Source organism: Colias philodice, chromosome 6 (genome assembly GCF_061535455.1).
Source record: "Colias philodice isolate Cphi_HAF_F1 chromosome 6, ilColPhil1 Martin Lab GWU primary, whole genome shotgun sequence".
NCBI lineage: Eukaryota > Metazoa > Arthropoda > Insecta > Lepidoptera > Pieridae > Colias > Colias philodice.
In genome coordinates, this window is record NC_143091.1 from 2,093 (window position 1) to 74,181 (window position 72,089).

Below are 72,089 nucleotides of genomic sequence, written 5' to 3' on the forward strand. Positions count from 1 at the left end.
ATTATTACAGTTTATGAGTAAAAATAACAATTTACAATTCTTTATGAATGACACATGCTTGACACTTGTATTTAAATAATGAAAGGGATAAAACATTGCTTCAATCACTAGTGTGACAAAGCTAGCGTACACTGTGTTCAAAGATTATCATGTAGATACGATTATTGAAAATAGAACGGTTATTTTATTAATTTCGATTTGGGTAAATACTAAATACTTGATTATTTTTATATTTAAATCCACACAGTGCATGTAATTAACAAATATATCTATTTATTATATATACAAAGAAATCGTGATGGCAAAAATGTTTTTTTGCAATAATGATGTTGAATATACGTATACATTAAAGAAAAGATTATCGCTACTGACGAAAAATGCTATTTGCTTTTCTGTAAATAGCTATTGAACATAAATTTTATTTGTGTTTTAGATAAAAAAGGCTTATACTTCATCCTTTCTTTTATTTCATCCTTTTTTTACACGCTTTATATTAGCTTCACCTGTATGTTTGTTTGTTTGTAACCGACTTCTTTGGGCGCGATTTTGACCCACTTTAAACGGCCAGATTTCGTTCAAACTTTGTAGATTTATTGAGGACCGATGACAATACACTAATTTGATAAAATTTTCTATTTTTTAGTTCGGTTTTCTGTAAAAAGCGTGTTTTTTTTAGTTTTTTTAAACTATTATTATTTCATCTAGGCACCACTATTATTATATCCTACAAGTTGGAGTGATGACCTTGTACGGGCTTCGGGAACTGCCTTGAAACGAATAGCGTAAGATCGGTCTTTATGGAATTCTATAAGGAGGACTATGCTCAGCAGTGGGTGTTTATCGGGTGAAATGATGATGACCGAAAACGAACACCACAGCTAGTAATAAATACTTAATACAGTTATATCTCCAAAAAAGTTTTTTCATTTTAATACAACATCATAATAATAATTAAATAGTAAATGAAATTGTCACATTTGTTTACTTGTGCAGGAAACGTAACATCTATAACATTGAACCTTCTGTGTCGTTAGTCTATGCCAATTACCATGGCAACTATTTGTTTATTTATATTTAATTGGTGAATTCGTGGTGAATTCTTATGACTTTTGCTTACACCTGCGCGGAAGTGACAAACTATCTTTGTCTTTTTTGTTTATATCATTTTATTAGAGCCATCTCTCTTAGAGCGTATACGCACTATGCGGGTAGCCGCATTGCGGGTAGCCGTCCGGCTGACCGCAAGCACAATTATGTACGTCATTTCTATGCGCACTGCGATGCGGCTACCGCAGACCGCACAGTGCGCATAGAAATGAATATTACGTACATTACATAATATTGTGCTTGCGGTCAGCCGGACGGCTACCCGCAATGCGGCTACCCGCATAGTGCGTATACGCTCTTATACAGTCTGTGAATGTAATAAATTAAGTAAAATGATACTTGTATTTGTGTGTGCCTGACACTGCATATGAAGCATTTTTTTTGGATATATTGTGAGTATATAACGTATCTATACATAAAATATCATTGCAAATATCGACCAATAGAATTGCACCATTCAACGTCACGTGGTACAACCTACATGGTATTATACTGATAATTTTTTGAAAATTTTCTCTGGTCGTTGACGTCAAACTGACAGGTTCAATTCAATTGTGAAATTATTGGCCGACATTTGGGATGGAAAAATAATCTCCCGAATACCACACGAGCTTCAAAATTATCTGGCATTTCCCTCAAGGTTCCCTGCAAACAAATAAAGTCGTCAAGTTTTTCAGGAAAAATCACTCGCGCTTCGCGCTCGTGATTTTTTGACCTTGACTAAAAACTTGACTCCTTCATTTGTTTGCAACGAACCTATCGGAAAACACCCGATAATTTTGAAGCTCTTGTGGTATTATAAGTGATAATTTAACGATAATAATGAAAATTGATAAAACAAGCAATACAAATTGTTACAAATATCATAACATATTTTTTGGTATAAATTTCATGTATAAAATATATGTAGCGGTTTTCCTTACAAAATGCGTTTTATGTTCGTAAAGGGGTTGATTTGTATGTATTTTTTTTATGTTTAGGCCGTTCTAATATGAAAAGTAAACAATACACTTTGTTAATTATATCCTTGAGTATCACATATATTTTTTTTAAGACAATCGTACCAACAGTTTCCTCAACAAAATTCAATATGTATAAGGTGTTTTTCGATTTTGACCATAGTGATCACCTAAAATAATTATAATATTATCATTACTATGATAGATGATAACATCATTATTGTTGTATAATAATACATAATATATAGTTAACTGGGCGATTATCAAATTACGTATTGAATAAAACAATCTATTAAAACCTTTTTAGTTTTACCAAAAACAATCATTGAGGTTTTACGAAAAATTAAAAACATTTTTGTCAAACCAAATGTCACTTTAAATAATTATATTGACATTAATAAAATATATATTAATATAATAATTACTAGCGGTCCGCCCCGGCTTCGCCCGTGGTACATGTTTACGTTTTCTCTACATAAGAACCATCCTCGTACTTCAAGGAATATAATAAAAAAAGAATTATCGAAATCGCTTCAGCCGGTTTCGAGTTATGCGCTTACCAACACATTTTGCGATTCATTTTTATATATATTATTAATTATTAATATTTTATTCAATAAATACATAGGTTAAAATGAGTGTAACATTCAGTAAGAAGAAAAGAATCAAATACCATGATTTGGTTTATGACAATACGGATAGAGATTCGATTCCGAAGCGTGGATATTATTCGGAATTGGTTTCGAACATGATGAAAGAGGATCCTTCTAAAGAAGTGTATGCAAAAAAACGCATGAAGCTTATGTTACAGGTACTTTTATATTTATATTAATCATAACTAGGTTTTGGCCCGCGGTTCGCCTGCGTTGGAACTTGACAAATTATTTACTACTAGCCGCCCGTCCCGGCTCCGCTCGGATTGACACAGAATAAAAAACATCATAAAATATAGACTATGTTCATCAGGTAGGAATGAAATGGTAAAATATGTATTTATTTTTTAATCGGGCCAGTAGTTACGGAGCCTATTCAATCTATAAATCTATACTAGTTTGTTTGAACGCGCTAATCTCAGGAACTACTGTTTACTGATAAAAATTATTTCGGTTTTAGATAGCCCAGCCCATTTATCGAGGAATTATTATTATGCTAAGACCAACAGGAGCGGAGCCACGCGGGTGAAACCGCGAAGCGCAGCTAGTTAAGTGATATGTGACAGAATACAGTAGATTCACATGCACTCCAATTATATCATTCATCATTAAAATTGATTTACAGGCCAAAACAGATAAACTAGCGCCAATGTCGGTTTCACTGCCGAAGCCGCAGAAGCCCAAACTGCTTAGCTGCACCACCACCAGGAAGATGGACTACATAATATAGAGAAGATGAGAGCATTGTAATATGTTGTATTTATTTATATTATTAGTGTTCTTTAGTTGTTAGTGTGCTTTATTTACCGTTTTTACCTTTTATTTATTCCGTCTTTGCATAGTAAATAACCTTTTACCTTTAAAGTTTGATCGTAATCGAGCAAAAAACTAAGTACAATTTCTTATATTTAACTTTTGTAAAAGGTAGTTCAATCTTTAACGTAAAATTAATTTTCATTATTTTAAGACGGCCGTATTTAATAATCCTGTAATAATTAATAAAAATAGTAGGATCCAACTTCTAAAGCTCGCCGCAATTAAAAGGAAAAACTTTTTAAACTTAATTATATGAAGGAGTTGTATCAATTATTATTATTAGTCTCGATAGAGCGGTAACTCTCGTTAATTTTAAATGAGTTCACTGGATTTGGTTAAATAACAAGTTTTTTTGTATCAAGGCTTAATAAATAAAAACTTTAGAATATTCATTGTAATATTCTAAAAAAGGAGTGGCTAGATTTTAAGGATTTGTGTTTTATGCTGGTTCAGTAGATTTTCTTTATCTGGAGAAGGTTACGCACAAAACATAACTTACCGTAGAGCGTATTGAATTAGGGTTTATTACTTTAACAAAAAGTTTATCAGCCGTACAAATAAAAACTTGCTTATTCAAACCTTATGCAATGCATAGATATTATGATAAGAATAAATAAAGAATAAGGATGTCATAATTTCTTACAAATAAATTTGTAATGCTCACGCTATGCAATAGGCGCAAAGCGGCAACGTCGCAATTCATTAACAAAATTATGAAAAACATTGAAATTGTCTACGGTTAAGCCTTGGTGCTGTCATTGTGCTGACGCTCGTTTGACTTCGTCGATTTTGTTGTGAAGTTTCATCATACGATGTTCTGTTTATTTATTTTTTAAATATTTATTGGAAATAATTTAAATATATCATTAAATATGCAAGCAAATGATAGATAACGCTATCCAATATCTTGAGAACAGAAGATAAACCCACCTTGAGATAGAGAGTTGCCAAATAACTGGTACTCAAAACATACAACTCCAGGCTTAGAAGATTTATATTTTCAACGAAAGTGTATATTATTGTGATAAGTTTAGAAATAAGTTTTATGTATGTATGGTTTGGCGCATGTTGTAAATAAATAAATCATTATAAATATCAAAAGGGTTTTTCATAATTTCGTATATTTTGACATTTCATACAAAATTTTCCATTTCAATAGGTACGTAATGAAATTATTAATTTGCTCAACTTTTTCTACTTCCCGTATTACTCTCATTGCTAAGATTGAAAATTGCTTCTAAAACTTGTAAAACACAGCACAATGTACTAAAAGATATGTTATAACTCGGTTATGTCAGACTTATACTAGGGTGGTAGCCGTAATAAGGACGGAATAGCATTAGTATGAATACTTATTACGAAGTTATACTAGGTTACATTTATTTCGTGTTTATTTGTATGATTTTTCCTTATTCTTAGTTTATTCTTTGCATAAAATGCTATATTTCGTTTATTTGTACGGCTGTATATGTATAAGAACGTTCACACAGTAATTGTGAAGTTTAGTACATAGATTATCTAACATTAAATATTACCTTACATTAAATAGAAATAGAAATAGAAAAATTCTTTATTGAAAAAGTTTTAAAATAATAGTTTAAATATGGGTAAATTAAAGTTAAAATTTGGGTAAATTAAAGCCTGTGTTAGTTCAAAACTGTGTTACAGGCTTTAGAATCCCCTCACAATTTTAGTAGATTGGTTGCCTTTTTGAACTTAAATAATTTTACAATTTCAACAAAAAAGATTGCATGCATGTATGTTTGTGTGTGTGTGTGTGTGTGTGTGTGTGTGTGTGTTTATTACGTGTGTATAATGAAATAATAAAAATAATTTAATAGTTTCTATTAAATATATGAACGTAATAAATTATCTTACCTACTTATTTAACATTGCTTATTTTAAAGATAAATAAACAGATTTATTTATTAAAATTACTCAGGACGTTATTAGAATGAAAATGTTTTTTCCCCAGCAATTCCCGTTCGAGACGTTTGTACCAAAGTTGCAGTTTCTAAGCATAGTGCTTCCGAAGGAGTTACCAAGGCTGGTCAAAATTGAACGGCTTAGGAGAAAATTCCTTGCTGCTAATATAAAGGTAATGATTACATGTTCACAATTTGTGTCGTCTATTAACTAAAATATTTTATCACAATTCATAGAAATCAAAATAATTGTTATGAGAGAATGTAGAGCCTAGAGGATTATTATAAACTAGCTGTTCCCCGCGGTTTCACCCGCATTGCACTGCTCCTGTTGGTCTTAGCGTGATGATATATAGCCTACTAGCTTTCCGCCCGCGGCTTCGCCCGCGTTTTCAAAGAAAAACCCGTTCCCGTAGGATTTCCGGGATAAAACCTATCCTATTTCCTTTCTAGGGTATCAAAATATCTCTATACCAAATTTCATGCAAATTGGTTCAGTAGTTAAGGCGTGATTGAGTAACAGACAGACAGACAGAGTTACTTTCGCATTTATAATATTAGTATGGATATAGCCTTCCTCGATAAATGGGCTATCTAACACCGAAAGAATTTTTCAAATTGGACCAGTAGATAGTTCCCGAGATTAGCGCGTTCAAACAAACAAACAAACTGATACACAAAAAGCTATAAGAAGCTGAATCAACACAACGACAACAAAAAAAGAGGGCGTTAATTTTTGATAGACATAAATTTGAACCTCAATGTAATAATAGTTAGGTTTATGTGTGACGATTTAATAGTTAGGTTTGTGTTTAGGTTAGCATTTTTTCATACTTAGAATCTGCTTGACAAAACCCTTTTGGAATATCTCCCTGATACATTAGAATACAATAGATTTTTTGTTGTAAATAAAGCAAAAAAAAAACTCCAGTAAATAAAAAATTTATTCCTAACTAAAATGCATAATTTTCTACAGCAAATCTGGTGCGCGACCCCCTGTTTGCGCTGTGTAAAGATTTACTTTGCTTCAATCCGCACGCTCGTGCAGGCCTGCCTCGCCGTGACCGTGGCCCCTCTGATGGACGCTGTCGGCAACGCATGCAGGCACATCAGAGTCAACATGCGCAATGATGCCCCTGAAGAAAAGGATCTGCTAATTCTTTGCTAATTATATAAAAAAGTTAAACGTTCGGATACGCGCACTCGCTTCGAATGATGTTTCAATTTTTGAAAATAGTATTGTTCGATCTTGATGGCAGTGTGTGTTTTTTTTCTAAGAATTTTAAATTACGTAATTTATTCTAGATTTAATAGTAACGTAATTAAGGATAAATTTTATAGTTTATTAAAAATAATTATCATTACTTTGTTGTATTATTACTTAATTAAAAATACTTTCACCATTCACATTAAGGACGTTTGCAAAATAAAATTTAAATTATTAATAATAATATGATTGTATTCATTATAATAATAAGTTGTACCAAAGTGCCTTTACGAATAAATGTTTGAATATTTAATGTGTCTTTTTACATTTTTTTATTATTTTCTTCCCTATCATATCTACATTAATGAACTAGGTAGGTATGTAGTGATTACGCACAATAATTGATTTATTGGTTTGGTATCTATTACTTGATACGCATAAATTACACAATACCTGAATAATATACAGAAAAATATTAACAAAATAATAATGCAATCTTTTTTATCGCTGGCTGGTGAGATTTTCCTTTCTAAAAAACATCTTGCATTTGCCTCCAAGGGATATTAAAAAAAAGCAATTTGGGCGGGAAAATCATATCCTTTAGAAAATACTATTTTTTGACAATTTCTCTTTATAACCACGTTATTTCTTAAAATATAAGGATTTTTAAACACATAACGTATAATTTGATTAAAATGAATGAAACAACATCTGCATCTGTAGCGCCAAGGTCTACTTTCTCCAGTAACAGCGAAATTTCGCATCAGTTTATCATTTCGAAATGCAAAAGGTGTGTGTACATAGATTATATTTTTTTTGTATTATTAAAATGATAGACAGATAGGAATTATTTGACATTGTTATTTATTGAAATATCTACAATATTACAGAAATAAGGATGTTTTGCCTAACAGAAATGAGACCGAAAACCAAGATACAGATGAATCAGATATCGAGGAGGTAATTCCAAATTGTATAAGAGTTTGTCATTCAGGAACATTTAATATTAATAATGATTATCAGACCATTAATTTTACGCACCCGGATTATAAACAGCTGTTTATTTTAAACAGCTTTCGGCTTATTTCTTATTTATATTTTTTGACCTTTTAATCTTTGATCAATATTTTGAGAGTTAATTAATCTCAGTAATAGAAAGACAGATTTAATCGCAAAATAGCGACACGGTAAACGTTAATATTTGTAGTTATCGCATTCTCAACATTAACTGACCTCAAATGATATTCTACACGCATTGTTTAATATAGATTTCAGATTATTACTATGGCAATTGTAGAAATATTTATACTAAACAAATTGTTGATATTATATTTCGTGTTAGAGTGTGGTGCACTTTAGTTCAAAATACCTTATTTTCTTAATTCCTTCACTCATTAAATTCTATATATAGATAAAATATTTCAGGACATTTTTCACTCATGGACACAATTAACAACCAGACACAGAGCAAACATCTATGTTCATCACACAAATATTTGCCCTGGATGGGAATCGAACCCACGACCTCTGGCTTGTAAGGCGGGGTCATTACCAACCAAGCCAACCGGCCATTCATATGATATAACGTTGTTTTAGTTAAATTAAAATTACAAACATAGTTTTAAGTTAATATTAAGTAAAACACTGCTCCAAAACTCCAAAACCAGAGCTTTAATTTTTTCCTGTAAAATAAAACTCTTCTTACTTAAAATAGAGCATAAATTGGTTCAATTAAAATGTACCTTATATTATATTACGTGTAAAAGTTAATTTTCTCGATTATGAAGATTGGAGTTATTTTAGCGCCTGCTTGCTGTCAGCTGCAAATCAGGTAAACTCGGGGCGGCCAGCTATACTCTACAAACTGGAGAGGTATTAGTATTAATTTATTTAATATGTATTTGTAAAGCTAACTCGGCTCCATATATATAATCTGATTTTTTGTTCATAGTTAATATATATAGTACAAGTTTATTCTTGAATTTGTGTGAGGGAAAATTGTAGATAGTTACAGGTAGGTTATTACTAAAAAGTTTATTGAAACATTTAGGCAGTTGTTAGTGTTGCTCTTCCTTTCTTGCAACTTGTTTTTCTTTTCTATGTTTCTTACCAGCTTCAAATTCTTGAAGAAATATCAGATCGAGCTCCAGAACACCAAATATTCGTATCACTATTCCGGCAAATAGAGCCGATTCAAATAATTCTAGATAGTAAAAGCCAGGGCACTTTCATTAGTGCGGTCAAGAAAATAGTTTTTGACGATGAAATAAATGTCGACGGGAAATGTAAACTCATTTTTGTGTCTTCTAAAGATTATAGTAAGTTTATTTTCTGATCTTACATCGATTTTGCATAGTTTATTGAGCCATTCGTGACCTATTCCTTTCCATTTATTATCTGCGAGGTTTCCTCTTGTCAAAAGGAAAACCCATGTGTTTCCCTAGGTTTTAATCTATATGTGTATCGAAATTGGTAATTTGATCAAAATCGGTTCAGTGGTGACATACAGACACACATTCATTCCATTTAATTGAATTACGTACCTACTCCTATATAAAATGATCAATAATTTGTGAAATTCGGTTCAGTCATAAATAATAGTGCTACACAATATTTACATTAATTAATCTAACATATTATAACTTTGTTTTATAATATACCCATACACATTTACCAAATTCCCCTATTTCTCATATTACAAGTAACAATTTTACCAGATTTTGAAGCCTGCAAGCGCCGTATCTTTTCCCTATCCCTTCCCAACGAGCCCCCAAACTGCACTGACGAGGAACGAACCCTGTTCCTTCGTACAGTCCTGGATTTCTCACAAAACCAAAGTGTACACACACTAGGCGCTTTGCTTCGATACTTAGATCTGAATTGGTCGAATTTGTGCATGGATTTACATAGCAAACCACAATTTTTGGGCTTGAAGAGAATTTCACTGTGAGTTTTAATTTATTTTATTTTATGAGAGTTTGTAATTTTAGGATACAACAATAAAATTTAAAAAAAAACGTTCCATTACGAATTCTACGCTCTATAAATGATTTAACAAAATATTTATAATATGCCACGTTCGTCTCACGCTTAAATCTAAGCTTGAAACTAATTAATTATTATATTTTTCTATCGATTGCAAATTTTTTTCTCCTTATACTTACCTATGTACCTACCTATATCATAATCAAATTGCACACATAAATTAAAGTTCACTTGTTAGCGATCTCTACCAAAGCTATATTAGCTATAATATAATATCTTACCAATATATCATCAACTATATAAAAAAATATATTCCATTAGATCTGATATAGTAACAATAGACGAAGACACATACAGAGGTCTACAAATATTCAGCACACAATCTCACCCTAGTAACTTCAAGAAAGGGGTCCAAGGGTCCAATAAGGAGGGACTGAGTTTGTTCCAAATTTTTAGTAAATGCTCTTCGAAGGTTGGACACAGATGGATGAGGTATCGGGTGTCTTGTAGTCTTACGAAGTCTTACTTGTAGTCTTGTAAAAGATTGATAATAATTAACTCTACAAAATTATAATATAGAATAGAAAAATTCAATCACAAGGCGGGATTCGAACCCACCTCTATCGTCCGATTTTTTTTTCTATAAGTACTTTAGAATTTTCTCATTAATTATAAAGCATTTGAATACTTACTATGACCCATTGAGCCCCAAGTGGCCCGATCGGTCTACGACACGGGGCCTGAGTTAATAAAACTAAATATCAAATACATACATAAATTATTTTTTTTAAAAACGTACACACTAGTTGACAATTTTTAATTACTATTACGATAATTAATATAAATTGTTATATAAATTACGATAACTTTAAATTTATATTTTCATTAGTTTAGAAGTTGTAGCAAACATTTTTTTTTTCATGAAAAAAAATTTAATTTTTATATTATATATTTTCGTGTGTAGAATCCTGTTACGTCATCCAACAAAGGATCTAACTACGCTAAAACAGCGCCACGACGCTATAACCTTCTTCATGAAACCACAGAGCGATTCTGTGGTGAGAAACATCTGTACTTCGCTACGATTTATTAAAAATGTTAATGTATGTTAGCCTTATGTTATTTTAATTATATCAATGATAATAATATGTTTTGTGATGTTATAGATTTTTTTCAATTCTGTTATTTTTTCAGGGAATATTAGCAAAAATAAAAGCGTTGTCCGCAAAGGCATATCAATGGAAATCTCTTTATAACGTTGGTTACACTTTTTATATACATATTTTTTGAATTGGGCACAAGGCATTTTATTATGATGAAAATTATGTTTAATGATAATAATTATTTTTTATCAAATAAAAATTACATACAATTTATTATCTACAATTTCAGACGCTTTACAACGCAGTACTCATAAGTGAAATCTGTGAATCTGTAGCACGCAATAGTTCATATTTAGAAGAAATAGCTAATTTTGATACCAATAAATTATATGAGGCAAGATAGTTCGAGATTTTTTAATTTTTCTACTATAGTTATTTAACTCTCTTTCTTAAATACAATTTTCATCGTAACAGATGGCCTTGTACATGAATCGAATCATCGATTTTGATTTATCAAAATCAGAAGGAAAGTTCACGGTAAAAGCCGGTGTTGATAAAGATTTGGATATGAGTAAGTTATCCCCTCCATAAAATTATAACTTTTGTTAAAGTAGGTGTAAAAAATTTCAGCTAAATCGACAATTTATGATAATATTTCTGGAATTTTTATCTCTTAGAACTTTGAATAGTTCAGTTTTATAAAGTTTATTCACAAAAAATATATATTAAAAATATAAGTTTTTTTTACCAAAGAGAAACAAATAATGGCCAGTCTACACGGTCTAATGTCGGAAACGGCCAAAATAGAAATGGACCGTTTACCGACTTTCATAGAAGAGTGTACGATGTTGTATATGCCCCATTTGGGATATCTCCTCGGGGTAAAGGCCTGGGCCGATAACCTTACTATGGAACAGAAGGAATTACCTGATATGAAGTTTATGGTAAGATTCGCGTGAAAGCTATAATAATTAAACTATTGTTTATTTTTTTTGGCCAAATGTAAATAACTCATCTCTATTTTTTCAGTTTCAGAATAACGACTACATTCATTACAAAAGCAAGGGATGTGAAGGTAAGTGAAACAATAGTTAAAAAAATATTTTTTGTTTTTGTAAAAAAAACATACTTTTCTTCTTAAGAATAAGTAGTTAGGTAACTACTTACCTAAAAATATATTTTTCATACTTTCTACATTGATCTGGAACCTAAAGAAATTTAGTAATATTTTCTGTTATATTATATTTTTATACAGAACTAGACATGATAATAGGAGACACTTACCCAGAAATAGTTGCCCATGAGACTCGCATAATGATGCGTCTCACAACCATTATATTGGAGAACTTGCATACTTTAGCAGCATTGATAGATAAATGTGCTGAATTAGACTGGTGAGGATTTTTTCTTATTTTCTTGTTGATAAAGATACCTTATTAAGGGAAGGTTCTAAAATCGGTTTAGTACATAATACCTATGAAAAGCATTTGCCATGTCTCACGACCCAAAAGATAGAGCAGATGCTCATGGGCGTAGCTAGCCATGGGCACAGGGTGGGGCAAAAAAAAACCGGCCAAGTGCGAGTCGGAGCCGCGCACCGAGGGCTCCGAACAAACCTACTTTTTATTATGTTGTAACTCTAAAATGTATGTTTTAGCAATTTTTCCTTTATCTGTGCTATAAGACATTGCTTTTAACCAAATTTCAAGACTCTGTGTTCACGGGAAGTACAATGTAGGTTTTGATTCCCTTGCGAATGTCGAAATTTGCGATAATTTGCAGCATAAAATGGCTGTATCTTTTGATTGCGTTGGCTTATAAGTTTGATTTTTTCACAGCTTTAAGAGACTGTAGACTGGAGTATTCGATATAAATTTCAGCTTGATAACTTTACGCGTTCCTGAGAAAAAGTGTGTTGACAGACAAACCGACAGGCAGACTTTGTTGTCCGTCTGCCTGTCTAAAAACAGTGGCGTAGCGTAGCGGGGGCGCGGGGGGCGGCCCGCCCCGGGCGGCACTTTTTAGAGGGCGGCAAAATTTCACAGTAAATAATAAAATATATTTTGTAAATATTTGAACCATTAATTCATATTTTTAACGCAACTTGGCCCAGTCATTTAAGGTTAAAATAGGTAAGAATCTCGGAATTCGAGATACCCAGCTGTAAGTCTGTAAATACTTGTATATTGACACCCTAAAAGTTGTCTCCAAACCTACATAGTCACAAAAATCGGTTGTATGCGCTTTCTTCGTAAATATCTCATTTCCTATGGGTTTTTTGCTATTTGCATTTATTATCAATATTGTAGTTCAATGTTATTGTATCATTGAACAAGAGGTGTGTGTCATGGTATAGGTAGACATTGATGGTGCAATAAGACTTTGCTATTAAAAAAAGTAGACGTATAAATTTTTAATTAAAGCCGGAAGTTTTGTTTTTAACTCTAACAAGTACATACTAATATTATTTTTCAATAAAGATATAAATATTACTTAATAGTATTATCCTAGTTCTAGTTAAAAATTGATTTTCGTTTTATATTCAATTCAAACTTAAAATTAGGGTTCACCTCGACGATCGACATGATTAAATAATACCTATGTACCTGTTATATCAATGGTTGAAGTAAGAATTTTTGTATTAATAAACGTGATTATAAAACAAATAAACTTTTTTATTTAAAATCTAACCTGTATAATAAAATAATGATGACTCTTCTTGTCGGAAAGTTCTCTAGAATTAATGTATAGAATGTATAGTATACATTAAATTGAAATACCTAATTAAGAGGGCGGCAAAATTGTCTTCCGCCCCGGGCAGCCGATACTCACGCTACGCCACTGTCTAAAAATACCTTTTTTTTCAAGAACACGTGGCGGTATCAAGCTGAAATAATAATGAATAAATCAAAACAAACAAAAGATACCTACAGCCATTTATGTTGCAAATTTCATCCCTATATTATATAGTTTATCCGTCTAATACAATAATATGATTCCTTTTTACCATAAAATATGTAAATAGAAAAATAAACCATTTTAAATAACTTAGTAAATAAAGCAAAACCTTGCACTTCCGATTTCATGTTTTTTTTTAGGTTAATGGTCACTTATTGACCATGAAAACACAAAATGCAGTCAGATCCAGGTGGAGCTTTGCTCGCAATGTTATAGTTTTTGACCGATATCTCGAAAACTATCCACTCTAGGACAAAAGTTGCTTGGACTTTTTTTGTAGAAAGTAAAATTTTGCACATTTTATATCATGTAAATTTTTTTGTAAAACTTACTATTTACGGTTTATAGCCTATTTGATGAACCGGTTGATCGTTAAAATATTGGATTAATGAATAAAATGCATACATATGTACATAGTTTTTAGGTCACTTTATTCTCTAAAAGTTTTGTTTGAATTTTTTTTCTAGTGCCCATATTTTTTGAGTTGTTCCACATATAATGTAGAAATGCCGCCGCTCGGCGGCAGGCGGGTGACGTGGCAGGCCAAAATTTTTCTTTACGGATGTAATAAAAACGAAGAAGAAATTTCCAATGCAAGTGGATTTTCACCATTTCCGAAACGACAAAATTTTGGATTTTTTTTTCTTATAGAAAATTTTTAATACATTTTTTTAAATAAATTCCTTTATTTTATTCTTGCATCCGAATATAAAATAACTACTCAATATTATTTAGTTGTACGAAATGTATGTATACGACACATACATAGGTACCTTGAAATTTACTATTTATCGCGAAACGTTAAATAACTCAAAAAGCATTAGAAAAAAAAGTTTCAAATAAAGTAATCTTAATAAATGGATAATGCATAATATGTATAATATAGGTATTAATGCCTATGCATTTCATTGATTAATCCAATATTTAAAGAGTTACTTGCCAAAGATGATTAACCGGCTCATTAAATAGGCCATAAATCGTAAACGGAAAGTTTTACAAAAAGTTTACAAGGTATAAAAGATGTAAAATTTTACTACCTACCAAAAATTCCCAATATTTTTTGCCTTAAAATGGATAGTATCCGAGATATCGGCCAAAAACTTTAAGGTAAGATTGCGAGCGTAGCTCCACCTGGATCTGTCAGTATTTTGTGCATTTATGGTCAGTAACTTACCCTAAAACAAAAGTGAAATTGGATGGGAAATTTAGTGCGAATTTGGCTAAATAAAAACAGCTTTGAATGGGGTAGTACAGACTACACTACTTTTTCTGGCACCAAAAGTGGTATCACGTAACATAGAAGCTCAAGCTTTTTGTTTAGATCGCATTTTTTTTGTGTCGACTGACAACTTTCGAGTGAGAATTTTTTAACGGATATTAAGTTTTGTAGTCAGTACCTAGATAATTACGTTTTTTAGATTTGGTTAGGTACCTTCCAGGTCAGAGCCAGGGTGGGGCAAGTGCCCCACCCTGCCCCACCGTGGCTACGCCCATGCAGATGCTCTTCTTTTATTTTATTAGTCTATTTTTTATTAGCACCTAAGCGATCAATTTTGTTTTCATTATTTCAATTGAACTAACCCCGATTTTGCACGCCTCATAAGCGAAGCGTTGAGGTGGGTACTACTGTCACTTCGCGCAAAACATCTGATTTTTCAAACTTAAAATGTCTTTATGTATCATACATTGCACTTGTAAGATAATACATACACACACATATTAAGAAAAAACACTATTTTTAACGTTCATGATATTTTTGATGTCATTTTTGTTATTTAAACTAGTTAAAAAACAGTTTAAAAAAGTTCTGTCTTGGACGTCCGTGTGTCTGTATGTGCGGATCCTTTTTCTTGTTAACACGATAGCGACCGAAATACTTTACTAATCGAGTCTTTTTTTTTTCTCTTACGCTTGAGTATGCTCAGGAATAGAACCCTTTCATTTTTCAGGGTCTGATTCGATGTGGTTTAATTGTTATTAAATAAACAAAAATAATAATTAATAAATATTTATTAAAAAAAAATTATGAGGCGTGCACTTTTGGATTTTCCAAATTATTTTATTTTACTCTCACATGTTAACCGTAATTCTGTCATGATAGAGAAAAATCATTAAATGTTTATAATCAATTATTATACTATTAATTTTTTTCACTTTTTATATAGCCTCATAGCAATATCAAAAGCCTGTAAAGAATTAAACTTCACTCGCCCAGAATTAACTACAGACAAAATAATACAAATAAAAGAAGGGAAACATCCCTTATACCTCACTACGTGTGATAATTTTGTGCCAAATGATACAGATAGTAGCCTAGAAGGTGGTTTTGTTAAAATCTTGACTGGACCTAATGCTAGTGGAAAGTCGGTGTATATGAAACAAATTGGTGTGTATAATTAAATAATTATTCCTAAGGGTTTACCCATTTATTAATCATGGGCTTACATAGAGGGTTATAACATAGAACAAGTCAATAACTGCGTTAAAAACAACCGACTTCAAACTTGCACTTGCAACATTTACAAATACAGACAAAAATGCTCATAAAATAAAAACTACTGGGCCTATCCGAATAAAATTTTTATGGGACCAATTCGACACCATCCCGCATCGAACAAAAAAAGAATCACGTAAATCGGTTCAGAAACCACGGAGTAATCGGTGTACATACATAAAAAAAAAAAAAAAACATACCGGCCGAATTGATAACCTCCTCCTTTTTTTTTGAAGTCGGTTAAAAAATATGTGGAATATTTTTTCCTCATATAGTTAGTTATAGGTAATGTGTGGACATTACCTATAATGAGTTTCTGAATATATATGAGGTTCTGGCTCTGGGTTCACATATCATCAAAAAAAATTGCCCAGCTTTGACTTAAGCATTATATTATAAAGCCGTTATTTATAAAACTTAACTAAATATCTTAATAATTCACAAAAGTACATGTTTCAAAATATGTTTAGGTCATAATATGATTAGGATTAGATTTAGATTTCTATTTCCGTCAGACAAAGTCAACCAGAAACATAATTTCAGGTCTAATAGTATATCTGGCTCACATCGGCAGTTTTGTGCCGGCGGAAGCAGCAAATATTGGCATCGTATCCAACATATTCACCAGGATACAGTCCACTGAATGTATCGCGGCTCATATGTCCGCTTTTCTTATTGATTTGAGACAGGTGAAGCTTTTAAAATAAACTACAAAATAAAATTTTTATTTTTCGATTTTCTTTTAAGTGTTTCCAGGTCCATTTTCAAAATACATAGGTGTATTTAAATCTCTTCAATGTGATCTTATTTGTGTTAAACATCTATTATAATACTACTAAAAGACTAATCTATTTTTTAACGTTAAATTATGTTCTTACTAAATAGGTACCCTTATCTTTTTTGAAACTTTTATGGACTTTGCTTAACAATTTCAATTACAACTTCATTTTTCACTAGTCTTATAAAAAGTAAAAAAAATATACAAAAAAATCAAAATAAAAATCTCAATACTCCGCTAGATGGCGCTAGCTATCCAAGAATCGGTTTCCAACTCGCTCATCCTAGTAGACGAGTTCGGTAAAGGCACTTCAGAGTCGGACGGTCTCTCGTTACTAGCGGCTTGTCTGAACACGCTCTTATTTAAGGGGCAGGAGTGCCCGCATGTGTTTTTGTCTACTCACTTCTTGAATGTTAAGGAGTTTATTATAGACACGCCGATTGTTAAATTTTTGGTAAGACTTGGTATTAAATTAAATAAAAATAAAAAATATCTACTAGTTGACCCAACGAAAAAGATTTTCCAATTCAATCATTTTTTTATGAAAATTAATCAAACTACATATTTTAAGTTATTTTGCAACAATATTTAAATTTGGTTGGTACTTACAGTCATTCTGAAAAAAATTCTTTTTTTATTTGAATTATTTTTTGTGTTTTTAGAGAAATAATTTTCCAAATAATCCTTTGTAGTAGTAATGAATCAAAGTCAAACACTAGTTATTTCTTTATAGTTCTTACAAATACTATTCTTAAATTTATTTCGACACAAAATTTGGAAATATGGAAAATAATCACATTTTACCACATTCCAGAGTTTCGAGCACATAATCCAAGGTGGCGAGGTGATATTTCTGTTCCGTATAACGGAGGGTAGTTGTGAATCTAGTTTCGCCCACCAGGTGGCGCGCTCTAGCGGGATTGAAGAACATGTACTAGCGCGGGCTAAAGATGTTCTGTGTGCTATGAATGTAAATTATAATTTAACTGTTTATTTTAATACGCAAAAATGTAAAAAAAAACTAATTTTAGATTCAACTGTATGTTTGTATGTAACCGACTTTTTTATACTCGATATTGACCAACTGTTAACGGACAGATTGAATTAAAATTTTGTACACATATTATCGTGAATTACAAAAATATAAAAAAAAAATATTTCTGTTTAGAATCATAGAATGTTAAGTTTGTCACGAAAATTTTCTTAATATTTTAAGATCTACAAATACATAATTAAATTTTGTTGCCTATTCATGAAGATACATATTGTATTTTAAAAGATATTTTGTGTTTCAGAATAACCAACTACCAAAGCCCAACAAGAAAATAATGGAGAAATTGAACAGAATCACAGATAAAACAAAGAGACAGCTGATTTCTGAAGACATTTAATAAAAATTCATTTTCTTACAATAAACATTTATTAATTAAGCTAAGCAACATTGATTTATAACATTTCAAAATATAAAAAATAACTTTATTATAAATAGCGCTACATTTAAATAAATACGGGAATGTTTATTCTTTAGGAAATATAGTGACGTCATTGTATTCGTTTCAAATTAGATTATTCAATGTAATAAAAAACTAAAACCAAAGCTGGAAGTTTTATTATACTGTGAGGAAAGTGAGCACGAAATAATATGTTGATGTTTAGTTTTTGTGGCTGTTTTATCCCATAATTGGTGTTTTTTTATTAGAAAGCATTAACAGTTGCGACAAAAAATTGAATCCGTATGGCGGCAAATTTTATAATTTATAGCGCAAAGCAATGTGGCAACCCCGCGCGCCTCTAGGACTCGTCGACCGCCCGTTCGGTTTCGGGATACGACGTAGATTTCAAAAAGTGAAAGTTAGTTCGTTACAATCTCGCCAGCAATATGTTACTGCGATTTTAAAATTATTCATTGTAACGGTTTTTGATCTGATCCTGGCCTTGTAGTATTTTGTGTTTTTTTTTTAATATTAATAAATGTTCTTTTATCAGTAATAAAGTGTATAATTCCAAATTGGAATTAACGAACCCAAACTATATGTGGCGTCCCAACGTTAGGCTGTGCAGTATTTTAAGTTTAAAAGACAGTTAGCAAGTATTATAAAACTTTTGTATATAATATTATCGTGTGTTTTGAACATAAGTGAATAGTGAACGTCGTATTAAACTTATAGTGAACGTTTTAATTGTTAGTTTAAAGGATATTTGAAAGACTTGTGAATATTAAGTGTTAGTTAATAATATTTGCTATAGATTGGTTATTTAAATACGTTTAACTTTTATAATTTTACATAATAAGTGTTAATTACAATAGGTAGGTACTATATATGAATGGCTATTGTTATAGATTGGGTTTTTTTATATACGTTAGACTTTTTATAATTTTACACTTTACTTAGAACATTTAGTTACCGTTGTGTTTGCATAACTTTTAATATTATTAACCATGGTGCTTACTCGGTCACGTGCGAATAGTATCGGACACAGTGAACAGCGACTTAACACACACCCTGTTGTTGCGGAGCAGTATGACGGTTCGTTACCGTCTACTTCACATGGCAGCGCCCTACCTGTCGATGTTCGTACATCGACACCGCCGCTGGCTGGACCTATTTCCGCCGGCGTTTCGGCCCCATCACCTCCGCCGCTATACGGGCGTGAGTCGCCCGACTACTTACCGCGATCGCAGCACGGGCGTGCTCCGCCTGTCACCTCACCTCAGCCGTCGGCTTCAGCACCTGTTCTTTTATCAAATCAGCAGTTTGTATACTTACTTCAAACATTACGGCAGTCGCCTTATCAGACCGCGCCGCCGCCGTCATCAACTGTAAGCAATCTTTCAAATTGCTCATCAAGATTTAACGGCGAAGGAGACATAATGGCATTCATAGACGCTGTTCAAATATACAAGGACTGCTTAGGAGTCGGCAATGACATGGTATTGAGAGGATTACCGATGCTACTGAAAGGTTTTGCTGCCACGTGGTGGCAAGGCGTGAAGCACTCCATTTCCAGTTGGGATGCGGCTTTGCATTTATTGCGTCAAACATTTGGACCACGCTTGCCACCACATAAAATATACAGAGAAGTGTTCAGCCGTGAACAAACGGATGAGAAAACAGATGTATTTGTGTGTCGAATACGATCGTTGTTTGCGCAACTCCCACCAAATACATTACCAGAAAATGCAGTGCAGCTGGACATGGCTTACGGCCTGCTTCATAGAAGGATTAGGGAAAGGGTTCCGAGAAATACGGTTACATCGTTCTTCGAGTTGTTGCAACAAGCCCGAGCGGCGGAAGATATTTTCGATGAGGTGCGTGCTACCGCGCCCGTTAAGAAAGATACTTATATACCCGTTGCACCGGCGCTTGTTTTACAATCTCCGTCACCACAAACACCTTCTACCTCTACATCGGTACCTTCGTCTAGCAATACACCACCTAACAATAGGCAAAGATTGAGGTGTTCGTATTGCAAAACTTATGAACACCATATAGACGACTGTAGGAAATTGTCACAAAAAAGACTCGCTTTAGATCCTGTTAAAAAAGAAACCACATTTTCACCAGAGCTATTGGAACCGCGCCCGGCCATCACTTGTTTTGGATGTGGTGCACCGGGAGTGATACGATCAAATTGTGAAGCGTGCAAAGAGAGACGAAGCGCACCTATGCCTGCAACATCTTCATTTCAATCAGTAGTTGCTGAAAGTTTAGAGTTAAAACCGTGTGTGCGACCAATTTTAAATGTAGAAGTGTTCGGTACCGCGTTATTGGATACTGGTGCTAAGCAATCCGTTGCTAGTGTCAGATTAACGAGATGTTTGCGTGCCAATGGGCAAGTTTTTAAATCCATAGAAACCGAGCTAAAATTTGCTGACGGTACTAGGCGCGTTGAAAATGTAAAAACCGCGTTAGTTGATGTAAAGGTTCACGGAGTTGCCATAACTACACTTTTTATAGTTTTACCAGGCGCCACCGAATCATTATTGGGGATGAATTTTATCCGGGACGCTGGCATGGTACTAGATTTTTAACAACAAATATTCAATGCGCTCCACCACTTTTTTTGAACTCAAATACGAACGAGACGACCACGTTGTGGCTAGTTCTGCTATGGTTCTCCGCGAGTGCGAGGGAACTCTTTTAGCAGAAGTTGATAAGAATAAATTAACTACTATACTAGAAGATAATAGGGATATATTCAGTCAGGGGGAGGACCTACTCCCGTCATTGTGAATAGGATTGAACATAATCAAGGAACGGGTCGTTCTGCGGCCCACGAAGTAGCCGGTGACTCGAGGGCAATAATCTGTGATGAAAATTATATGCCGCAAATAGCGCCCTACCTTCAAGTAAAAGGGCGAACTGAACATCCGCAGGATGTTAGAGAGCGTGCTGCTGATAAACACCGTCGTCTAAGTCCTACCTATAAGGGGGGTGCTCTCGTACTCGTGGAGACCCATCGCCCAAATAAAGCTTTTAGGGGATTCACCAGTAAATTTGCCCGTTCGGTTTCGGGATACGACGTAGATTTCAAAAAGTGAAAGTTAGTTCGTTACAATCTCGCCAGCAATATGTTACTGCGCTTTTAAAATTATTCATTGTAACGGTTTTTGATCTGATCCTTGTAGTATTTTGTGTTTTTTTTTTTAATATTAATAAATGTTCTTTTATTAGTAATAAAGTGTATAATTCCAATAAACACATTAACTAACGAACCCAAACTATAAATTTGTATATAACTATGTTTTTTAACTCATACATTTAATTTCACTATATTTCCTCAAGATACCAAATAGAATATACATAATCCACAAGAATATCAATTACATACTGTGTATACATTTCAAATCCATCCCTTGCACATTTTTAATAATTTCCTAATATAATTCCAATAGCTATAATTAAAAAACAATATACATTAGTGATATAATTCACAAAAATTTTACACAACGCGTTTTTTCTAACTTAACCATTAACTATGGAACTAGGCCATGTTAACTTAATTGTGACTTAAATCACTTGATGAAGCATCACATATAACATACATTGACGTTTTTAGTAATAGATATGTTTCTTTAACATTATAAGCTGGTTAAGTTATTACTTAGCTACTTTATTCAACTTAAATGCAGAATACACATTGACAAGTGAAAATTAAAAAAAAAATCATATCAAAAACAATGAAGTGGTAAAAATAGATTATGAAGAACATATGATATAGATACATCCATACAATTTACATACAAGTACTTTTGCCCGTAGCTTTGTTTGCATTCAATAATATTTGGCCTATATGAAAATATCATAATATCGGACAAAACCGTAATCATATTTGGATTCATTATTTCTTCATCAGGTAAAAATCCAAAAACAATGCATCTTGTTAAAAATCCTTAAACTTTTAATGGATATGAATGATAAAAAAATCATAAAACCAAAATATACAAACATAAATTACGTATTTTTCATAACCGTAAACAATAATGAACCAGAAAAAATTAAAATCACTAAATTAAACAACCAATTTTCATTATTTTTAAAAGTTATACACAAAAAATGGCTCGAATTTAAAACAATTATGAAGAATATACACAAAATTACATGGATTTCATCTGTTGCATCAAATCCTCGAGAGATAGTTCAGACGCGGCAACAGCGCCACCTGTACTCGATTCTGGAGTACTGTTATCTACTGGAATGCTGTAGGCAACCTGGAGAAAATTAAATATACATTAAAAACAGTATAGTAATTACTTTGAGCATTTTTTTATGAATTAGTATGTAAATTATTAGTATCTCTTCTAATATTATACAGGGTGTAATCGTTAAGTGTGCAAAAAACTTTTAATTGATATCGAATGTACTTTATCTAATGAGTATAATGACACTAATAACTTTTTAAAAATATAACGAGATTAATGTAAAAAATTAACTTTTAACCCTTCCACTCAATAGGTTAAGTACTTTCCACATCAATTTAAAGTTTTTTTTTTTATTTTATACTAGCGACCCGCCCCGGCTTCGCACGGGTGCAATGCTGATACTAAATACACTACAGAAAAACTGTGAACGTTGTATATAAAAAAACATAGCGGCCCGCTCCGACTTCGTATAGATAGCCTGGCGGCCGGCCGGTACCGCCGCAAACGCTACGTCCCGCAATTTTTAAATCTGTAATATCTTCGAAAATATTCACTTAAATCATACGGTGTAAAGTGCCATATAGATCTATATTAAACGAACAATGTATTCAAGGTATTTAATTGGTTAAGGATTAATGCTGTATTGGTTAAAATCGCATCGAAAATTAGCCATTATTTTTCGTAAAAAGTAAATGACAAAAAAATGTTATTGTGGGTTATCCATAAGAGATAGACATATACCATCGCGGACCTTTCTATAGACCTTTTCAATGTGTATTATACTTAGTACATTATTTTGATAAAACTCGTAGGGTTCAGCCTGCGTTTGCAATGTAAGCGGAAAAAATGTAATTTTTTACGACATCACTTTAGAAACCTCAAAAATAACAGTACTTCTCCACTATTTAATGGATGTTATTATACATATAAACCTTCCTCTTGAATCACTCTATCTATTAAAAAAAACCGCATCAAAATCCGTTGAGTAGTTTCAAAGATTTAAGCGTACAAAGGGACATAGGGACATAAGGACATAGGGACATAGGGACAGGGAAATCGACTTTGTTTTATACTATGTAGTGATCTCCACTAGTTACGGAATAATCGCCTGTACACACTTAACGATTACACCCTGTATAATATTAGAAGAGATACTATATATGCGAAGGCAACTCTGTCTGTCACTGTCATCACGCATAAACTTCTAAACCGATTTAGATGAAATTGGACACAAAGATGGTTCGAGATTTGAGAAAGGACATCGGATAGTTTCGAGGGCGGAAAGCTAGTGCCAATTTGCAATACATATTACTGATTTATATCTATTCGAAAATTATGATTTGATTTATTTTATAATTTCACTAGCGACCCGCCCCGGCTTCGCACGGGTGCAATGCTGATACTAAATACACTACAGAAAAACTGTGAACGTTGTATATAAAAACATAGCGACCCGCTCCGGCTTCGCACGGGTATAAAATATTATATAGCCGGGCGGCCGGCCGGTACCGCCGCAAACGCTACGTCCCGCAATTTTTAAATCTTAATACTATTATAAAGGCGAAAGTTTGTAAGGATGTATGGATGTATGGATGTATGGATATATGGATGTTTGTTACTCTTTCACGTAAAAACTACTGAACCGATTACAATGAAATTTAGCACACATATAGAGGGTAACTTGGATTAACACATAGGATAGGTTTTATCCCGGAAATCCCACGGGAACGGGAACTATGCGGGTTTTCCTTTGAAAACGCGGGCGAAGCCGCGGGCGGAAATCTAGTCTGTAATATCTTCGAAAATATTCACTTAAATCATACGGTGTAAAGGGCCATATAGATCTATATTAAATGAACAATGTATTCAAGGTATTTAATTTGTTAAGGATTAATGCTGTATTGGTTAAAATCGCATCGAAAATTTGCCATTATTTGTCGTAAAAAGTAAATGACAAAAAAAAGTTATTGTGGGTTATCCATAAGAGATAGACATATACCATCGCGGACTTTTCTGTAGATCTTTTCAATGTGTATAATACTTAGTACATTATTTTGATAAAACTCGTAGGGTTCAGCCTGCGTTTGCAATGTAAGCGGAGAAAATGTAATTTTTTACGACATCACATTAGAAATCTCAAAAATAACAGTACTTCTCCACTATTTAATGGATGTTATTATACATATAAACCTTCCTCTTGAATCACTCTATCTATTAAATAAAAATAAAACCGGCCAAGTGCGAGTCGGGCTCGCGCACAAAGGGTTCCGTAGCAGCAAATATAATAAATTACAGTTAAATCAACCTATCTCAAAAACTATAAGAGATACTTTGATCAAACCAAAAATCGTTGAAAGAGTTAATTAGCATGCATCACCTCTATTTTTTTTAGAATTTTATACCCCGTAGTTATAAAAATAGAGGGGGGGGGACATACTTTTTACGACTTTGAGAGCTGATATCTCAAAAACCGTTCACTTTAAGAAAAATGTTTTTTAGAAAACTTTATATCATTTTAAAAGACCTTTCCATTGATACCCCACACGGGTATGTACATCGAAAAAAAAAATTTCATCCCTCAGTTACATGTATGGGGGGCCCCACCCCCAATTCTTTTTTTTACTATTTAGTGTCATATTTTTGTAGCGGTTCATACAACACATATTCCCATCAAATTTCATCACTGTAGTACTTATAGTTTCCGAGTAAATCGGCTGTGACAGACGGACAGACGGACAGACGGACAGACGGACATGACGAAACTATAAGGGTTCCGTTTTTGCCATTTTGGCTACGGAACCCTAAAAAAACCGCATCAAAATCCGTTGCGTAGTTTCAAAGATTTAAGCGTACAAAGGGACATAGGGACAGGGAAAGCGACTTTGTTTTATACTATGTAGTGATAATATTATAGCACATTACGATAAAAAGAGCGTAAATACCTGAACACCGTCAACGAGATTCAAAGCGGGAGTTTCTTCAATAGGTGAATTTTCATCTACTAAACTGATTCCTGAAATTAAAATAATTATGTATATAAGAATAATGATTGTACCACTTAAATATCCCATAATTTTAGAACTCTTTTTCAGTGTGTATTGCGGTGCAGATTTACATCGAAAATTGCAACGACAAAAGCACAGATAAGTAATATAAATACAAAAACTTGTTCTAAAAGTAATACAACTGTATCAGTGGGTAACAAGATACATAGTAACAGAAGCTCTAAGCAAGATTTAAAAAAATAATTTTATCTATCCTAATTCCTATCTTTAGTAGCTATGTTTTTCGTTAATTAAATATGCCGCATGCATAAATGTTTTCAAGTCTTATTGTTTTTTATTTAAGTATAGACCACAAAGCTATTAAAATAAAAAAATAAAAAAAAAATTTCTATCTTTTATTTCTGAAACTATCTATATTTCTCACCCCACTCATTATCATCGTGCAGTGGTTTGGGGTCCTCCTTCACTTCGGTCGCGAGTTCGACGGCCGGCTTCGCTTTGTACTCCGCTTGACGACGACGGCAGTAAGAATCCTCGCATTGTGGGTTTGGCTGTAAATATTTATTGTTTTAAGCTATTGCATAGCTTCTATCGCGGGCCTTGAGTGCGGGGACCGAATCGAGAAATTCCGTAACGAAAAAACCTCACGCTTCCCACTCCGACGGGCTCGGAGGTGTGGCTTGAAGGCATAGCATGCAATAGCTTTACCGCGGCAGTCCCCGAGTGCCACACGTCTTTTTTTTATTGTTATATAATCTCTATGTATGAATAAAAATCATTTTTTTATAATTATGGCTGTTTCATTTATTAAGGTGAACCGATTTCGCTAGTTATAAAAAAAATACATCTTTGCAAGTTATTTAAATGTACATAATATAATAAAACATTTTTTACCAACAATGTTAAAATTCTGAAATCCTAATCCTAAAAACGGTTTTTTTTCACTTTGTTTGCAAGAAAACGACCCTTCTGCATGATCTATAATATCTTAATAATTTATACAATTATAAAATAATAGAACGAATAAATCTCTTAATAAAATCGTAAAGGATTCTAGACAAATCGAAAAACGATTACCTTCAAACTCATGGATGGGAAGAAATCTGTGAGTGCGCTGTATCCCAAATAGTGACTGACGTTACCGAACTCCAGGAGATATTTCAGCGTGTTTTGTACTGTGAGAAAATAACATAAATAAATTAAAATATTCTTAAATTGTTTACTACAAACATTTCACACATACTTTCTCAACAACCAACATTCACATTTGTTAATTAATGATTTAATTACCCTCTTTAATCAGTATCAAGAAATTTATTATCAATAATTTATTGTGCATTTTTTATTATATTATGTATACTAGCTGTGCCGCGCTTTTCCCACGAACGAACCCGCGAGCAAAAGCAGGTATTTACACAGCGTCTGTGTTAAATTATGCTATACTATATTATCAAGCTACACATCACTACAAAAAATCATCAAAATGCGGTGGTTTTTGCACGAAAGTAACAAACATACCTTTGTACATTGTACATTTTCGTTTATTACATAAGCTTTTTTTTATAATAAATAGGTAGACGTTTGACCGCTATCCTGCCTGATGTAAAGTAGTGATGCGATCTATATCTATATCTATCTATCTATCTATGCTTTTACAATAATAGTAAGATAAGATGAGTAATTTCCAATGTTCTGTCTGTTAATTAACATAATATGTAATAATAATGAATATATTCTCACCCAGAAATCCAGCCACAATCCCCATAGTGGTTGGTAAGCTGGCGGCACACACTCCCTCCCTTTTTAGCGTCTTCTCATCGATCTTAGACGCTACCACGAGTGGTGGGGCACACTGAACCAATAATAATTATTATACATTACAATCTATGAATTTTGAAGTTGTTTAATATGTACGAAAAATTTACAAGAAAATAAATACTACAAGGCAAAAGCGGACTTTTCGCTTATAAGCGATTTATTCCAGGCAACTTTGCAAGTCATACTTGCAATTTGACCTTTCATATTTGCAAAGCAAACAACGCGGGTTCGAATTCAAACTTGTGATATAATTTAAAAGCATTTGTATTAAACGAAATATCAATCAAATTGTTGTGAACAGACAGAGAGACGCGGCGGAGAATTTTGTTTTATAATATTATTTAGTGGTAACTACTTAAATATTAAAATTATATGATAACTACTTAAATATTAAAATTATATGATAACTACTTAAATATTAAAATTATATTAGTATAAAATATTCAAAAGTGTCTTAAATAAATAAAAAAACCAACTCACAGCAAAGCAAGCAGTCTCCCCCGGTATAATAAACTGTATGTGTCCAGACACAGCGTTCTCGCTCACACCAGACTCAAACCAGCGCTGGTTCAGTTCATTGCAGGCTGTGTTTATCGCCATGCGGGCCTCGAAGTTGTCCACACAACTTAGTACCAGGTCTACGGGGCCGTTGGTTAGGCTGCCTTTACTGGAAATTATGTATAGCTTTAAATATCCATTAAATCAAGGATACAGCTTATACGCTAACATCAGCACATGATTTTGAAGCAATAAAAGGATTTTCATATCTCTCTATAGTCTATAGTTAACCGCGACCGCGCGGTGAACTATAGACATACATTCACTGCCATACGAATGACTGCTCGAGCAGTCGCGACCGCTTCAAGCCGTCAACTGCGCGGTTGGTAGGGACAGCTCGAGCAGTCAATGACCGACTGCTCTAGCTACCCGTGTACGGCGCTCTAAAGGCTTACAACTAGAGAAGGGCTAAACAGATTTTTAATTTTTGATATTTTTTGTTGAATTAAAGAAATCATCAGTAAGCCTCATTATTATATTCATCAATAAACTTCCCACTATTTACAATAATAAATCTTAATTTGTAAATGAATAACTTTAATTATTTTAAACTACATATTATATTATCAATTAATCATTTTTTCATTAGTTATTTACATTATTTATCCCAACATTTCGAAAATATGGAATTTAATAAAATTATTCATTCCAATAACAAAATTATCCAAATTTATAATGCTTATATGAAATCAAACACAAAAAATACTACACAACTTAATTCATTAAAATAAGCCACAAACCTGATAGAATCACAGAACTTCTGAAAGTTATCCACCGTGGTGATATTATAGTTATGCGCTTCTATAGCCACGTCCGGGTTGATAGCTTGCAACGTAGCAGCTGCCGCAGCTACCTTACTGAGCCCTGCTTGGTGCGGTTGGAAGAAAAGGCGATTCATGTTCGCGAGTTCTACTTTGTCGTAGTCGTAGAGGATCAGCTGGAAATTGTTAGATCTTTGTTATAAATATAGTTACAACTTTTACAATCTTACTATAATCTACACTAATATTATAAAGAGGAAAACTTTGTTTGTTTGATTGTAATGAATAGGCTCATAAACTACTGGACCGATTTTGATGAAATTTGGCACAGATAATCTTTAGACCCTGAGAAAGAACATAGGCTACCTTTTATTGCGAAATATGTACCACGGGCGAAGCCAGGGCTAGTATACTATAACTTATCTACTTAAGTGTTAATTTATGCAAGATCTAGATAAATTCACTATTCAACTCAATTTTTTTTACATGAAAATGAAAATTAAGTACTTATTGCATTTTTTTTAATTTAAAATATATTTTCGTTCAGTTTTCACAAACTACATTTCCTTGTGATATGCATCTATTGGAGAAAGCATATTTTTTGAATTTATTCATATTTGTATAATAATGGAAATTTAAGTCAATAGCATGCAAAGAGTAGTCTTTTAACCCATTGAGCCCCGAACGGCCCGATCGGTCCACGACACAATAGATTTTCTATTGTATCTGTGATTCCAGGGCCTGAGTTATTAAGAACATGTCAATATATAATTCGTACCTTCCCAATACCACATCTGGTCAGCATCTCTGCAGTGACACTGCCCACTCCGCCCACACCCACAACAGCTACAGAAAGCTCTCTGATCTTCTCATAGTTGTCCACTATACCCATCCTCTTTAGTGCCATGAGACGACTAAAAAAAATAGTTTTTATGTTTAAGATATTTGGTATACCTACTTTAATTGCATTCAGTTTTAATTTCACCATACGAAACAATTCCGTAGGTTCGTTAAATATTAAATGATAATAGATGTGTTGTTTGTATATTAATTATTAAGATGTGATTAAGTAGTGACTTATACACTTATACAGTCATAGGAAATTTAAGTTCAAGGTACAACATATTGTATTAAATTTAACGCTAAAATCCAATTCTGGACATCAGAATATGCAATAAACATTCTGAGGGATATTAACTGCAGTAAATAAAATAAAAATAATAGCTCACAGGCTTTCATCTTATTATAAAAATAATACAAAACCTGTAAGGGTTTGAGTCCACAACTTCTGAGGACATAACATCGATTTTCTGACGCACAGGACCGGCATTTCCTTGAGCGATCGCTAATTTGGCTTCCAATTCGCTTACTTTTTTCTGCAATTCTTCAACACTAGCCATTTTTAACAATTTTTTGTTATATTTTGCTATTGTATTACAGACACTCTCCCTTTTTGCAGCTGAGAATGACGGCAAGTATACGTCAATGTCACGCTGACACCGTGACGCAAGCATTAAGCGCTGCCACGGTACAAACGCGTTCATAGTTATGGTTATGGAACAGGGGTTATGACTTTCCGTAGGAAAAGTCTTCATAAAATATTGTTATATGTAGGTATACTTTTTAACAGTACATATACGAAAAATAAGAAAATCTAATAGTTTCAATAATTCCTTATTATTGAAACTAATTTATACTTAACTGTACTAATTTATAATTGGTGTACTTATAAATTCAAAAAAAATGTTGTGTGGTTTTATGAAACCACGGTAAAAGTGAAACTGTTCGAACGGTTCCGAACACTGCTTTGTGTAGCGCATGTCTGTGGTGTAGCGCATGTCGCGTGTCGGTCGGCTGCCGAGTAGGTATACCTACTCGGCAGCCGCGATACACGCGGCATGCGCTACACAGACCAAAAAGTTTGAGACGATGTAATAAAAGTTTCACTTTAAAATAACAATATTATTGCAATTTGTTTAATATTGCAGAATTTTATAGCTAATTTGTAAAAACGTAACGTTACAACTTTTTAACAAATTTATTTTTTATGTTTTATGATTTTCAATCGTTTGAACTTTGAAGTGTGGTTTGAACGCATCTTAACTCTGGCCTCGCCTGTATTAAAACAAAATTAGATAGAGAAAAATACATTGATGAAATACAAATTACAACTTACAATTTTAGTAAGCCAAAAAAGTAATTATGTACGAATTACGAATTACCTAAATCAAGCAGAATGGGGACAACACAACACCTTGAGGACACAAAATAAAAATCGTTTGTTAATGTTTATGTTTACGACAGCTGACAATGTAATCAAGGAGGATTGAATGAATGAAAATACTTTATTTGCACCAAAAGCAAGGAAAACAATACGAAAAAACACATACAAACAAACACGTACAAAAAGGCGGCCTTATCGCTAAAGCAGCGATCTCTTCCAGGCAACCTTTAGTCGAGGATCATGAGAATTACGTTTTATGATGAGGTTGATGGTGCAGAACACAAAAAACATTAAATAAATAAGTATAAGACTAAACATAGTATACATATACATACATACATACGGATATTATAAAGATAAAAAGTAAATATTTAGTTGCTTTTTAAACTCATTCAATGACCCTGCCCTTCTGATCTTATCGGGCAAACTGTTCCACAGCCTGATAGCACGGACCGTAAAGGAACAGTCATAGAAATTAGATCTATGAATAGGAACATGTAGTAGGAGTTTATTACAGGATCGCGGGGAACGGGTGGTGGAGTTCAGGAACTGGAAATTACTTTTAAGGTAGGAAGGCGTATTTGGACAGAAAAGGATGCAGTACAATAGGTTTAGGATATGAGCATTCCGGCGGAGTCTGATAGGGAGCCACTTGAGCCTTGTGCGGTATTCACTAATGTGATCATATTTGCGCAGACCAAAAACAAATCTCACACAGAAGTTCTGGAGACGCTCAAGACTATCAAGTTGGAATTCAAGGAGGTCAGGATAGGAAACATCTGCATAATCAAAGAGGGATAGGAGAAGGGACTGAGCAAGAACAATTTTAGTGGGAATAGGCAGAAAGTTCCTAAGTCGTCTGAGAGAACCAGCTGATGCAAACACTTTTTTCCTAAGTTCTTTAAGCTGATTTGTCCACGATAATGTTTCATCGATAAAAACACCAAGACTCTTAACAGTGGAACTGTAAGGAATGTCAGTGTTATTTATGCAAACATTAGGTAAAGAGGACCTATCAATTTTAGAAATAAGCGACTGACTTCCAATAATAATTACCTGCGATTTCTTCGGATTAATACATAGACCATGGTCGCGGCTCCAATTACTAATAGTCCGTAAATCATCATTCGTGAGTGCAACTTTCCTACTTAGGTCCTCAAGTGATGAATGGCAATAAATTTGCAAATCGTCCGCGTACATATGGTAGAGACTGGATATACCCGAAGTGATGGAGTTGATAAATAAGGAGAACAGGAGAGGAGAGAGCACACTACCCTGAGGAACGCCAGAAGTAACATCAGACCAGGATGAGTAACACTCGTCCAGTAGAATGCGCTGCCGGCGGCCCTCGAGATAGCTGCTAAACCAATTAATCACTGCCGGAGACATGTTAAAAGAAACGCGTAGCAAGCTCAACAACACATCGTGATCAACTGTGTTAAATGCGTTACTAAAATCAAGTAGTGTAAGTATTGTGAGCTGCCGTTTGTCCATACTCAATCTAATATCGTCTGTGATCTTGACTAACGCAGTGGCCGTACTATGACCTGTACGGAAACCGGACTGGAAGGGGTTGAGAAGGTTGTTTTTATTGAGGAATCTTGAGAGTTGCTGCTGCACTAATCGCTCAAAGACTTTTGAAAGGAAAGGTAATATGGATATAGGACGAAAATCGGAGAGAGTAGAAGGGCACTTGGACTTAGGGAGAGGGATAATATTTGCACTTTTCCACGAGTGTGGAAAAGTACATGAAGATATGGAAAAATTGAGGATATCAGTTATAACAGGAGTAATCAGGTCGAGGATGGGAATGATCATATTACGACCAATGCAATCAACACCTACAGCCTTAGAAGAGATGGACAAAATGTTCTTCTTAACATCGGCGACAGAGAATTGGCTAAAAGTGAAAGGGGAAAAGGAGGGAGTTGATTTAGATGACAAAGAATTAAGTGTGTTACGTTTACAGACAGGATCAAATACAAGGGAAGGTGAGGAGAAGTGTTTATTAAGGTCATTAATAGAAATGCCATTGGGAATTTCGGTTTTACAGGAAGATTTACCAACTCCAAGGGACTTCAGAAATTTCCAGACTCTGGCCGAATCTCCGTTCTGTACAGATTCGTGTATGTACCGTTTTTGAGCGTCTCTGCACATAGTGTTGCAGCGATTACGTATTTTCTTGAATTCTTCACGATGCTGATCACAATTTTTTTGTTTTAGTTTGCTTTTAGCTTTCGCCTTGCAGTTCATAATTTCCCTAAGGCTATCAGTTAGCCAAGGCGCTGGAAGATGCTTCAGCTTAATGGGACGCAAAGGTGCGTGTTTGTCATATAATTGTATAATGAATGAATTGAATAAATTTACCTTATCTTCAATCGATTCAGCAGTTGAGAGTGAAGACCAATCTATATTAGCTGCATCGTGCAGTAGACGATCTGTATCTATTCCACTAAAATTGCGTTGCATGATGACTTTAGGTTTAATTTTAGGAGGACGGATTTTATAGGAGAGGAAAATTAAATCATGATACGAAAAGGCGTCTGCCGAGCATTGGCCGTGTTTATGTACATGATTTAGAGAGGAAACTAGGATCAGATCAAGGAGCGAAGGAGTGCAATCAGGAAAGAAGTGCGTAGGACCAAGAGGAAGTAAGGATAGATTGTAGGAGTCAATAATTGAAGTTAACTTAGTAGCTCTATGATCATTTTTTAGGGTTCCGTAGCCAAAATGGCAAAAACGGAACCCTTATAGTTTCGTCATGTCCGTCTGTCCGTCTGTCCGTCTGTCCGTCTGTCACAGCCGATTTACTCGGAAACTATAAGTACTACAGTGATGAAATTTGATGGGAATATGTGTTGTATGAACCGCTACAAAAATATGACACTAAATAGTAAAAAAAAGAATTGGGGGTGGGGCCCCCCATACATGTAACTGAGGGATGAAATTTTTTTTTTCGATGTACATACCCGTGTGGGGTATCAATGGAAAGGTCTTTTAAAATGATATAAAGTTTTCTAAAAAACATTTTTCTTAAAGTGAACGGTTTTTGAGATATCAGCTCTCAAAGTCGTAAAAAGTATGTCCCCCCCCCTCTATTTTTATAACTACGGGGTATAAAATTCTAAAAAAAATAGAGGTGATGCATGCTAATTAACTCTTTCAACGATTTTTGGTTTGATCAAAGTATCTCTTATAGTTTTTGAGATAGGTTGATTTAACTGTAATTTATTATATTTGCTGCTACGGAACCCTTTGTGCGCGAGCCCGACTCGCACTTGGCCGGTTTTATTAACAAACATGTATTGAAATCCCCCATTATGATGACATGGTCATATAGTGGCGAGACACGGTCAAGGATTTCATCAAAGGAGGGAAAGAAGTCGACGCTAGAATTGGGACTATAAAAAACACCTAACAGGATTTTGGTATGGGAGAGAGTGACTTCAAGAAGGAGATGCTCTGCTTCATTACATGGTGGGGGCTGGGAAGAGGAACTTACAATGGAGAAAGGAATATGAGCGCGTAGATAAATAGCCACACCACCACCCCCTTTACCAGTTCGATCGTTACGAAGCAGGTGGAATCCGGGAAGCGAGAAGGAAGATGAGGGGAGGCAGGGTTTTAGCCAGGACTCAGATATAAGGATGGCATGGACGGTTTTCGAATCAAAGGATGCAAGGAGGTCGGGATAATGAGCCGGAATGCTCTGGGCATTTATATGGACCACGTTGAACTTATTGGAGGAATCAGAGAAATGAGAGGATAAGGAAACGGGGAGAGGAGTGTAATCCGTGCTAACGAAACTGTTATTACTGGAATTGCATGATAAAAAGCTGTTATCAGTTAATGAGTCATTAGAGTCGGACATTATCAGAGTTAAAATTAAGTCGATAGATTGAGAAGCAACTTTGAGCGTTATATGAAGAGATTATAGAAATGAACCAATAAATAAATAGCTATAAGTTTGTATATAATTATGACGATAGTAGGGGTAATAAATAAATAAATATTTTTATATATGTATATCTATATATAAACTAGTACTTTAAAACCAAAAAAATAAAAAAAAAAGATAAATAATAAAAACTATTATCAAAATAAAATGTAATTCCATAATACCTGGACCACCAGCTGTGGAGAGAGAACAATACAAAATTAAAACTATATTACTCCAACTTACAAAGAACTGTACCCAAAAGAATGGCATCTATTACATACTAAACTTACTCATGTTTAAAGAAAAAAAATAATAATATTTATAAGCTGTCAAGTATGTACGACAAGTGACAGATGTCAAGTAAACAAAGTATCAACAAGTACATAATATTGATAATATTTTAAGCTATAAATTATAATATCTACAGTCTACACTACGGATCTATGGATAAGCAAACAATCAAAATATGAACAATGTAAAATTGATATTTAGATAAACTTCGTGAAACGAAATAAAAGTTTCAAATTATAGACGAAAAAAAGGGTAAATTACTAAAAATATCACATTTATAATAGGTAAAGTAACCAATTTACAATAAAAATAAGTAGTTAATTGATTTAAAAACAAGTAAAAATAAGATTTAAGATCTAAAAACACCACAATAAATATATGAGTGTGAAAGATGTTATATTCACTATTTGTATACTACTAAAATATTACATTTATTATAGGTAAAGTAACCGTTGTACAATAAAAGTAGTTACTTAACTCAGATTTAAAAACATGTAAATATAAGACTTAAGAACTAAAAACAATCATATAAGTGTGAAAGATGTTATATTCACTATATACTACTAAAAATATCACATTTATTATAGGTAAAAGTAACCGTTAAACAATAAAAATAAGTAGTTACTTAACTGATTTAAAAACATGTAAATATAATATTTAAGATCTAAAAACACCAAAAGCAATCATAAAGTGTGAAAGATGTTATATTCACTATATACTAGCAAAGGATACACAATATTATATTTATAAACTAGTGCTAAAAAACAACAAAAATATGTTACTTGGCTTTAGGAATCCTTTTAGTTCTAGATGTTAACTTGGGATCCTTGTTGCTTTGAACATTAGTAATAGTAGAAGCAGATTCAGTCGCAGAAGATATGGCATTCAATTCAGAAAGAGACTCCACACGATGACGTTTACCATCCAGAGCAAGAACAAAAACATAGCCGTTCCTCGTCCAGCAGTTTGAGACTCCAAACTTAGAGCGGGCTGCTTGGAATGTTTCATGTCTGCTTGGTGTTAAAAATTCTGAGATGGTCACACCAGAGCCCTTTAGGCCACTCTTGGAGAACCAAATATTATCTCTGAGTGACATATTCCGGAACTTAGCAACAATTGGTCTTGGTTTATCATTTGTTACTTTACCGAGTCTGTGACAGCGGGATAAGGCATCAGCGTCCAAACCAGGAACATCTAGCTTTTTGGATATAACATCGACCATAGTTGTAGTTACATTTTCTTTTTGGGTTTCCGGCACACCATGAATTAATAGGATTTTCCTTCTACTACGCAACTCTTGATGTTCATATAGTTTAGTGAGCACTTGGACCTGACATTGTAAGCTTTCTAATGATGATAAAACCAGCGTGCGGAAAGCATCAAATTCACTTGCCAATCTAGAAGTAGGACTTACAGAAGCTGGATGTGAGGAGGCAGTGTTGTGTAAATCCTTTTGGAATTCAGCCATCCTGTTGTTAAAATCACTTGTCATCTTCTCTATAGATTGTTTGAGTGAGTCCATGTTCACTTGTTATGTATACTTTTGTTAGAGAGTTAATATAGAATAAAATTATAAAGGACTTTGTGCTGGTAGACACAGGTAAGATTTAGAACATTATAATTTGTTGAAAAAGCAAGAAAATAAATTAAAATCAAAATATTTATAAGGAGCGAAATAACAACGTGTTGTGTTTTACACATCTGTAAAAGGAGGAGGATTGCGATTTTCGCGGGAAAACTGCTTTAGCGTGGAAAACAGCCACACTAGTCCTACTACCTACCTACCTAGAATAATATAATATGTAGGTAAGTACCAAGTACACACTCACATTATTTTGTGTATGAGCGTTTTCAAAAAAAAGTGTACCATGCCTGAATTTATGGATAAATTTTAAATGTTGCATTTTTAATGAAATTTTGATTTAGAAATTTTAAATATACATTATAGTAAGTGAAATTGTATTTAATTTCTTGCAGATTAATTTGTTTTACGAGAAATCATCAAAATAAATTGGGACTGTGAAAAAAAGTGTCAGTTTTGCGACAGTCATTAATGCTCATGTAACTATTAACTACGAAGAAAAGTAGTATGGATTCCCGGGTACTGCCTCACTCTATGCTGCCTCACTGTATGGTACGGTGAGGACGTGACTTGATTGAAAACCCCGACTAAAAAAAAAAAAAAAAAAAAAAAAAAAAAGTTTGGACTCTTTTCCCACTAAAGCGGCCACGCTGAGTCGATAGCACTCACTCCCGAAGCGATAGGATGCACGGTTCCAAAGATAGCTGAGGTGTGCAGATCGATTAACTCTTAACAAATATCAATTAGATAAGAGTTAATCGATGGGTCATTAATGGGACGCTAATGACCCACCGGTTGTTTGCCTTTTCCTATTATCTATCGGCGTTCATATCTATTACTCATTGTGCACCTCGCTTATCACTGCTTTTGTATTAAACTTCTTTGTTACGACCTACCTCGCTATTCTAACCAAACGATGTATTATTATATTCAAGAAAAAATACGTCTAAAATCCTATATTTATATATTATCCTACTATCTATACTAATATTATAAAGAGGAAAAGTTTGTAAGTATGTATGTAAGTATGTATGTATGTATGTATGGTTTTCACGCAAAAACTACTGGACCGATTTCAAAAATTCTTTCACCATTAGAAAGCTGCATCTTTACTGAGCAACATAGGCTATATTGCATTTTCAAAAAAATTAGAGATCCTTACCAAAAATGCAATAATGTAACCCAAGGTGTAAAAAAATCCTCAATAAAACTTCTGTCATCGCGTGCGCTGCGGAATCTATTGAAGATAGAACAAAAAAATGTTCTACAGTATTATAGAATGGATCAATATCTACAAGAAAGTCCGCGATACCATATGTCTATCTTCAGTAGTTATGTTACTACAACAACTTTTTTACGTTTTCAAAGTAAATAGAATTGCCGACAGTAATCAAACCATGTTATCCATACACATATATTATTCCTTATCCCATTAAATGATGTTTTATTATAGACTGTTTCAATACCAGCAAAATACTTTTTAAATGAAAAGAATTGGATATTCCATTCAAAAGATATAACGAATTTAAAAGTGTCAATCTACAGAAAATAGTAGGTATACTGTTCGAGCAGGCCGTAGTGCGGGGGTCACGGAGGAATTCTACCAATATGCGTCTTGACGGAACACAGTGGGGTTTTGGTCGGTAGGAATCCGACATAACCCACGGCCCCTCCCCTGGAGGCCGTGGGTATCTATGAAAGATTTCCCCACTAAAACTAGGGTAAGGGGTAAAGGTGATTTTCATGTCCGACCTATAGTAGACTTTTCACTGTAAAGATATCGCTATCTATGCGGGTGAAACCGCAGGGCATTGCTAGTATTATTATAATTGTTGCTTTTTTAAAAAGCGATTCGCTTCTGGCACTCGCCGGCCGCTGCCGCGGCACGCTCGCTTTGCTCGCTCGGCTCGTGCGTTGTTTATCAAAGTCTAACCTAACCTAACCTAATTGTTGCTTTTTTTAAAAAGCGATTCGCTTCTGGCGTTGTTTATCAAAGTCTAACCTAACCTAATTGTTTTTCCGGGTAATCTGATGTATCGAACTTTGTTACGGCAGGACAAGGATTGTAAAAGAGTTGATTGAAAATAAAACATATTATTTCCATATATTATTTCTTTATTTACACCCGCATTACACTACAATACAATTTAACAAGTGTCATATCATTTCTTGGTGAGTCATACGAAAAATTTGTAAGGAAATCTTCCAATCTCAGGCCTCGGAACTTGTAGTACAAATATACCACGCAATACTCTCCACAAAACGTGGAATAGATATCCTGAATTCTAGCAGTATTATAGTCCCACATGCGACAATTTCTTCTTAAAAATTCCGCTATTACTATAATCGGTTTACGTCCGAAGGAATCAAAATATTCTCCAACTCTTTCGTGGTTGATATGAATAGCTACCCAATGAGAACCTGGCTGTGAGTCAGGGTCGAGATTGCATATAATAAATGCAGGTATGTGTATATGCATTGGCAGGCGATTCGAGGGGTACACGCTATACTGGAGGCTGGGGTGTATTCTATGAAGACTCATTTGCAGGTCTAATGTATTCATTTTTACATGTTTGACCTCATCCAATTTCTATCAATCATCAACCTAAACTAACATCATGTTATATTGTCATCCCAATATATGAAATATTTTTATATGTATTTATTTAGAAATGCAGGCCGGCCAATATATGCAATATTTTTATATGTATATTTATTGTTTGTAAGGAAATAAAAAATAGTAAATTGCATACAATTTGTTTTATTTAATTTTATAATGTTTCCCTTAGTTACATATACACAAAATGCATTAAGCATACATTAAGCAATATTCACTACAAACTGAAGTCCAAAGATAATGATTCCCAAATTATTCTCAATATAATTATAAGTACATAAGTGATTGCTTAACTATGTTCGTTGTTTTTGTTTGTGTTTGTTGTGTCATGTCTTGTGTATTAGTTGTTAGCTAAGTATGTTAATGTATTCATTTTTCGGAAATCCTTATAGATAAGATAATGATTCCAAAGTCGTGCTAGCCCCTTCCCAAATCTATCATATAAATATCCCTGCACGCATCCTTAGTATATTGTGTTTCGAATTCAACCACAGGTCAACGCGTAGAAATTTATTACAAATAACAAAATGGAGGTAAGTTATTATTATTATTAATATTATTTTTAATTATTACTTCAGTAAAATCTTTATTTATTTTTATCTTGTTAAACATATTTTTAATTATATATGTTATGTTTCAGGCTTCTTACAACCTCAAAGATGTGGAAAAATGTTTCAAGCCCTATAATTATTATGATTTATCGGATGAAGATGAGGTTTCTAACTTAACAATAAATAAAAATAAGAGGACCAGTCGTTTAGATGACTTTTTTCTTCAAGAGCCTGTATACAACATAACAAAGGAGATATCGGAGGAAGATAGTGCAAAACACTACAGCTTTAAAAATTAGGTTTCTTCATGTGGTAGCTTAGTAATTAGTTTATCTACTAGTATAAATGAGGTAAGTTATTATTATTATTAATATTATTTTTAATTATTACTTCAGTAAAATCTTTATTTATTTTTATCTTGTTAAACATATTTTTAATTATATATGTTATGTTTCAGGCTTCTTACAACCTCAAAGATGTGGAAAAATGTTTCAAGCCCTATAATTATTATGATTTATCGGATGAAGATGAGGTTTCTAACTTAACAATAAATAAAAATAAGAGGACCAGTCGTTTAGATGACTTTTTTCTTCGAGAGCCTGAGCGGAAAAAGAAAAAGGCGAAACTATCTTCAATTGTTGGACGTTCAGTGAAGGAGGGATGCATTTCATATATTTCAACAGACAAAGATGACGGAAAGGATGCTGATCTACTAGTGAAAATTGATTTATATAGTTTAAAAAAGTTGAAAGAAATCCCGGTGTCGCAACATTGGAAAAATGCTGATATTCGCATTAAATATTATACAAAAAACGATTCTAACATAGATCTTCAAATAAAAGATATTGTATACAACATAACAAAGGAGATATCGGAGGAAGATAGTGCAAAACACTACAGCTTTAAAAATTAGGTTTCTTCATGTGGTAGCTTAGTAATTAAATAGGAAGTTTGTAAGGAAATAAAAAATAGTAAATTGTATACAATTTGTTTTATTTAATTTTATAATGTTTCCTTTAGTTACATATACACAAAATGCATTAAGCATAACACATAAATCTAAAACATAACACACATTATAACCTTAACTACTATAGTCTACAGTAACATTTCTTAAAAACTACAATTATTTTACATTAGTTACAATCAAACAATACATTTTAAATATGTAATAAACTATTATATAACATTATAGCAATATCATAATTTTACATGCGGTACAAATTTTGTATATATACACACAGAAATAATAGTAAAAAGTCACTTAGCGTAATTTATAATGTCCCCAAGCCAATGTATCAATGTTGTTGTTCATAATACATCGATTGGTATCATTATATGATAAAGATGTTTTATTTATTTTTTGTGTAAAAATAGTGTGTTTGATTGACTTAAATCGAAGCATACTTCTTGAGAACTTTAAATTATTCCATTTCTTTCATAAAACATATAATATATATTTTTTTATTGTAAATTTTTAAGCATTAACCTATCATTTAGTGTGTATTTTTATTTTTTTTAACTCTGTTGTAAGAACTAGAAATTCGACGCCATATACGCATAAAATTTCATCAAAGTAAGGTTATTTTAACTTAGATTTTCTTTGAATTTTTCAATAAAAGTACTTAAATTGCTTCGAACATATTTTAGGATGTCTCAGTGTCTTTACTGTTGTATATTTTATAAGAAAACTTCTTCTAATTAATTTTGTGTAAAATACAAAGACACGAACGTCCCGCATGGAAAAAATTGAAACACGCCTCAGGTTATTGGCTATTAAACAAACTGGACAATGAATATCAATAAATTGTCTCGAACGCATTTTAGATATTGAATGAATCTTTAATTTGAGATATCATCACACATTGTTACTAATTTAGTTTTGTTAAACGAGCTTCTAAAGAATTACAGAAACAAGCCAAAATCACTCTAAAATCGATAGGGACTCTTAAGGGTCTCAGATATATCTAAAATACAAAATCCTAAATAAATCGGCTTATCATAAATTAATTTTGTTTTCCGTAATTGTATTGCGACTAATTAATGTTCTGAAAATATTGATAAACTATGGAATTCTGGTTTTGCAATCCAATCCTGAGCACCTAAAACTTTACCACGATTATCCCAGTGAGTTAGTAGTTTAACGTTTACTCTTTTTCAATATTTTCCATAGTCATATCGAAGACAGAATTGTTCATTAATTTAAAAAAGTCTTTTTCAAAGTTTGATGTAGCTAACGTTCTCAAACTAGTATTTAAGTCTATGTATTTCTTTAACCAAGAACTCTGTTTAAATTTTAAAATTCTATGTACTTTAATTAATCCAATTCCCATTTCAATTCATTGTTTTAAATTCCTGTAGTGAATGATGTATTTATTTTTATTATTTAAATTAGGAACTAATTTAGTTTCTTCAGTATTACCCACACATATGTTTTCAGGACATAACGAAAAGTCAGAATGCAAATTATGAAGTTCATCAGGATATTCCAAATCAACTTCTAAAACAGAACCGAAATCAGAGTTATCCGACACATTATAATCTGTATTATAATCTATCCATTCGAAACCACCAACAGGAAGAGATTGAGTTAGGATAGTTCCTTTTTAGTTCTGTAAACTGATCATCATTAAGATTTTTAGCTAGTTGATCTAAACTACACGATAAAAATTTCAATGAATCTATGAATCTTAAACTTACTGATTGATTATTTATTGTTAGCAAAAATGTATTTTTATTTATTTATTTTTTTATTTTTTCACCTTCAAGAAAATTTCAAAAGTTCTATGTCAGTAATTGATATTTTTGGTTTATCGCATTCAAATGTAAATATTAATATAAAATACATTTTTTAACTAATTGTATTAGGTGTAGTTTGGGCAAGTGTATAATTCATATTTAATTTTAAAATCAAAGTCAATTAATTTTTCGAGAATGATGTAAATATTTTAGAATGTTTTATTGGATTAATTTTCAATCCAGTATTCGGTTAGCGAGCTTATTACAATATTAAGTACTATTTATTCTTTTGATTTATCTTTCCACCTTCCAAACAATATGAGATAAAAAATGTCAAATGATTTTTTTCTTAATAATAGTTTTTATTTTTTCATTAGACGTTTAAATTCAAGTTAAGCTTCATAAAATATGATCATATTATATTACAAAATAAAAACCTATGCATTAATATTTACTTACCTTTTTTACGAATATTTGATATCCTCATACTTTTTTTTCTTTGCTTTTGATATTCTTATTATGTCTATTTATTTTTTCGACGACGATAAAATTTTAAAAACTCGACCCCAAAATAAGACCACCCGCTTGATTTTGCAAATAAGCAAAAATGTTTTTCATTATTTTATTTTTTTTAGGATGGGTGCCACTGATTCGCAGGTTCGCCAGTCCTGGCGAACCTGTGAATGTGCCAGCATCCTAAAAAAAAATAATGAAAAACATTTTTGCTTATTTGCAAAAATCGAGCGGATGGTCTTATTTTGGGGTCGAGTTTTTAAAATTTTATCGTCGTCGAAAAAATAAATAGACATAATAAGAATATCAAAAGCAAAGAAAAAAAAGTATGAGGATATCAAATATTCGTAAAAAAGGTAAGTAAATATTAATGCATAGGTTTTTATTTTGTAATATAATATGATCATATTTTATGAAGCTTAACTTGAATTTAAACGTCTAATGAAAAAATAAAAACTATTATTAAGAAAAAAATCATTTGACATTTTTTATCTCATATTGTTTGGAAGGTGGAAAGATAAATCAAAAGAATAAATAGTACTTAATATTGTAATAAGCTCGCTAACCGAATACTGGATTGAAAATTAATCCAATAAAACATTCTAAAATATTTACATCATTCTCGAAAAATTAATTGACTTTGATTTTAAAATTAAATATGAATTATACACTTGCCCAAACTACACCTAATACAATTAGTTAAAAAATGTATTTTATATTAATATTTACATTTGAATGCGATAAACCAAAAATATCAATTACTGACATAGAACTTTTGAAATTTTCTTGAAGGTGAAAAAATAAAAAAATAAATAAATAAAAATACATTTTTGCTAACAATAAATAATCAATCAGTAAGTTTAAGATTCATAGATTCATTGAAATTTTTATCGTGTAGTTTAGATCAACTAGCTAAAAATCTTAATGATGATCAGTTTACAGAACTAAAAAGGAACTATCCTAACTCAATCTCTTCCTGTTGGTGGTTTCGAATGGATAGATTATAATACAGATTATAATGTGTCGGATAACTCTGATTTCGGTTCTGTTTTAGAAGTTGATTTGGAATATCCTGATGAACTTCATAATTTGCATTCTGACTTTTCGTTATGTCCTGAAAACATATGTGTGGGTAATACTGAAGAAACTAAATTAGTTCCTAATTTAAATAATAAAAATAAATACATCATTCACTACAGGAATTTAAAACAATGAATTGAAATGGGAATTGGATTAATTAAAGTACATAGAATTTTAAAATTTAAACAGAGTTCTTGGTTAAAGAAATACATAGACTTAAATACTAGTTTGAGAACGTTAGCTACATCAAACTTTGAAAAAGACTTTTTTAAATTAATGAACAATTCTGTCTTCGATATGACTATGGAAAATATTGAAAAAGAGTAAACGTTAAACTACTAACTCACTGGGATAATCGTGGTAAAGTTTTAGGTGCTCAGGATTGGATTGCAAAACCAGAATTCCATAGTTTATCAATATTTTCAGAACATTAATTAGTCGCAATACAATTACGGAAAACAAAATTAATTTATGATAAGCCGATTTATTTAGGATTTTGTATTTTAGATATATCTGAGACCCTTAAGAGTCCCTATCGATTTTAGAGTGATTTTGGCTTGTTTCTGTAATTCTTTAGAAGCTCGTTTAACAAAACTAAATTAGTAACAATGTGTGATGATATCTCAAATTAAAGATTCATTCAATATCTAAAATGCGTTCGAGACAATTTATTGATATTCATTGTCCAGTTTGTTTAATAGCCAATAACCTGAGGCGTGTTTCAATTTTTTCCATGCGGGACGTTCGTGTCTTTGTATTTTACACAAAATTAATTAGAAGAAGTTTTCTTATAAAATATACAACAGTAAAGACACTGAGACATCCTAAAATATGTTCGAAGCAATTTAAGTACTTTTATTGAAAAATTCAAAGAAAATCTAAGTTAAAATAACCTTACTTTGATGAAATTTTATGCGTATATGGCGTCGAATTTCTAGTTCTTACAACAGAGTTAAAAAAAATAAAAATACACACTAAATGATAGGTTAATGCTTAAAAATTTACAATAAAAAAATATATATTATATGTTTTATGAAAGAAATGGAATAATTTAAAGTTCTCAAGAAGTATGCTTCGATTTAAGTCAATCAAACACACTATTTTTACACAAAAAATAAATAAAACATCTTTATCATATAATGATACCAATCGATGTATTATGAACAACAACATTGATACATTGGCTTGGGGACATTATAAATTACGCTAAGTGACTTTTTACTATTATTTCTGTGTGTATATATACAAAATTTGTACTGCATGTAAAATTATGATATTGCTATAATGTTATATAATAGTTTATTACATATTTAAAATGTATTGTTTGATTGTAACTAATGTAAAATAATTGTAGTTTTTAAGAAATGTTACTGTAGACTATAGTAGTTAAGGTTATAATGTGTGTTATGTTTTAGATTTATGTGTTATGCTTAATGCATTTTGTGTATATGTAACTAAAGGAAACATTATAAAATTAAATAAAACAAATTGTATACAATTTACTATTTTTTATTTCCTTACAAACTTCCTATTTAATTACTAAGCTACCACATGAAGAAACCTAATTTTTAAAGCTGTAGTGTTTTGCACTATCTTCCTCCGATATCTCCTTTGTTATGTTGTATACAATATCTTTTATTTGAAGATCTATGTTAGAATCGTTTTTTGTATAATATTTAATGCGAATATCAGCATTTTTCCAATGTTGCGACACCGGGATTTCTTTCAACTTTTTTAAACTATATAAATCAATTTTCACTAGTAGATCAGCATCCTTTCCGTCATCTTTGTCTGTTGAAATATATGAAATGCATCCCTCCTTCACTGAACGTCCAACAATTGAAGATAGTTTCGCCTTTTTCTTTTTCCGCTCAGGCTCTCGAAGAAAAAAGTCATCTAAACGACTGGTCCTCTTATTTTTATTTATTGTTAAGTTAGAAACCTCATCTTCATCCGATAAATCATAATAATTATAGGGCTTGAAACATTTTTCCACATCTTTGAGGTTGTAAGAAGCCTGAAACATAACATATATAATTAAAAATATGTTTAACAAGATAAAAATAAATAAAGATTTTACTGAAGTAATAATTAAAAATAATATTAATAATAATAATAACTTACCTCATTTATACTAGTAGATAAACTAATTACTAAGCTACCACATGAAGAAACCTAATTTTTAAAGCTGTAGTGTTTTGCACTATCTTCCTCCGATATCTCCTTTGTTATGTTGTATACAGGCTCTTGAAGAAAAAAGTCATCTAAACGACTGGTCCTCTTATTTTTATTTATTGTTAAGTTAGAAACCTCATCTTCATCCGATAAATCATAATAATTATAGGGCTTGAAACATTTTTCCACATCTTTGAGGTTGTAAGAAGCCTGAAACATAACATATATAATTAAAAATATGTTTAACAAGATAAAAATAAATAAAGATTTTACTGAAGTAATAATTAAAAATAATATTAATAATAATAATAACTTACCTCCATTTTGTTATTTGTAATAAATTTCTACGCGTTGACCTGTGGTTGAATTCGAAACACAATATACTAAGGATGCGTGCAGGGATATTTATATGATAGATTTGGGAAGGGGCTAGCACGACTTTGGAATCATTATCTTATCTATAAGGATTTCCGAAAAATGAATACATTAACATACTTAGCTAACAACTAATACACAAGACATGACACAACAAACACAAACAAAAACAACGAACATAGTTAAGCAATCACTTATGTACTTATAATTATATTGAGAATAATTTGGGAATCATTATCTTTGGACTTCAGTTTGTAGTGAATATTGCTTAATGTATGCTTAATGCATTTTGTGTATATGTAACTAAGGGAAACATTATAAAATTAAATAAAACAAATTGTATGCAATTTACTATTTTTTATTTCCTTACAAACAATAAATATACATATAAAAATATTGCATATATTGGCCGGCCTGCATTTCTAAATAAATACATATAAAAATATTTCATATATTGGGATGACAATATAACATGATGTTAGTTTAGGTTGATGATTGATAGAAATTGGATGAGGTCAAACATGTAAAAATGAATACATTAGACCTGCAAATGAGTCTTCATAGAATACACCCCAGCCTCCAGTATAGCGTGTACCCCTCGAATCGCCTGCCAATGCATATACACATACCTGCATTTATTATATGCAATCTCGACCCTGACTCACAGCCAGGTTCTCATTGGGTAGCTATTCATATCAACCACGAAAGAGTTGGAGAATATTTTGATTCCTTCGGACGTAAACCGATTATAGTAATAGCGGAATTTTTAAGAAGAAATTGTCGCATGTGGGACTATAATACTGCTAGAATTCAGGATATCTATTCCACGTTTTGTGGAGAGTATTGCGTGGTATATTTGTACTACAAGTTCCGAGGCCTGAGATTGGAAGATTTCCTTACAAATTTTTCGTATGACTCACCAAGAAATGATATGACACTTGTTAAATTGTATTGTAGTGTAATGCGGGTGTAAATAAAGAAATAATATATGGAAATAATATGTTTTATTTTCAATCAACTCTTTTACAATCCTTGTCCTGCCGTAACAAAGTTCGATACATCAGATTACCCGGAAAAACAATTAGGTTAGGTTAGACTTTGATAAACAACGCCAGAAGCGAATCGCTTTTTAAAAAAAGCAACAATTAGGTTAGGTTAGGTTAGACTTTGATAAACAACGCACGAGCCGAGCGAGCAAAGCGAGCGTGCCGCGGCAGCGGCCGGCGAGTGCCAGAAGCGAATCGCTTTTTAAAAAAGCAACAATTATAATAATATAGTAGGATAATATATAAATATAGGATTTTAGACGTATTTTTTCTTGAATATAATAATACATCGTTTGGTTAGAATAGCGAGGTAGGTCGTAACAAAGAAGTTTAATACAAAAGCAGTGATAAGCGAGGTGCACAATGAGTAATAGATATGAACGCCGATAGATAATAGGAAAAGGCAAACAACCGGTGGGTCATTAGCGTCCCATTAATGACCCATCGATTAACTCTTATCTAATTGATATTTGTTAAGAGTTAATCGATCTGCACACCTCAGCTATCTTTGGAACCGTGCATCCTATCGCTTCGGGAGTGAGTGCTATCGACTCAGCGTGGCCGCTTTAGTGGGAAAAGAGTCCAAACTTTTTTTTTTTTTTTTTTTTTTTTTTTTTTTAGTCGGGGTTTTCAATCAAGTCACGTCCTCACCGTACCATACAGTGAGGCAGCATAGAGTGAGGCAGTACCCGGGAATCCATACTACTAAGAAAGACGCAAAATATTTTGATTGTGTTACGAAGATTATAACATACCTACATTATTTAAAAAATAGAAAATTGAAGTCGACAAATTAATAAAATTCCTATTAAACGAGCTTTAAGTTCTGTTTTGCCACAGCTGATGCCAAAGTAGCCGTTACTTTTACGATACTTAATACATTTCGATTAAAATCGGCAAAGTGGTTATTTTATTTCGGAACAGTAAAACCATTTTAAATATTGAAATCAAATTATTTGTGTCTCGTATAATAAAAAAATGTAAAAACTAAAATTTTTCTTGTCGCAAAACGGGGGACTGTCGCAAAACCGATAGACCATTTTTCATAAGGCTAGGTTTATATTGAATCCAATTAACATGGTTAAAATAAAACCGAGAATATGTTTACAAAAATTTTATTTAAGTCTCATAAAAAAAATACACCAACACATAGTTTGACACAGTATCAATTTTAGGGTAAAACTCAGAGTTACACTACCTACACCTTTTAACTTTCCATACATGTATCACATATTATGTATTCAGGGTATACCTGCTGACCAACGCATTCATTGCAATACCATTTTTTGCAAGTTATACATGTCCTTTTTGGTCCCGAGATCAGTGAAACCTAAAAATATGAAAAAATTATAAAAATTATGAAGAATATTACAATGACAATCTAGACTTGGCTTTATGCTGCAGTTTTGCGACTTTTCTTGTCAGCCTATAGGTCACGAAGCAAAATGTTGCAAAACTGACGTGACGTTTTCTTTTCAGTTTTTAGTCAAAATTATATTCTGACGAAAAATTGTGCCTACACTGATTATCAAATGTAAATAACGGTTAATGAATATATTGCTCATCTTCTGAAAGTATTTAAACGATGTTTACTTCCCTGTATCAAGTAATAATATGTCTCAAACCAGACAGTAGAAATTGCAACGGCCGTTGCACTCACAAAACACTTCTGTTTTACTCGAACTGTATTTGAAAATAAGCTTTTTTAAATTAGCGGACGGTGAAAGTAAACGATAATTTTGCCATTTATAAAATTCAAATAGTAATCTAAAATTTGTAAGTGGCATTATTAGCCGTGATAAACCCGACATGTCCGGTCGGTACCACTTTTTAAGATATTTTTGGAAATCAAATTGCTTTTAAACGATTATAAGGCCTTAATTATGAACTACATGCGACGATTCGCAAATAAATGTACTTTTAGATGACACTAAAACTTATGGTACCTTGGTATAAAACTTTTTAGAATCGCTTCTCTAACATCGAAGAACTTGGATGGGGACACGCCAAAAACTGACACTTTAGAGCCCCCGCAGACCACAGACTTTTTATCGGCAGATAGTTTGGTCGGGCTCTTAATCAGTACGCAGATGTAAGCAAATGCGCACACTATGACGATTAGGTATCGGCCGATAAACAAGTTTGATTTAGTTTTAAAAATGATTATTTAAAAAATAGTACGCAATGTTTCCATGAATTAATTGTTTGCATTTATCAAATTATGATGTATTTAATACTTTTCAAGCATTATATAATTAGCCATCATATAAATTTTACTTGTTATTCGACTTGAAACACAGGGGACAGGCCGAAAGTGAGGGGTACACTTTTTTTTGAAAACGCTCGTATGTTATTTAAACGAAATTTGTAGTGCCTGTTTTTGTGAAACAAACTAAAATTTACTTTCTTAGAAGAATGAATATATTATACTTATATTTCATTAATTTTATTTAGAATTAGTAATGATTACAATTTACATTATATCAAAAATACCATGGAAATCATAAACCTATTAGAATCCTAGAATTACATTTTGATAGTGCAGCATATCTATGAGATAAAACTCTATCAAATTAAAATAGGTACATAAATACATACTTAATTAAAAACCCATCTCTTTTCTTAAGCGATTGTAATATTATGAAGATAAAGAAGGAATTCGAATAATAAATTTTAATGTCTGATTTCATTAATTCCTAGTGATAATCAACTTAGGTGTGTAACATGATACTAGATAGGTACCTATACCTATATTGTCTTTAGAAATTTTGTCTGATTGTCTGTAGGTATGTATGTCCGGGATAAACTCAAAAAGTACTGAATGGATAAACTTCAAATTGTGTAGTACAGATAGCTTGAGACATGAGACATGAGACAAAGACATGCAAGATATATTTTATCGGGAACGGGAACTATACGGGATTTTCGTTAAGTACGCGGGCGAAGCCGCTGGCGGAAAGCTAGTTATTAATATTCATACTTACCTACTATAGACATATAAAATTGTAGAATTTTGTAGAAAAAAAATTAAGTTGGTAACTACCTCTCTTCCTTTTACGAAACTTATGCGGTCAGAATTCTGAATCATACGATAAGCTCGCTTTGCCCGCACTACAATATCGTTATTTCATGATGTATCCAATATGGTAAGGCGAGCGGAAAAGAAAAGTGGAAAATTAGAAGAAACCGCTAATCTTATATATAAAAATGAATCGCAAAATGTGTTGGTAAGCGCATAACTCGAGAACGGCTGAACCGATTTCGATAATTCTTTTTTTATTATATTCCTTGAAGTACGAGGATGGTTCTTATGTAGAGAGAACGTAAATATGTACCACGGGCGAAGCCGGGGCGGACCGCTAGTCTTATATATAAAAATGAATCGCAAAATGTGTTGGTAAGCGCATAACTCGAGAACGGCTGAACCGATTTCGATAATTCTTTTTTTATTATATTCCTTGAAGTACGAGGATGGTTCTTACGTAGAGAAAACGTAAATATGTACCACGGACGAAGCCGGGGCGGACTGCTAGTAATCTATAAAATCACCCCTATCTAGTAGGTGAATAGAACAGAGAACTATAATTCTATATATTTACATACTATGCATGACTCATTAATTTTCCTCGATTTTTATAACTTGCCTTATAAATTATAATGATAAAGATGCCAATAAAGATTTTTTTATTCATTCATTCATTCTTATCTAATCTTTCAAATTCTCGAGAAAATCAACAATGTTCCTAAATAAACACTAAATTGAAACATAATAATATAAAGTCGTATTTGTAAAACTGGGGCATTGACCTCTTTAAACGAGATTTGATTCCCGCTTCCGAAATTGCAACTTGCAGTATCGATTATATCGACACAAATGTAACAACTTTAACCTATATGCCCATTTAGATACAAGAATTTAAATTTAGATTTGTTCAAGAACTTATTGTTGCCAAAATAGCTGAAAATAAAATTGATAGTAGAAAGCTATATTTTTATGTGTTTATTCTAATTATTGTTCTCGTTTCAGGCGATTCGACCTATATTTGAAACTAGCTTCCGCCCGCGTGTTGTTTTGATAAAAGGTAGCCTATGTTCTTTCTCAGGGTCTAAACATTGTCTTTGCCAAATTTCATCAAAATCGGTTGAGAGGTTTAAGCGGGAAAGCGTAACAAACAGACAGAGTTACTTTCGCATTTATAATATTACTAGCTTTCCGCCTGCGGCTTCGCCCGCGTTTTCAAAAAAAAACCCGCATAGTTCCCGTTCCCGTGGGATTTCCGGGATAAAACCTAGCCTATGTCACTCAGAAATGATGTAGCTTTCCAACAGTGAAAGAATTTTTCAAATCTGCCAAGTAGTTTCGGAGCCTATTCAATTCATACAAACAAACAAACAAACAAAAAATCAAACCTTTCCTCTTTATAATATTTGTATAGATTATAGTAGGGAATAGAAGGGTGTATAACACGAACGAGTATAATAGATGGTTTACTATTTAATTGTTTTGTCTTAAAACATATTTAAACTATGTTAAATCAATGTCATAAAAAGTTCTGGCATATCTACTTATTCACTTTATATTAAAACAGCCAGCTATATAGAATCAGGGGCCTTTGGCAAGCAGGACTTTACCACGATAGAAATTAGTAGGTATTTAGTAGGTATTTCATACTTTTTTGACAACAAAATATTTACGATCTTCTGAAATTAAGTTTCTATCATGAGAAATAGCTACTAAGCACTCAATAATAAATGAATATGATCACTTCTTAATAACCGATATTCAAGATCAGGTAGGTAAACGATGTTGTTTTGTGTTTATATTTTTAAGTAAACGTCTCACATCCGTTTGCCATAAACAATAATTGAAATTTAAATGTAACAACTTTTTCTTTTTTGAATAATATACTTATATTTTTTAATATTTTATTCAGACCCCTGTTCACATTAGTAATAATGACGTTTTTGTAAAATATATGGATGTCTTCCAAAGACTCGGAATAAAATATTTAAAATTTTTGCCATTGCATTGAATGGTGACTTCAACTCTACAAGAGAAATATTGTAAAAGAAAAAGTAGGTAGTGTAAATTGTTCTAACAGGAAACAAGGAACAGAGGATGGAAATAAGGAACTAACGCTCCACTATCATACACCGTTTGACCTCTACAATCGGGTGATATACAAACCTATTTTCTTTCACCTCCTTACAAGTTACAGATGTTTTCACGGCAAAAGCTCCCTTTTCAATCAAAGAAATCCTTACTCCTAAGTTCAACTGAGAAAATTAAATTATAAGCTAATACATATTTCACAATAATTCTTCTATGATCAGCTTTTTACTTAGCTATTTAACTAGATATCAATAAGAAAAAAATAATGTTTTACACGAAATAGTATCTTGTAGGTTGTGCGTAAAGATAATTTGAACGTACCTTTAAGGTCATCGTCCCGAAACCCGTAAGCCATGTGATTGTAGAGGCTTCGCGCGCAGGGATAAGGGGCACAGATAATATTATACTATGGTCGGGGTTAGTCGGTAGTCGGTAGTAGTTGGTACTTGGTAGCAATTTGGTAGTCTGTGTTGTGACTTACGCGCGAACGGTTAAATGTTTAGTTAGTCTATTAATTCAAAAGTGAGTATGTTTTTAATTGTTTATCAGTGTGTTTAAATTTTGTATCGATCGCGTTGTTATAGTTTATAATAATTTCGAAATTGTGAAAATTGTGTGTGGTCAATATTTAAATTAACTAATACGTAAGTTGGAAACGGAAATTTATTTTTATTATTTTTCATTTATTTATATAAGTAAGTAATTATTTTTATAGGTATTTATAATTTATTGATGATCTTCGAAAAGTTTTAATCTTATGTTTGTTATTGCTTATTCGTCAAATCTAAAAGATTTTACGATAAATTTGTGTTTGTTTTTTTTTTTAATATATAGGTAAGTATGTAGTTTATGAACTGAATAATACCAATATTCAAATAAACTTTATCAATATTTAAATGTATTTAAAGTTTCAATAATTTAAAATAATTAGGAAAATCCAAAAGTGCACGCCTCATAATTTTTTTTAATAAATATTTATTAATTATTATTTTTGTTTATTTAATAACAATTAAACCACATCGAATCAGACCCTGAAAAATGAAAGGGTTCTATTCCTGAGCATACTCAAGCGTAAAAGAAAAAAAAAGACTCGATTAGTAAAGTATTTCGATCGCTATCGTGTTAACAAGAAAAAGGATCCGCACATACAGACACACGGACGTCCAAGACAGAACTTTTTTAAACTGTTTTTTAACTAGTTTAAATAACAAAAATGACATCAAAAATATCATGAACGTTAAAAATAGTGTTTTTTCTTAATATGTGTGTGTATGTATTATCTTACAAGTGCAATGTATGATACATAAAGACATTTTAAGTTTGAAAAATCAGATGTTTTGCGCGATGTGACAGTAGTAGTTACCCACCTCAACGCTTCGCTTATGAGGCGTGCAATAGTTATGTATAACAAGTTAAATTTAGCGTAAGTAAGTATAAACAATCATGAACGGAAAACTTGTTGGACCAGTTTGCCAAATATTTTCCATATTTTATTATCCATAGGAGCAAAGTTTGATGTTTTGATGTTTTTAAAGTTATGTTAATAAGAATTAAGTAGTGCGAAGCAAAATAACAATGTCCGTATTCAATTAAAAGTTATCTTGCTGTAAATCTAATCTAAATTAAGTAATCAATACATAACGTAGATATAATTTTTTTTTATATTTAAAGAAATTAAAAGATATTTAATTGACCACTAACGCAACTATGTATCAGTAATTGTCCAAATTGTAAATCTTAAACAATTATAATATACTAGCTGCTCCGCGCGGTTTCACCCCCGTGGCTCCACTCCTGTTGGTCGTAGCGTGATGATATATAGCCTACAGCATTCCTCGATAAATGAGCTATCTAACACCGAAAGAATTTTTCAAATCGGACCAGTAGTTCCCGAGATTAGCGCGTTCAAACAAACAAACAAACAAACTCTTCAGCTTTATAATATTAGTATAGATTATTCAACAAGTTTTAAACATTAAATTTTGCACGCCTCATAAGCGAAGCGTTGAGGTGGGTACTACTGTCACTTCGCGCAAAACATCTGATTTTTCAAACTTAAAATGTCTTTATGTATCATACATTGCACTTATAAGATAATACATACACACACATATTAAGAAAAAACACTATTTTTAACGTTCATGATATTTTTGATGTCATTTTTGTTATTTAAACTTGTTAAAAAACAGTTTAAAAAAGTTCTGTCTTGGACGTCCGTGTGTCTGTATGTGCGGATCCTTTTTCTTGTTAACACGATAGCGACCGAAATACTTTACTAATCGAGTCTTTTTTTTTCTCTTACGCTTGAGTATGCTCAGGAATAGAACCCTTTCATTTTTCAGGGTCTGATTCGATGTGGTTTAATTGTTATTAAATAAACAAAAATAATAATTAATAAATATTTATTAAAAAAAAATTATGAGGCGTGCACTTTTGGATTTTCCAAATTATTATAAAATATGTTGAACAGATTCGTTAAAACCATGACACCATAGGTGGTAATTTAACACTAGTTAAGCGGATTAGAATCCTGCAACCCAATGATAATGAAAACAAAAGCTTATACAAATCAAATTAATACGATTCGTAACTATGTAACGTAATAACGTAATATCTAACTACCTATGTTTCATTTTTTTTTTAATTTTCCATTTTCTAATTGTCATTACCATTAAATATATTGTGTGAGCATGATTACAATTACCTACCTATTAGTTGTGGTACATACCTACCACAGATACCACCTACAACGTTAGAAATAGATTAACTAAATTTTTTATGGATTTCAACACATTACATTACACTAATTTCGAAATCTAGGATAGAGTCCTTATAATGACTTAAATGTTTACAAAAAAACAATTAACTTCAAACAATAATTGGTGTTAATAAAAGCTTATAAAGTTTAGTTACTTTTTTTATAACTATTTTCCATACAGCGAAACTTACCAACATCTACTAAGTGGTAAGTAACCATTTAGTAAATGTTGGTAAGTTTCGCTGTATGGTTCTTTCTTCCAGACAACTGGAACAAAAAATATTCAGTTGAAAAAAATAAAACAATTATTAATTACCCATAGTACCTAACTCGTTAATCGTTTCATTCACAGTTCATTAATGAAAAAGTGGAATTTTATCTTATCAAATAACAGTCTGCTGTTGTGCTCAACACAATCATGACTGTTCAAATAATAATGCCTTTTGTTTGCGGGTGAGTTTGGTAATAGTTAAGAAAGAAATAGTTCATGAAGTGTATTTTATAGGAATACTAGCGGTCCGCCCCGGCTTCGCCCGTGGTACATATGAAAAATAGATGTTGGCCGATTCTCAGACTTACCCGATATGCACAGAAAATTTCATGAGAATCGGTCCACCCGTTTCGGAGGAGTATGCAGACTAACATTGTGACACGAGAATTTTATATACATACTAGCGGCCCGCCCCGGCTTCGCCCGTGGTACATATGAAAAATAGATGTTGGCCGATTCTCAGACTTACCCGATATGCACAGAAAATTTCATGAGAATCGGTCCACCCGTTTCGGAGGAGTATGCAGACTAACATTGTGACACGAGAATTTTATATATAAGAACTAGCGGTCCGCCCCGGCTTCGCCCGTGGTACATATGAAAAATAGATGTTGGCCGATTCTCAGACTTACCCGATATGCACAGAAAATTTCATGAGAATCGGTCCACCCGTTTCGGAGGAGTATGCAGACTAACATTGTGACACGAGAATTTTATATATAAGAAGATAAGATTAACGATCGAAGAGTAAATTACTAAATGTGCCAAACTGCCAATATCGATGACAAAAAAATAAAATTTTCTAAAATACGAGGTAATTCCAATTTTATCTGACGCAGTTTATAAATGACAATAATTATTTAACTATGGTGACCTCATCGTAATCTATAAGTATGTATAAAACAAAGTAAAACTCAAAATTTTCTAAATATTTACATTAGAAAATAAAATCGTCGAGTCCATTTGAAACTGAAAATATTAGCTATTATTTAATTAACTATATACAATGAAAAAGCTAACAAAACAAATTAAAACTTAATCTAACTCAAAACCATAATTCAAATCTTTCCATTTTCTATCCATTTTCTCTGTGGTGCTCAAACGATCTTATTTAATTTATTATTCACTAGATTTCCGCCCGCGGCTTCGCCCGCGTTTTCAAAGGAAAACCCGCATAGTTCCCTTTCCCGTGGGATTTCCGGGATAAAACCTATCCTATGTGTTAATCCAAGTTACCCTCTATATGTGTGCTAAATTTCATTGTAATCGGTTCAGTAGTTTTTACGTGAAAGAGTAACAAACATCCATACATCCATACATCCATACATCCATACATCCATACATCCTTACAAACTTTCGCCTTTATAATAGTATATTAAGAAGATATTACTTGAAACCATTACAAGTATCTCTTTTCAACTCATTTGGAATTGTGGCAACATTTTACCTTGATAAATACGCTCGTACAATAACTTCAAATTATTATTAAAATTCTATCAGTATTAAGTTTATAGTGTGTGATTTGTGAAATATATCTCACAAGGAAGCTGTGGTATTGTTATCTCAACTTTACTTTCATTTTATCAACTAGAAATAGCAAAATACAATACCGAATTTTATACCCTCAAACAACGCACAGCGCTAAATACCCGCAATCAACCAAGATTTTACATGTCAAAATCAATTGACAACGTCAAACTTCATTTTTGCTAAGACGTAGAGTTGCCAGCTTCAGAAAATTTACCAAGATTACGGGAAATTAAAAACAATGAATATATGTAGTAAGTGTAACAAGCAAGTTAAGACAAACGATCTTAAAATTTGTTCCAAGTGCAATTCCACGTACCATTTCCAGTGCCTGGGCATTCCTGCAGATAACTTTTCTAAAGAATCTAAATCCTACAAGGCCAATTGGAAGTGCTCACTGCTCAGAGTGTAAATCTACAGACAAACGGGGTGGAAACTCCAATTCTCCTCACCGTCCAGTAGGACTGACTTCACCCGCTGCTGATTGCGAAGACCTCAAACAGTACATCGACAAAAAACTCGACGAATCTTTATCGCGTCTTCTCAGAGATATAAGGCGAGATTTTGCTGAGGAAAACTCTGGCACACGCAGTATAATACAGGAGCTCACAGATAGTGTAAATTTCATGTCATCGAAGTGTGACGAGCTCAAAGCTGACCTGGACGTAAAGACCAAGAAGATAGGAAACTTGGAATTGGAGAACTCTTCATTACGATCACAAGTAACTGATTTGAGTGCTAAGCTGAATCAACTTGAACAACAATCGAGAGATTGTAATCTAGAAATTCAGAACGTTCCAGAATTTAAAGCAGAAAACCTTAAAACAACTATTCAGCAGCTTGTTGCTACAGTGGGCTGCGTGCTACCGGAAAACGAGTTAATAAACTATCATCGCGTCGCAAAAATTAACCAAACATCAAACCGACCTAGATCGATTATAGTCAAACTCCCTAGTCCTCTGGTTCGGGATAAAATACTTGCAGCCGTTAAGACGTTCAACAGGACTCATCAGGACAATAAACTTAACTCATCTCATTTGGGCCTCGCCGGGGAACAGAAACCTGTGTACGTTTGTGAACATCTATCACCTACAAACAAACAATTACACGCAGCGGCTCGTAAAGTGTCCAAGGACAAAAACGTTCAATTTGTGTGGGTTAGAAACGGCCGTATTTATATGAGGAAGGACATAACGTCAAAAAGCTTTGTGGTTAAGGATTTAGACTTTCTGAATTCCCTTAAATTCGATTAGTTTTTTGCTGAATGGTTATAAACGATTGTACTAAAATAAAAATTACATACCAAAATGTAAGAGGTCTTCGGACTAAAACAGAAGAACTTTTTACAAATGTTTTAAAATAAAATGCTGATATTGTTATTTTCACGGAGACTTGGCTGAATGACTCGGTTTTCGATCGCGAACTTTTTGACAACAGATACACGGTATTCAGAAGGGACCGAAGCTCCTCTGATTCTAAGAAAATCTCTGGAGGTGGTGTACTTGTAGCTGTCCTAAATAAGTTCCAGCCAATTCGTAAGCTGCAATGGGAATCCTCAATCGAAGACCTATGGCTAGCTGTTAAGCTGAAACAAGGCAATTCCATCGTCCCCCTATTTATTTGCGCAGTATACCTCCCTCCTCCTATCTCTTTAACTAATTTAAATAACTTCACCTCAAACTTAAACAATATTGTTCAGCATAAACTACCGAAGAAATCGGTGATCTTGTTGGCGGGTGATTTTAATCTGCCTCACATCCAATGGAAATTAGATACAAACAAAGATCTAGTCCCTACCTGCTCGTCAAATCCAATCGACAATCTACTAATTGACACCCTTTCATTCAATAGTCTCCACCAAATAAATCCTGTCACAAACATTAATAACCGCACGCTAGATCTTATTGTCACTAACGCAAAAGACTCATCTCAAGTTATGATCAATCCATTCCCCCTAGTAAAAATTGATAATCATCACCCTCCTTTAGACATACATATCAAACTAAAAAACTACAAACCACCCAAAATTAATAAGTTTCCTAGCCTCAATTTTTCTAAGGCAGACTACAATAAAATCAAAGAGGAATTAGATAAAATATGTTGGGATAGCTATTTTAAATCTAAACAAACAGTTGACGAAACAGTTGATACATTCTATAGTGTTATAACTCCCATAATAACAAAATACACGCCCTTACGACCAAAAAATAACAAGAACTATCCCTTTTGGTTCAGTCGGTCATTAATTAAATGCCTAAACGAAAAGTCAAAGTATCATAACAGGTACAAAAAATACTCTAATCCAATGGACCTGGTTACTTTTCAAATGTTACGTGACCGTTGCCAAAAAATGCTACTGACATGTATTAATAGACTTAAATCTGAGGCAAAGGCTCAAATAAAAAAAGACCCAAAATACTTCTGGTCTTTTATAAAATCCTTAAGATCAAATAGTAGGGACATTCCTGATGAAATGTATCTTGAGGACCGAAACGTTCAAGGTGGGCACAATATCTGTAATCTCTTTTCTGAATACTTCCACTCCATATACAATAGTAAACTTGCACCCCATTCAGTAGATTTCGCTATGACACCCTTCACTAACAATGGATCTCTCGGGTCTTGCAACATCTCTGAAACTGAAATCTACAAATCACTTCAAGGAATAGACATTAACAAGGGACCAGGCCCAGACGGAATCGCTCCCCTGTTCTTAAAAACTTGTTCTGTGCAACTCACAAAGCCTCTGTACCACATTTACAATAAATCTATCTCCCTCGGCCATTTTCCGACTAAATGGAAAATTGCCCACATCACTCCAATACACAAAAAAGGTGATCAGAGCGATGTTAAGAATTATAGGCCGATATCAATACTGTCAGCCATGGGTAAACTGTTCGAATCCATAATTTACAACAGATTTTATTTTCATCTCAAACCTCTGTTTGACCCCTGTCAACACGGTTTTCTTCCGGGGCGTTCAACCATGTCTAATCTTTTGGAATACGTCAGCGACATCAATGAAGAGCTCGAAAAACAAAATGAAATTCATGCTATCTACACCGATTTCTCCAAGGCATTTGACATGGTTGATCATAGCCTTCTTGTCCAAAAATTGTACCACGCAGGTATTTGCGGCTCTCTGCTCAGATGGTGCGAATCATACCTTCGTAACAGGTCCCAATTAGTTGTACTCAGAGGTTACAAGTCAGTCGCTCGACCATTACCCTCAGGTGTACCTCAAGGCTCTCACCTCGGTCCACTCTTTTTTCTACTATACGTTAACGACCTAGGTGCCAACATTACGTCTAAGTACCAAATGTTCGCCGACGATCTCAAATTGTATAGGGTAATAAAAAACCATGAAGATACTTTAGCATTACAAAACGATATCAACGGCATTACATTATGGTGCGCAAAAAATAACATGTTCCTTAACGTATCTAAGTGTTATCATATAAAATTCACAAGGAAACGTAATCCACTTCATGTAACTTACTCTATTGATAACATTCCAATCGGTGAAGTCACGAACATTCGCGATCCCGGTGTTGTGGTGGACACAAAAGTCGACTTTCGCGAGCACATAGACTCGTTAGCAACAAGGGCCGCACGCCTTTCTGGATTCATCATTAGACAGAGCAAATTCTTTAATGACTCTGAAGTACCAGTATTGCTTTTTAATTGCTACGTACGATCTCTCCTCGAATACTGTAGCCCTGTGTGGAATCCTACTTATGCCGTACACATACAGCGGTTGGAACGGATACAGAAACAATTCCTGTACCACCTAACTTTCACTCACATTCTTTGCCGTAACCTAACGTCTTATTCTTCTAGACTTATGCACTTTAAAATGAAATCGCTTGAAAGCAGACGGACCCTTTCTGATATCGTGTTTCTATACAAAATTATAAATGGTAAAATAGATAATTCTCAATTATTAGGAAAAATTAGCATACATGTACCAAGGCCATTCAGCCGTCCCACTAACATGAAAACGTTTAGTCTTCCCTTTTGTCGTACAAACTACGCTCAACACTCGTCATTGCACCGCATGTGTTCAGCTTACAACGAAAAAGTATGTAATAACGTCGATATATTTAGCGCATCCCTAAATTCATTTAAAAAATTAGTTTCCAAAATTGCATAAATATTGTATTTAAATTGATCCATAATGTTATTTGTCTAAATTATGTTAATATTGTAATAATGTAAATATGTATTCGCGTACTTATTATTGCAGGCTGTGTTCACCTCTAGAAGGTCTAGCACCTATTACTTGTGATGTATCATAGAATAACCATATCTATTTTTGTAGTGCTATGTCCAGTTTGGTGGACCTAATAAAAAAAAAAAAAAAAAAAAAAAAAAAAAAAAAAAAAAAAAACTCATGTATTCGTATGTGTTATTTAAATATTATTATTAAGTTTTAATCCCTCTTTCTTGACATCTTTATACATATATAACCACACACACACACACAAACACACACACCACACATTCATTGGGTTGGCTATCCTCCTTTTATTTTTATTTTTGCCTTTGTTTAAATTTTCTTTTTATTTTTACCTTTATCAAGACCACAATGTATTAAGGGAAGGGACTGGCTTTCTTAACACAGGCTATGCCTAGTAAGAGAGCCAGAGCCTCATAACCAATATTGTATATATCCAAAAGGTGAAATAAAGATTTATTTTATTTATTTATATAACCACCAGCAAGCATGCAACGCGCCGGCAGCAGCACGGAGGAGCGCACGCCGCTCGTGCAGCCGACCTACGTGTTCGAGTCCAGCATCTCCCGGAGCTACCAGAAGCGGCTGCGCAAGTTCCAGTGCGCTATATGCGTGATACTCATGTGAGTACAGTGCAGTAGAGTAGCATTGCGTAGAGTGTAGAGAGTACAGTGGAGCAGTGTAGAGTGGAATAGCATGGAATAGAGTAGAATATAGCAGAGTAAACCTTTAATTATTACGTCTTTATTATTCGATGTAGAGACAATAAATTGAAAAATGTGTAATTAATTATATTAAAACAACAACAAACATAAAAAGTATAAACAGTATCACTATGTCATTCAATGTCCTTTTTCGAAATGTTTCTTAAGAATGCACTAAATTATTGCATTATATTAAGTGAATATTTACAAAACTGTACAGATACTGGTTTTTAATGCAGGATGTAAAAATACCAATATTAATTAATTTCCGATGATTTTTGGTCCTGTAGCCCAAAAACACTGCGTGAGCTTGCAGGATAATAATTATTAATTAAAGATATCCTTCCGCCTCCTTGGTGCAGTGGTTGACGCGTGAGCGTAGAACCGAGGGGTGCTGGGTTCGATTCCCGGTGGAGACGAAGAAAAAAAAATGTCTCGGTCTGGCAGGACACAGAAGGCTGTTCACCTACTTGTCCCTAAAGAAAATCGATCAGTGAAACAGATGTATGAATAATGCATCTGCCCCTTACCCCACTAGGGGACACGGGACTTCACTTTTTTTTTAAAGATATCCTTATTTTAATATTCTAATTTCATAATATTTTTTTTTATTCATTAATTTAGAGAAGAATTTTCCCATTACATTAAACCTTCAATTATTTCTGTGCTAAATTCATGAAAATCAGTTCCAATCTGTTGGTCTCTGGATGAGTCATAATATAAACGCGACGAAAAAACTATTTTTCTTTTAAAAATTCGCTAATAAATTTCTAGAAAATTATCAATTATTGAAAGAAGCAAAAGTATGTCAACCAGCTATCAAACAAATAAGGGCTTGCTACTCCTCTATTTACTCATGCCCGTTTCAATGTCATTACAATAATTGGTGAATCTATACCCAGTATATTTACATAATATCAAAAAAGCTTCTGCGCACACTTGACAACTTTAATTGTTTTTGGAAGTCATTTCAGTCAACAGACAGTCTCAATCGACGAATATAATTATTATTACCCGCAGTGCTCCGCTCCTGTTGGTCTCAGCGAGATGATATATAGCCCATTAGCCCATTTATCGAGGAGGGCTATAACCTTCCTCGATAAATGGGCTATCTAACACCGAAAGAATTTTTCAAATCGGACCAGTAGTTCCCGAGATTAGTGCGTTCAATCAAACAAACTCTTCAGCTTTGTAATATTAGTATAGATAAAAGCCAATTGGACTTTAATCAATCATACTTTTTCTCCACAGAGTAATCCTCTCGGTAGCAATGTTGGTAACAGTATCCTACAACCTAAATGGAGACGAAATCATCAAAACGACAGTTCCTACACCTGTGGTCAATTTGTCGGGAACTAACCCCGATATGGCGCCTTTGCTGCAGATGACATGGCCTTTGGAAGGTAACTATTGTAGCTTGGGAAAAGTAGAACTTATTTTAGATCGTAATCTGTGAAAAGTATTTAGATTTAATTAACTTGTGTAAGTTTAGCCTAGTTTAGGAATTCGAAAAGAACGAACATCGTCACTTTTCCGCTAATAACTTTTCTATCGGTATGTTTCCTGTTTTATTGTCTAACCCAGAGGATCCGCAGACCAATCAAGAAAATTACGAAAGCCTTAGAAAAAATTGATAAAACAATTACGGAAATCTGGAGTAAAGAGTTGAAGTTATCTTATTTACCTTAATTTCTAGCTAAGCCACGAGGATTATAATTATGAAAATAAACTGTGGCAGTTCTGGTTTTGCATTAGTAAGTCTTCTGTGACCTGCTTTTGAATTGTTTCAATGTAACCTAAATGGTACAAAACATGTCAACATCTCAATAGTTTTTGTTTTCTTGATTTTAGCGATGCTTATACTTTTTTGAGTTTTTTTATAAAAAACAAACCAGTTCAGAATTTTGCTTCCACTGAGAAGAATCTTTAAGAACCTTGATAGTGCAAATTTTTCTTTGTCCAAAAAGTACAATTAATCGTTATTAAAATTAATTGGAAGCCTAACTACTGTCTTTTATCCTATTATTGATGTTGGGCTTACACATTTAAATTTGTTATTCATAACTAGCTTTACTCCGTGGTTTCACCCGCATTGATCCGCTCCTGTTGATCTTAACGTGATGATATATAGCCTATAGCCTTCCTCGATAAATGGGCTATCTAACACCGAAAAAATTTTTCAAATCGGACCAGTAGTTCCTGAGATTAGCGCGTTCTAACAAACAAACAAACTCTTCAGCTTATAATATTAAAAAGTATAGATTTCATATTTTTTTATAATCTTACCTAAGCTTTTTCCTAGAGAATTTAGAACTATCGAAGACCTCGAAATTCATATAGTACTTAAAATTTTAAACAATCTAATTCTATTAACCTCAATATATATTTTTGTCATTTGAGAAGCGATTGGCTGACCACATTTTGCATCACAGTAAATACGACACTTTATATTAACCACGATACTATTTGATAAGTAGGCCAGTTTATGGATAAACTTAGTTTAATGAAACGTCGGATGACCTAGAGATTAACACGGTGATTAATTGGATTTTATAGACACGTATACCTTTTTCAGGATAAACTATTGAGCGTTCAACGTTCATTTATTTGAGATTTTCTCTGTTGAAGATGTCATAAGTTTTTATTTTTTAAATCTCCTTTATATTTCAAAAGCTACTTTTATACTTATTTTAAAAATATTTGATACTAGCTCTCCGCCCGCGGCTTCGCCCGCGCAGTCAAAGAAAAACCTGCATAGTTCCCGTTCCCGTGGGATTTCCGGGATTGCGTCATTTTCCCGGGATAAAAAGTAGCCTATGTCCTTTCTCGGGTATCAAAATATCTCCATAACAAATTTCATAAAAATTGGTTCAGTAGTTAAGGCGTGATTGAGTAACAGACAGACAGACAGACAGAGTTACTTTCGCATTTATAATATTAGTATGGATACCCGAAATATTTTTTTCCACAAAATAATAACCAATTGGTATTTAAAATATATTTATATAATATTTAATCAAACAATGAACATCGTATAGACTACTATAAAATCAGCTTTTTTAAACAGCTTTAAAAAAACCGGAATCAGCTATTTAATAAAAACAAATCTTAAAAGCGGATCAAAGCATGGCAATACATGTAAAAGCGTTTGCTTTTAACAGGATTGTAATGCAAAACAAGTACCTAAACAATACAACGAGGCGAGCAATGTGCAGGATATAAATGGAGGTGGTAAACGATATCCGCTCAAGTGGAACAACCTGTATTTTGCAAATATTATAGATGAGACACGTACATAGTTAATTATGTAAAATACCATAACATTATAATATATTTTCAGGACAAACGTAAATATCGATGATTGGTGGTAAATGTTAAAAATATGTACGTAATGACGTTTCAAAAGTGCTTCTAGAAGAAGTCTAATTGAATAAATAAATGTTTGAGTTTGAGCTTGAAAAAAAAAACGTTTCGACCCTAGTCGAATTCTTAAACGCTTCTGTTCCAAGTGCTCTTAATTTGAATTTTGAATACAAACATGAAACAAGTGTATTAAGAAATGAAATATCGAAAGAATCCTTCCATCGAGGTTAGTCCAGTGACCTAACCCGATAACTGTCCTTGATGTGACAAAGTTGTTACGTATTTTCAAAATCTAAATTGAACGGTACTCTCACCCTACCGACCTGCTCTTGACCGGTTTTAAAATTTATTTTTGAATAATTTTGATCGAAGTCAACCATTCAGATAAATTTTTCGAAGTGTTACAATGCTAAAAATACCTCGCCAAATTTAGCACAGGGTCGATGAACTAAGATTTTTTGGTCCTTCAAAAATGTGAAGTATGTTTTTATTGCAATGCATTCATAATTTTACATAGGTACAAGTATTTGTCCATGACAAATATAATAAAAGTAGACCCTGAAAATCTATAGACTAGAATAGTGATGTTATATTTTTTTTTAAATAAAGTTTATGTTTAAATCATAAACAAGGAATTACTCTCTTCTATCTAATATCTAATCTAACTATCGACTGTAATTTTTAGATCTAAGCAGCAAATTTGTTTTATTTTAAAATGATTTCTACATAGAACAGTACTGTACCGTCTAAATAATTATAATATTTGCTCCACTGCCAAGACCACACTTTTCTGCATGTAACTTCAAACCGGTCGCGGGCTCACAAATATAGAACTTATTTAGTTCATGCATAGCCTTTTTTTATTTCATTAATTAATTAAAACATTGTTGATATTTTTGGAGATTCGCCCTTGGAAACGGGGTTAAAGAACATTAAAAGAAAATCGATATCTAAACACCATTGTACTTACTTCGATACCATATAAATCTATTTCGATTTATATTTCCACAGGACCACCACCTAGAAAGTGGCCTAACAAACCTATAGCCAAAGCGGACATAGCGGCAGCAGTCGCCCAGGGGAATGACGCGTTACGCAAACGTAGTATCATGGAGAGTACGCTCATTCCCCTGGATATTGATTCTCCTGCCTCCAGGGCGCAGAGAGCAGCCGCTACTTCAGCTGATGTGAAACCCTTGGCGGATTCTGCATACGCAGCGGAACAAGCCACCAGGATACTGATTAATGAGTAAGTATCACATCTGAGATCTTTCCTTTTCCCCAGCCCTTTTGAAGTGAAAACTTCTTTAGCGGCGTTGAGCACTTTTTCTGTAATGAGTATAAAATCTTAAACTCGCGTCAGGACACGTGACCTGATCGAAAAAGCGTAAGACGGATACCATTCCAAAATATCAAACATGCTCAACGTTAATAATCAAGTTTTCACTTCTGCCGGCACTCCCAAAGTGCAACCCGTCTTTTTCTTTTCTTTATTTCTGTTGACAATTCTCTCCTTCAACTCTTTGACACAAAACAGCGGCACCGTTGTACGCTGTCATTAAAAAAAGTCTCATGTCGTCCAGGTGGAATTGTGTTGTTAAAAAAATTGTCTTATTTCAATGCAGTGTAGATCTAATCCCTGATGATGGGTGCTGGCGGTACTGTAATTAAATGTATGTACCTACACAAAATTTGGAGTAGGTATGTAGTCTTTTGTGTGATGTTCTACCACGACCTGATAAAATTGATTGAGTAGTTCCTGAGATTACTTCTTTCTAGAAACGTTTTAAAACATTGGTAACACGAACACCTAGTGGGTAAGAAACAAACGAAACTCATACTAATTTTTTTTCGCCCCGTCTAACGACACTCCTTATAATTGGCATCGCATTACTCTCAAACTAAAACTAAAAAAATCTATCATTTATGTGAACTTATACGAGTGTGTTATGAATTGGCATTTTTAAAACTACCACTGAATCTAAAGGGGACCTTCTGCCTAGAAAAATCGGTAAGAAACTCGTTCAAAATAAACGAATATCTCAATAGTCAGCATATTTTATATTGAACAATACGTACAGACAGACAAAGCATAATTATAATATCCATATGTAGTTAATTAAGGTACAATTTAAGATAGATAGATAAAGACTAAATATTTTTTCTTGTCTATTTTCAGGTAGGAGTTTGGTAATTGCTTATTAGTTAAGCTAGTGTGTGTTTTCAATGAAATAAACTTTGTACTCAGAACAACAAAACTAACACTTTTATTTATCTACCCATAAATAGAAGTAAAACTAATTTATACTAGAACTTAAGAGGAGGCTCCCTAACATAATTTCTGACACTGAGAGACCGGTTAGACACAGCCGTAATAAAGTTGAATATCGCGTGCGCTCTTTGATCGCGTTCGAGCTCGAAACTCAATCTCTAAGTCTCAATTCTTATTTCGTTTATAACTAAAGCTGATTGATCTAGAGAAAAAATATCTTGGGATTTGGATAGTAAACTATATTTTCTTACTGTTAACATTTAATTTAGACATAAAGTCCAAGTAAATCTTTAAAATAATTAAATAATCCTTAAAAAAGGCATAATTTTTGAATAGCGAAATGAATCGAGCGAAAATGTTACAATTACGTAACTGTCTTGTACATGGAAAGAAAAAGACCCAATAGATCATATACTAAAGTACAATTTTGATTGTGTGTGTGACTGTTTCAAAATATTAATGCAAATTCACATAAAATTTAGGGAACCTCCCCTTAATGAAATACTCATACACTTAGAGCATTAACTCATAGGTACACCTACCTCACCACTATTGAACTGAAAAGTTTATAAACCGATAAAGCGAAGTCGGGGCAAATTTTAGAGTTTAATTAACAAATCAAAAATGTGTTTGAGGCCGAATTAAAATTACGATTAATTAATTATTAATATGTATTAAAATAATAAAATGGAAACGTCTGTACTTTATCTAAAATGGGGTCTTGGTCACTTAAAATACCTACTATAAATATTTTGACTTTAGGATTCTATTAGACTTCACAAGGTACAATCTAAAACTGAAAACTGTCTGAACTTCACAATTTAATTAAAGAAAGAAAAAAAAGGATCATTTTATAAAAATACCATATAGGTGATATTATGAAAATGAACAATAATGCTATCCAGAATATACATAATACGAACATAGCACTGAAAAGCCTCGCTTGCTCTGATTTCTTAAGAAACGTCACAAACGAGCATTTAACCTAAACACAACCCTTATAAATACGTTTTCTTTAACGTTTAACTAAGTATAATTGGATGACTGTCTTGCCCTAGATACACTGGGACCTAAGACTTCCGGCCAATTAGCTCAATTGCCTATAAGAAGAACTGTATTGGTGCATACTGGTTACCGATTGAATTGTTTTACTAAGATAAATATGAAAATCTAGAATGCAATTACATTTAAATGTAAGAGTAATTGAAAATGTTTGTCAAATTCAAGAGATGTGGTTACAAACTCGAAAGTAATTAGATCAATTTCCTTTATTTTTTGCAATTTTCGACAGTACCTTATATTTTGAAAAAGACAATGGAGCATAATTTTCCTGATCATATCATAAGATTTTCGCAGTTAAATAGTAACATGTATAGATTGGTGCCCTATATAAATAAAGTAATGCTAAAATTAATGGTAACTGTACCAAGAGACACAAATATATTATTACCAACTAACTCTTTACTTTAGTACTGTAATAATGAAATATTGCTTACTACCATCGCATACCCACCAATTCATAAGAAAATATATCTTCACTTCCAATAAACCTAATAGTTGGAGTCCCAGCTGATCCGGTTAGCGACCTTCCGAAGCCGTGGGTTATAAAAAGGGATTATAAACGACTAAACGATGTAACCAATAACCTCCCGGGAAGTAATCCTGACATGTAAGGCGATACGAAACCGCACCAGTCTAGCTTTGGTTTGGCTTCTTGGGCCATAATGGGCCAAATACTGGTAATTGGATAATTTGGTTGCGTATTGGACCGGAACGATCATTTCGGTTGGGGAAGCCTTTGAATCTCTTAGATCCATATTTGACTAGCCGCTTGTCCCGAATTCGTCTGGGTTGACCCGGAATTAAAAAGTAGTATATGTATGTCTTGGTAGATGAAGCTTTTTAACGGTAAGAAAAAAATGTCTTGCAGATGTATAACAATAATCTGGAGAAAATTACTGATGCTCGTGAAAGTTTAAAGGTTACAAGATGTGAACATAATGGACAGTAGGTATTTGGTAGGTTCGTCCTATTTCCAATTTAATGAATTTTTCAATTGTCTGATTTTTTAAGACTACAGGGAAATTATTAGCTCAGATCTAAATCAGAAAGAATCTAATCATCAACCAACAAAATGTGAAGCATGTTGTGTCTATAGTCTTATCATTTTTTTAGGAATTATTTGCTTAACAATGTCTAACACTGAGTAAATAGACACTTTGCATTCGGGACAAGATTAGATTCTTGAGGAAAACTTAGATTTTTATAGATAACTAGCTTTCCGCCCGCGGCTTCGCCCGCGTTTTCAAAGAAAAACCCGTTCCCGTAGGATTTCCGGGATAAAACCTATCCTATGTCCTTTCTCGGGTATCAAAATATCTCTATACCAAATTTCATGCAAATTGGTTCAGTAGTTAAGGCGTGATTGAGTAACAGACAGACAGACAGACAGAGTTACTTTCGCATTTATAATATTAGTATGGATAATATTATATTTTGTTTATTTATTTGTTATACAGACTACAGAGGCGATAGCGCCTGCGACGTCAATAAAGGATTAATGTTGTTTGCTCTGTTTTTGTACAAAAAAATAAATTTCATTCAAATCTGTTCAAGGCTATATGTAGCAAACAAACAAACATAGCTACTTCCGCGTTTTAGTACTAGCACGAACGACATAGGTAGGTATTTATAACTTTTAGTACCCAATGGCTAAACTAGCGCCTACACAGAAATATTAGTATGAATTAATAGCTAAATCTAAAATAGAATCGGAGAATTCTGCATGCATCAGACTTACTCTGTCTTTAGGCTTAGTATATTAACGAGAAATACATATATCTCTCATCCAGCATCCTCTCTCTTAAAATCCTGTCTGTGCCTTATTCAAGTTTAAGATAGATATCATTTTATCGAATATTTTTATTTAATCAATAGTAAGCTAGACATTTTTATGCGTAATATTTAACTAGGCGCACATGATTTAGATTCGATCGATTGTCTAATACATATTATATGAATTAATTTATGACCACAATTTGATAACTCTTTGCAAATCAGATATAATTAATGAAATGCGGTGATATACAGGTGACTTTTATTGAGATAAAAGTCACCTCAGGACGACAGGACTCAGGTTGCTAGAAGTTATGGTGAGCCATAACTTCTAGCAACCTGAGTCCTGAACGAATATAGAATACCTACTTGGTTATGTTTCCATTGGCTAGAGACATAGACGTTATTGAATATAATATTAAAAGATTTTAATCTCGGCCCATGAAAGAAGGTGAAGTAACGATACGTTACTCATTATTATGCTGCGGTTGAATTAAAGAACACTTTTAATAATTGAGATAGCTTAAAATAACGATAATACTGATGAATTTATTGTAGTGTCACCGATCCTTGCACGTAGGTATACAAAGTTGGAATTGAATCAGTCCGTTTAAAGTGGGTCGAAATCGCAAATCGAATCTATAATTCAGCTACATAAAACCTAATATAGAATTATAATATTATCTGTCGTAATAATAATCGTCTAAGTGAATCTAATAAAAGCGTGTTAAAATGAGCTCTCTATTCCAGAACAGAAGCACCCACCTACGACGGTAGTGTGGGCATGGGGCCAGACATAAACGGCTCGTTCCCAGAGCCGCCATACTGCAAGCCGCAGAACACCCCCTGTGTGGTGTCGAAGTATAGAAGCCAGGACGGGACTTGCAATAACTTGCAGAATCCCTTGAGGTGGGGGGTGTCTAACACCCCGTTTAGAAGGGTTCTGGCCGCGGATTATGGGGATGGTAAGTGTTTGTATGGATGTGTGAGTGGACGGATATGTAAAAGGATTTTTTTCAGTGTCGTGAATATTCGATCGTTTATTTAAAATTTATTTAAGTAATTTGGATGAATTTCATTGTAGATAAAAGTGGTTGAGTCAAGA

General features: G+C 33.0%; 4 protein-coding genes across 4 annotated transcripts in view; 2 read left to right on the forward strand and 2 right to left on the reverse strand.

Annotated features, from left to right (window-relative positions):
• Positions 1–7,362: 7,362 nt before the first annotated feature.
• Positions 7,363–18,376, forward strand: LOC149487386 (mutS protein homolog 5-like). The gene is made up of 17 exons (XM_089695806.1): positions 7,363–7,457; positions 7,558–7,627; positions 8,471–8,539; positions 8,781–8,985; positions 9,385–9,613; positions 9,974–10,144; positions 10,617–10,755; positions 10,847–10,909; positions 11,045–11,149; positions 11,230–11,326; positions 11,509–11,699; positions 11,785–11,830; positions 12,011–12,149; positions 15,879–16,099; positions 16,751–16,896; positions 17,800–17,955; positions 18,281–18,376. The coding sequence occupies exons 1-17, from the start codon at positions 7,363–7,365 to the stop codon at positions 18,374–18,376; spliced, it is 2,238 nt and encodes a 745-aa protein (XP_089551932.1).
• Positions 18,377–21,624: 3,248 nt separating this feature from the next.
• Positions 21,625–30,249, reverse strand: Uba5 (Ubiquitin-like activating enzyme 5). The gene is made up of 9 exons (XM_089696010.1): positions 30,035–30,249; positions 29,550–29,685; positions 28,751–28,947; positions 27,933–28,119; positions 27,375–27,486; positions 26,712–26,809; positions 26,059–26,185; positions 25,572–25,642; positions 21,625–22,698 (listed from the first exon to the last, which is right to left on the reverse strand). The coding sequence occupies exons 1-9, from the start codon at positions 30,169–30,171 to the stop codon at positions 22,585–22,587; spliced, it is 1,179 nt and encodes a 392-aa protein (XP_089552136.1). The 5' UTR covers positions 30,172–30,249; the 3' UTR covers positions 21,625–22,584.
• Positions 30,250–35,943: 5,694 nt separating this feature from the next.
• LOC149487388 (uncharacterized) lies at positions 35,944–36,755 on the reverse strand. The gene has a single exon (XM_089696014.1). The coding sequence runs from the start codon at positions 36,746–36,748 to the stop codon at positions 36,005–36,007; it is 744 nt and encodes a 247-aa protein (XP_089552140.1). The 5' UTR covers positions 36,749–36,755; the 3' UTR covers positions 35,944–36,004.
• Positions 36,756–53,428: 16,673 nt separating this feature from the next.
• Positions 53,429–72,089, forward strand: part of cd (peroxidasin homolog cardinal) — a 26,298-nt gene continuing 7,637 nt past the window's right edge. Inside the window, exons 1-5 of the mRNA XM_089696025.1 lie at positions 53,429–53,539; positions 62,295–62,433; positions 63,766–63,917; positions 66,889–67,126; positions 71,735–71,949. Of these exons, the coding sequence (XP_089552151.1) occupies positions 62,300–62,433; positions 63,766–63,917; positions 66,889–67,126; positions 71,735–71,949 (739 nt within the window). The 5' untranslated portion in view covers positions 53,429–53,539; positions 62,295–62,299. The remainder of the gene's footprint in view (positions 53,540–62,294; positions 62,434–63,765; positions 63,918–66,888; positions 67,127–71,734; positions 71,950–72,089) is intronic.

Bases quoted from the DNA above. Each gene is read 5' to 3' on its own strand.
- Uba5 (XM_089696010.1), bottom strand. From the start codon at position 30,171: ATGGCTAGTGTTGAAGAATTGCAGAAAAAAGTAAGCGAATTGGAAGCC. The intron at 29,686-30,034 runs GTTTTGTATTAT...TATTTTTTTTAG, and splicing joins GTGGACTCAAACCCTTACAG to TCGTCTCATGGCACTAAAGA. The intron at 22,699-25,571 runs GTATTTACGCTC...AATTTTCTCCAG, and splicing joins ATCTCGTTGACGGTGTTCAG to GTTGCCTACAGCATTCCAGT.
- LOC149487386 (XM_089695806.1), top strand. From the start codon at position 7,363: ATGAATGAAACAACATCTGCATCTGTAGCGCCAAGGTCTACTTTCTCC. The intron at 10,145-10,616 runs GTATCGGGTGTC...TTTCGTGTGTAG, and splicing joins GTTGGACACAGATGGATGAG to AATCCTGTTACGTCATCCAA. The intron at 11,327-11,508 runs GTAAGTTATCCC...TTTTTACCAAAG, and splicing joins TGATAAAGATTTGGATATGA to AGAAACAAATAATGGCCAGT.
- LOC149487388 (XM_089696014.1), bottom strand. From the start codon at position 36,748: ATGGACTCACTCAAACAATCTATAGAGAAGATGACAAGTGATTTTAAC.